At 38.0% G+C, this 72,089-nt stretch overlaps 2 protein-coding genes across 2 annotated transcripts; both read right to left on the bottom strand.

The window, feature by feature from the left end:
• Positions 1 to 5,395: 5,395 nt before the first annotated feature.
• Positions 5,396 to 24,673, bottom strand: LOC139733600 (uncharacterized). The gene is made up of 9 exons (XM_071644412.1): positions 24,572 to 24,673; positions 13,491 to 13,557; positions 12,783 to 12,822; positions 12,028 to 12,166; positions 10,186 to 10,359; positions 8,760 to 8,933; positions 7,007 to 7,599; positions 6,350 to 6,537; positions 5,396 to 5,550 (listed from the first exon to the last, which is right to left on the bottom strand). The coding sequence occupies exons 1-9, from the start codon at positions 24,671 to 24,673 to the stop codon at positions 5,396 to 5,398; spliced, it is 1,632 nt and encodes a 543-aa protein (XP_071500513.1).
• Positions 24,674 to 41,733: 17,060 nt separating this feature from the next.
• Positions 41,734 to 70,974, bottom strand: LOC139733599 (coiled-coil domain-containing protein 33-like). Its single transcript, XM_071644411.1, has 20 exons — positions 70,707 to 70,974; positions 69,949 to 70,181; positions 69,074 to 69,280; positions 68,384 to 68,529; positions 67,067 to 67,227; positions 66,540 to 66,649; positions 65,279 to 65,298; positions 64,542 to 64,662; positions 59,687 to 59,822; positions 58,836 to 58,969; positions 57,685 to 57,756; positions 56,799 to 57,008; positions 50,947 to 51,110; positions 49,722 to 49,969; positions 48,460 to 48,548; positions 46,999 to 47,188; positions 44,058 to 44,143; positions 43,202 to 43,288; positions 42,395 to 42,517; positions 41,734 to 41,826 (listed from the first exon to the last, which is right to left on the bottom strand). The coding sequence occupies exons 1-20, from the start codon at positions 70,972 to 70,974 to the stop codon at positions 41,734 to 41,736; spliced, it is 2,898 nt and encodes a 965-aa protein (XP_071500512.1).
• Positions 70,975 to 72,089: the final 1,115 nt, after the last annotated feature.

Here is a 72,089-nt window from a genome sequence, read left to right as displayed (position 1 = left end):
TAGGAAAACATGGTGATGGGTCATATACATTACCCATACATTTCTTGGTGCACATTCAACTAGCAACCCCAATTAATATTTCACCTCAACTACAATTAGCTGATAATGTAAGTCTAATACTTCTTTATCAATTCATTGCCAAAAGTTACAAACGAACATTCACTTTTTCGTAAATTCAATGTCTGCATCAGATTCCCCCTCCCCCTTTCACATATTTCATGACTATACCACACTTGACAGAATTCTTATTTGTTTGAATAGTTATAAAACTTTTTAAAAATGTCAAACTTTGTTAAACAATATCAAACTTGACTTCTACAATATCAACCTTGTTTTCTACCTGATGTACCCTTGTATTAAAGGAGTCATTTGCACTATCATGCCTTAACCTCATCGTGTGATTGAGAGCTGTCGGATACTTAACACATTGTAGAAATCTGTCCCGTAACCTGGAACCAATTACCTTAATCTATGGATCACAAGTCTACTAATTCTATCTTTGCATGATTGTAGATACATTAAAAACGTATTGTTGATTTATATGGCATATTGTTCTCCAACAAAAATGAAACTACAAAATAATCATGCAGGGATGGACAGATGACTATCTATCAGCTGGGATGACTCACCACTACATGGCAGATGGATTCATGTAACATAAACAGGGCAAAAAATACAGGCAAACTACTCAACATACATATCTTCATGAAGCAATATTCCCCTCCCCCCCCCCCCCAAAAAAAAAGAATTATACCTTTACACATTTCTCAAAGAAGTCCTTCAGATGTACAGATTCACAACAAATTCTATACAAATTACATGTGTCATATGATTGTCTCGCACTGTTCTGCTGATACCAAATCTAATCATGACAGAAACAAAGTATGACATAAGTTAAAAGATGCATACAACTTGCTACAATGTTCCTATCAAAGTTAGACATTATGACCTTCCTCATAAACATACCTTTTTGTAGAAGTGGTACGCTGATCTCTGCATTAAAACATCTTTCACAACTGCTGCTCAAAAAGGAGATAAAAGACTTAATATCACATACTTCACGCAAAAAAAATAAGTAAACGCTTTTTTAGATGTGTATTTCCTGAATGTTATTGGATGTCACATTTAAATTTGGACTATATGCAGCAGAAATGTACTTCCAAATTACTACAACAAATTACAGCAGAGGTTAACATCATCTAAAGTAGCAAGGTACATCAGCTACATAGGGCCTAAAATCAACTCATAATTACACTGTCAAACTTATATTCAAAGGTCAAATAGAGAGAGATTTCAAAACGTTTTTCTTCAACCCTGATCAACGTGATTTTCTCTAGGTGCATTATGAACAGAAAAATGAAAGTGATAAGTTCTTCACAAAAGACTTATTGAAATAGGAATGAGTAAAAATTTCAATCCACACAAAAGTACCCACTCTGATGTGTGCCCTACTTTGACTAGAAGCAAACAAAGTTGATCATTTTTACAAAGGGGAGAACTTTTTTATCAATCTTCAGAGATTAGAGTTTTTAACTTTTGGCTGACTTTCTTTTTCATTGTCTCAGGTTGTATGACAATGTTCTAGAGATGCACAATCGCTCACATACTGTACATTAATATATAACCTATCAATAGTTTGCATATCAAGAAGCCTTGATTTCCATTCACGCAGATATGATCTACACACATCATATCTGATCAACTCAATGACAAATGACATTACATAACTGCTGAGGTTGATAACTGGGACAAGCCATTATTCTTAGTTTCTGATATTCAAGTTTCTAACCTATGTGAGGCAACGATGCTCCAGAGTCCCACCAAGAAACTGACGCTGCCACTCCCTTCAGGGCTGCCAAACGGAAGCGTACAACATCATCTACAGCTGGAGAAATGAAAAAGAGACAGGCAATCATGGTAAAATAAAGTCAACTTGAGTATATAAAGAACAGTAATGTTCACATCAATATCCACTTTTAAACAATGGGCTTACTCTCTTAGAGTCAGTGCTTGATGGCTAGCTTTCCACTTGTAGTTCTTGATTATTTTTTTTAATTACTTTCTGCATGTTTTGAACAAAAATGAAATGTGATTTTATGCTTTTTTATTTCTCAGTTTCACTAAACATTTTTTTTTTCTTTTTGTGGATTTCAATTCGCAATAAGAACATAACAAACTTCCCACCTATTTGGAGATGTACATGTACAAGGAAATTAAAATCGACAAGCAGAATTATCTGTTCACTTCTGTTGAAGGCAAATCCTTATGATCCTTTGAGGAAAAGTCCATAAAATTGGCTATGGTCAAATTGAAGATTTGTTTAGCCGAGCTGTATAGAAGCAAACACAAAGGCCCGAATTCACGAAGGTGGTACAAATGAAACCATGGTTTAAACCATGGACAAAAACCATGGAGCGCCAAGTGTCGCATGGAATATTTCGTTACGAAATTGGTCATTTTGTCAAGAAAATGACCATTTCGTTAACGAAATTATCATTTCGTGGACGAAATGTTCATTTAGTTACAAAATGTTGTCATTTCGTTACAAAATAATCATTTCATCGACAAAAAGACTGATTTCGTGACGAAATATTCCGTGCGACACTTGGCGCTCCATGGTTTTTTTCCATGGTTTAAACCGTGGTTTCATTTGTACCACCTTCGTGAATTCGGGCCAAAGGGTCTATGAAATCATGCTGATAACACTAATCAAGTTTTGATCATGTACAGCTGTAACATTCACATGTTGGAAATTACTTTAAAAACAGGGAAAAAGGAAAGAGATTGATATGCAGAGATACATATTGTAAATACTTTCTAAAGTTTTCTGAAAACAAAAAACCCCAAAGAAATAAAAAGCATTCCAACAAACCCACCGATACATGAAGAATGAAAAAAGAAAAAGAACACCAACGAACATTTAGAGGGCATTACAGATTCAACAAACAATGTGTCAATCTAGACTGGCATAACATGTAGAGAGGTACCTGTGGAGGTATGTAAAAAGAACCATGTTCCATTGTCGGTAATCACTTCACGCAGGAAAAACCCAAGCCATGACACAGTGCGGCTTTGAGATGTCTCTGACTGTTTACTCTCCTTGGTAAATCCTTCGCCGCTACAGCCAGGCGCTTGGCTCGCATTAATAAGCGCTTACACAGTACTTGGGCATTACCGTTCGTGCCATACCTCAGCACTAGGGTAAGCAATGGAATATTTAACATCTTTTATCTACATACAAACAGTACTCCCTTGCAGTCTGTTTCAAAACATGAGGTTGGGGAACTTCATGGGCAGGAGTCACATTAGGCCTGATATTGTCAGGATAATTTGCATTTAAAACAACCAAGAATGAAAAAAGAGGAGTGTTTTTCTCATTTCTCTCTGAGGTCAAACTCTTATGAAGGGAGTACTGTGTATCCAGTTCTAGAAAATCACATGCATTACTACTAGACAAATGAAAAGGAATGGCAATGATGTGGGGATTTTCTTATTTTCCCCATTTGTTGTTGTTGTGTTGTTTTTTAAGAAGCATATGTTAGTTATTTAAGGATGGTGGAGCATATTTTGTTTTTTTTCTGTGACAAAACTGATTTTTATTTCATCTGAGCACGTTTTCCTCTTTAGAACTAAACAGAATAAGAACAATATGAGCTCTGGCAATTTAAAGAAGCTACTATTATGTCCTCGCATTCTTAAATGCTGAGAGTATCCCTGGCAAATTAGACAAATGCAGTGATCAAAACTGATGGGATTTAAAAAAAAAAATTAAATTCCCATCAAGGGGCAAAGAAGATTCAATAAGCTTTGATTTACAACCACCAAAATATGCTGCACCATCCCTCTGCACGTAAGATTAAACTGTCATCATGCACTATCCCTTCGATCTCCCTCTTATCGACAGCATTCTTGCAAATTGTATCAAGTCACAAAAATATGCAGTTTCATAAAATGTACAGTTCAATACAATACGGCAAATTCAGGTATTGCCAAATCACTTCAACAATCGATTCCACATGTTACTATCTGCACTTTGAAATACATGAATGTCTACATAACCCAGAGGATAAGTGCATCATTACAATATATGTGCAAAAAAATGGAAAATCCATACCAAAAATTGTATTTTGCTGGGGTAACAATATAACTCATTGAACCTTTTTTCTGCTCCATATCTAATTTTCCTTTATTTGTACTGAATTTCCACTAGCTGACTTCATGTCCTCTGAGACAACAATAACTACATGAATGCTAAGTGAAGACATGCTTTTCTACAACAGCAATACATCAGTACAATTGGATATCCTCTCACATGATTGAGTATCTTAATGGCTGTAATGAATTATTACTACAAGCACTACGAGGGTATAGGCATGTGATGGGAGCTTCAGTTGGATTAGAATACATTATCGTCTAAAAACGCTTATCACATGAGATCTTGCTTCCTGAAATGGCATGGGGTATGACTGGTGTGAAAATCTGTGTTTGAGATTGTGAATATTCACTTCATGACATTCAAGAGTCTTTAAGTTCTAAGCACAAAGATACTTCTTTACTTTTTTATGATAAATGAATTTGTATTTGACAGCCTGTCATTATGGGTTGTTGTCATTATTTTGTTATTGTTTTTGTTTTTGCTTTTGGTTGTAATGTCTATAACCTTACAGCTACTGTCAGCTTGTACCAAATCATAGATCAGAAAAAGGTCTTTTAGTCAGATTTCAGAATTTTCATAAATCCTGATCTCTCTCCCTGGTAGGACACACCAGAAGATGCTGTGTTGCTCAAACAAAACAAAGCATTGTCATCATACTAGTACCCAATGCGTCAAATCAGAAAGCAAGCTGGATGACAAGGCAGTTTCGTCAAATCTCGCATGAACGTGCCCATCCATTATGGGCACCGATCAACACGCTCCTCACTTCCACATACCTCTGATCTATGCTGGAGGGAAGTGTGTGAGGATCCAAGAACGATTGTTGTATTCTGAGCAAGTCAGAGGCGGCGCTACAGTAATGGGGCATACTGTACCTGGAGAAACATTACTCATATCAAGACACAACATTCTCATCAAACGACAAGTGTCAAGTTTGGGTTGATTAGTACATAACAGGACATGAGATAATGCACTGGTTGATAATATGCTACCCTTGTTTGTTTTTTCTTTATTTCCATGAGGGAGAGGGGGTATTTCTTCTTTTTTTATTCAGGCTTCTCTTTGACAAACTATAAATGATCAGGGGTAAGCTCTCAGACAAAAGTTGGATGTTTTGAATGACAGCAATGTATGGCTTTTTCATGGTCTGAAGAAATGTTGATGGAATGATGTTCTGGGACCACTGGAGAGGAGGAGGGGTCACTCACCTGTTGCGGTAACAAGAGTCACCTTGAGGGGTTAAAACGCCGGCACTTCTTCCTTGGCCTCTGCCTCCTCTTCCTCCTCCTTCATACCGTCGGCTGGATCTTCATTCTCTAGGCTATCTCGAGCATCATGATCCACATCTTTGTCTTCATTGGGCTGGCTTGGAACGTCAGTATCCATCTTGGTCTCTGCAAACATAAGTCAATGAATTAATGAATGAAGAAATGAATGTATACAACTAATTTTTCTTTTAATTGGAATACAAATCAGCACCTGGTACATTCAACACAGATGCCTTGGAGGATAACCTGTAATTCAAGGAACTCCCTTATTTCCACCAATAGCAAAGTCATGCAGTGGATGAGAGTAACTTCTCAATACACAAAGTAAACATTAAGACTGTCTTTTCAAAATTATCAGCATACACACCCAAGCAAAGGCCACCACACAAGGAAAGCCCTACTGGTATTTCCAAACGCTGTTACTCAAACTGAGTTGGAAATTTCCCTCATTCTCAATACCCCATTTCCAAGAAGCCAACTTAACTTTCCAGTCTGTCCAGAACGTTGAAATTACAGTCACGGGATGATATCAGAACAAGTCAAATATCTGCTGATTTAAGGAAATAAAGTAAAGACTTATTCATGACTGGTGTATTTCAACTCCTCGCCTTGCACAGCAAGGTCACATCATATATTTTTCCTGAAAATCTGAAAGGGCATTATGCAAATACTCTCATCTTCTGTTACACACACAACGGATCTTTCTCTAGCCAAACTTTCCTGTCACTGAAGTGTAAAGTTCTGTTTCCTTGCAAAATCTTTCTAGCAACAGCAAAAAAAGAAAGACAAAAAAAAAAATAGACTGCAATGATTCAATCAATCACACTTACAAAAGTGAAACTATGCATTCAACATATGAATCTCGAGCAATAATCACTCCATCAGTTCATGGTTCTACACAGAGGTTCCTACATTAAAATCTTACCCTCTTCATCCTGATGCACAGGCTTCTCATCGCCGGTGACTGCGTCATCATCTCTATGATTATGCTCTGACTTATCCCGGGACTGAGACTTTGACCTTGACCTCGATCTTGACCTTGATCTTGACCTGGCCTTCTCACTGGTACTCCTTTTCCCCCGATCAGACTTCTCCTTGCTATGACTGCGTCTTCTATTTGAAATGGGGGGGGGGGGGGATAATGTAAAAGGCATGAAACAAAGACATGCAGTGAGAGAATGAATAACTTGTTATTCTAACAAAGTGGCACACATTTCTTGTGATGTATAATAATACGCAGAGTTACATGCTCAAATTGATTAGATTCTTAATAGATTTGCTTCAGACAGCTTTTTAAATCTCGTGTTATCATTTTTAGAGATGCGAAAGGATGTAAAAGGGTAAATTTTCATGTGACTAAGTTTGTGCATTTAGTCAAGTCAGAGAAATTCTGCATGTTCTTCATTTTGCCTCTTGTCCACATATCAGTTACTTGTAACATGATATTGTGTGAACAGCATAAGATAATGAAAAAATTCTTTTGTCTGTTTTCATGTTTATATTTCCACACCACATTCTATTCCATGTCATGCTTCATTACTATCATACAGAATATATTTTTTAAAAAATTTGACTATCTTACCTGTCCCTCTCATCATCATGATTCTTGTCACGTGATCGTTCACGTGACCGGCCACGTGACCGCTCCCTTGACCTTCTCTCGCTCTTCTCCTTTGATTCACTGGATCTGTGCTTGTCGTGAGAGCTCTCCTTCTTGCGGTCATGCTTGCGATCTCTGGAGCGACTCCTGTCTCTTCGGCGGTCGTCGCGGTCGCGGCTGTGCCTCCTGTCGCGGGACCGGCTCCTCCTGCGGTCACGAGACCTGCTCCGCCTGCGATCCCGTGACCGGCTGCGCCTGCGATCCCGTGAGCGGCTGCGCTTGCGATCCCGAGACCTGCTACGACGGCGTTCCCGGGACCTGCTGCGACGACGATCACGAGAACGACTTCTTCTACGATCCCTAGATCTGGAACGAGACCTCCTTCGAGACCTCTCCTTTTCTCTCTGTCGGTCCCTTTCCTTTCGTCTCTCTTCCCTCTCTCTTTCCCTTTCTTTTTCTTTCTCTCTTTCCCGACGTCTTTTTTCTTCTCTTTCCTTTTCCCTTTCTTTCTCCCTGTCTTCCCTTTCTTTTCTGATTTTCTCTTCCCGGTCCAAGATTTCCTTGTTTTTCTTGTTCTGAGTTAAATGAAGACAAAATCAAAAGAATAGGAAATTCAGAAAAATGAAATATAGATATATAAAGGTGCTCTTAACTGCAACAAATGAGGTACACAAGAGTATAGGGTCTATCGTGCAACTCTTTGTTTTTCAAACTGCATGAATCACAAACCAGATTCTCACATATAAAATGCCATATGATGTTCAGGAAATACCCTTCTTGCACAACTTGTCTGGAGGATTCATGACTGCATGTATTTCTTGCATCAAATGTTCAGATAAAATCATGTTTCATTAGCATGAGAGTATCACTATTTATTATTGTGAAATTATTTGATCTAAAAACAACAGCATTAAAGGCATCATTTACCATTTGCAGATGATACAAAAACCTAGCTTTAGGGCTTAAAAATTGTCCTAAAATGTGAGTTAGGGGTAGAACCAACCAATGTAAAAATGTTTATCAGTATATTCAATGTTAAGTAGTGTTAAATATACAAAATATGAACAAACTGTTTCTAGAATATATCATCTACAGTAATGGTTTATTGAGAAATATAGTGATATTTCCTTATATTTAAAGGGACTGTACAGTACTGGTTCAGGTTGGGATTCATGTTTTGAACATTCCTAAGTGAGATAATGAGAAACCTCTTATGAAATATGAAAGAGCATGTAATTTTAAGAAAGATTCAACATTTATTTGATGAAAATTGGTTTTCAAATGGCTGAGATATCCCAAAAAGTGATAATAACAAAAGGCGACAGGCCACGCATTTTATTGGGATCTCTTTGTTTCACCTTGTTTTTGGATATCTCAGCCATTTCAAATCCGATTTGCATCAAATAAACTTTTGATACCCCTTAGAATTGCATGCTCTTTGACATCTCATAGAGTGGTTTCTGAATATCCCGCAAAAACTTTAAAAGCTAAATCCTCAACCAGAACTGTACACACCCTGTAAGGCTTTTTTTTTTTTGGAAATTTTTGTATGGTAGGATGTTTTGTGATACAACTGACTCACACATAAGCATCAAATGTGATAACTCAAACATTTTTTAAATCACTGCTCCCACTGCTATACAATCACTGCTATGGTAAGCAATACCTTTAACAGAAAACAGTGTACTGTAGCACAAACAAATATGACTTGAGTAAAGGTAAAACAAGGTCTTACCTTGATCTCCTCTATAGTTGACTTGATCTTGGCAAATCCCATGTGCTGTTTGCCCATCAGATGGTCGTCCACCCTGGTCTGGGAGTCACCAACGATGAGAAAGGCACCGCAGACTTCACAAACCTCCATCTGCTTTTCCTGAGACAGGATTGTATCTAACGCCTCCTCAGATGCCTGCAGATACAATGTCAACCACACAGTTAGTTCCTTCCTATTCTAAATCCTAATAGGACAACTGGCAGGCAAAACTTTTTCATGTTCTGGCTCAACCTGTGCAGATTTGGATAAACTGAGGATGTTTGTTACACCATCAATCGCTAACAATGAACTAATGTTGTGAAATGATACACAAAGCTGTCACTGCCTGCTCCCCATTCCACTATGGTGACAGGATATATCTGTTCACCTCTGGCCAGTCAATGACCCCTACCAATACTGTATACGCCATATATTTCGCGAGTGGTTAAATTCACAATTGTGGAGTCCTGTACTGAACGGAGAAATGTGTACGCGTCCGTCACATTCATATCAGGATCAGAGTCAATATTTTCGCGTGTTTTTAATTTCGCAAATAGCAGCTGACTCGCAAAATTCGCGAAAATAAAAACCTCGCGAAATATTCGGCGTATACAGTTCTCTCCACCTCATCCAGTAAGTCACCGACCTTCATCATCTCTCAAGTATTCTAACAGAACGGTGAATGTTGTTTAAGCTCCATCTAATTTACCACCAGGCTGAGTCCAGCCCAAATATCCTGCCCTTCCCCCATTGATTGATTGATGAGAATTGTTGTCAAGTCAAAATCCAAGAACACTACCTCCTTCCTAAAACTAGTCCTGCCTGGTTCCTATAACAACCAAAGTTTTGCCTAATTGAAAACCCTTCATTAACATGAAGACTTAACCCCCATTCACCCATTCACCCATTCATAGTATGTTGTAGCCAATGTGAATAATTCAATGTATGAAGAGAATTGTAACATGCAAGAAGACTCAGAATTTGACGCTCGAAGAGAGGGGTCATGCTGTAAGACACCTCTCAAATAAAGTGCTCACCAAAATATATTCAACTGTGTGCCACAATACTTCATTGAACGTACCTCTGTAAACTAAACAGATCCAAACACAACACTAACACCTCAACTTTGTATCAAAAACTTGCATTTGATCAAGAATGACAAGTTATTCGGATTGATAGTGAATACCATAAAACTGATTATTGCTTTGCAATCTGAATTACATATTATACAATCTTATCTCTCATATCACATTATTGTGATTATTGTGATTTAGTCCATAAATATATAACTTCCCTTTTTAAAATGTCCAGTGCAATGGAATATTCAATGTAAGACACATCTGATGCTATCTCATCCATTTGGGTCAAATCGTACATGGAATAGCATCCTCATCTAGTGTGCACTCACAGCCTGCAATTCAGCCCTCTCCTGGGTGAGTTTGTCGCACATCTTCATCATGTTCTCGGCCTCCTCCACCCGCCCCTCGCAGCCCAATTCTTCCACTTGTTCCAGCAGGCTCTTGATTCTCTCCGTCAGGATGCGGATCTGTTCCTCCTCTCCGCCTCGGCTCGGTGCAGTGAGCTGGGGGTTGGAAAGAGCAAAGAATCTTTAATAGCATGACCGTGATGATGATGGTAATAATGCTAAACTAGACTAAAAATGTCGCTATGGCGACTGGTATGCCTCCACCATAATGCATGGTTCTCCTAATGGGTCTATAGTACAATGTCTTGACAATGTGTGATGAGTTTCACATCATTGACAAAATACTAAAATGACATGTTTGTCACAAATGTGTTGAATGTTCACTTCCCTTGAACTATGTTTAATTGGATGAATGGCTATATTGTCTAAGAGTGTAGGTATTTGGGGATTTGGGGATTTTTACTTGACTTTTGACCCTTTTATAACTCTAAGGAAGAAGTGAAATTAAGCACTTTCACTTGACCTTTGACCTTTTGACCTTAGACCTTTCGGCAAAAAACTTCTAAGAGAATCTCTATTGGGTAATACATGCATATACTAAGTTTCCAGAAAAATCCTGAAGGCATTGCATAGATGAGAGGGAAATAGTGAAATTTTGAGTTGACCTTGAACTTTGAACCCTGACCTTTGACCCATGGCCCCTAAATTACCTAGATAATCACTGACAGTCAGTACATGCATATGTACTAAGTTCCATGAAGATACATTGAGCCATTTGTGAGATATGGAGAAAAATGTGAAATTTTAACATTTTCACTTGACCTTTGACCTTTGATCTCACAACCCGAAACTCTCTCTGGAGAATCTTTGGTTGGTAGTTCATGTATGCACTACATTTCAAGAAAATACCTTCAGGTTTTGCATAGATATGGGGGAAATTGTAAAATTTTGAGCATTTGACTTTGATCTTTTGACTTTTGACCTTGAGCATGTGCACCAAAAAGTTGATCTAATAGGCACAACTTCGCCCACTCATACATATACATGCCAAAGTTCATTAGGATACCTCAAACAGTTTTTTAGTTTAATACGCTGTCCACAAAATTGATTACAGACGGAAGGACGGACGGACGGACGGACAGACGGACAACCCAAAAACATAATGCCTCCGGCGACACTTCGTGGCGGAGGCATAAAAAGCACTCGGAGAGCCCAGACCTCTGCCTAGCAGCTCATTTTCACCCATATACAGCATGCTGAAAATTGCCCAATATTTCCAATGATAAAGAAGTCTTGTGTTTAACTCATCAGCTTCCCGCTGCGCAGTGCCTAGAGCAGGGCATGCGCTCTAGTGCACATAATACGCAAACCTCACATATACTGCGCAGCTTGAACTCCCAAGTTTATTGACCCTATATGCCAAAAGAAAAAAAAAATAGTCCTTCAAAAATTCATTAAACTTCAAAGATCACTACCAAAATTAAATCATCCATTTCTTGTGTCACTTTAATCATTACCTGTAAGTTTCATTCAAATCCATTCACAACTTTTGGAATTACTTTGTAAACTGACAGACAAACAAACAAGCAAACAAGCCAACCAACATGGGTAAAAAAATATAACCTCCTTGGCAGAGGTAATAACTTTCCGGAAATTGTCAAAGAGTGAATGGTGATATAAACAACTGTCCTGTCTCGGTAATGCTGTTCAGCAAACTGATGTGGCAAACATAACTTGGGAATACACTTCACTGACACACAAACTGACACACAGTCACATTCACACATATTATTATTATTATTATTATTTTAAAAACATGCATACGTTGGGTCTGTTGCTGTTGAGAGCCAGTCTGGAGTGACCTCTCTTGATACGTTTCTCGACATCATTCATGATCTGCTGCAAGTACTGCATGAAGCCCTCTTCATAGCCCATTCTCTGGAACCGACTGCTCTCTTTGTACCTAAATCAAGAAGAAAAGAAATATGACTGAGATTTAACAATGCTTTCCAAACAAAGAAGTAATTTCATTGGCACAATACAGTTAGCCTTTTCAAGTAACTATAATACAGGTTTGGTACTGAAACAATTGGTGACAAAACTGGTTTTTTAGACCATTCAGACTGGGAAAATTACAAAAAGGAGAGGTATAATGCACCACAATGGATATTAACCTTTGTATGAGCAATGAGAATGATTAATTTCAGTGCATTGTCATACAAGGTCGTTCAAATGCTTGCAAGTACTTTTGTGTTTATGTCAAAGAATGTTAAGCTGACCATGTTTTCTCTTCATGTACTCTTCAAATGAGCTTCAGTCTATACATAGAAAGTTTATCAGCTTTCTACAGATGTGGGTAGTAAGTTTTATTCAAATGCATTGCACCACATAAATTCAAAGCATAACTCAGAAGGGCATTTTCTCATAACTTTCATTTTTTTCTCGCACATAACATCAATGGCTTTAAAATCTAGTAGGTCTCGTAGATTCAGAATCCAAATAAAGACAAACTGGATTTCATTCATATCTTTCTTTCTATCTATTTTCTTTTATTTCTAAGGGTATTGTGTTTATCTTACTCTTTCTTGAGATGATCATCATGGATCTTTTCACATTGACCTGAAAATTAAGAAAAAGCATTGATATTGTTATTCTCATTCAATTGAGATAATTAAGGTTGTCAACTACAGTCTACAGATACAGCAAAGCACACACAAACTTATCATAATCATGATTGCTGTGTAGTATGCCTGGAGTCACAAACACATTTAAAGTAAGTACAAAATTGATTTATTCAGCATTGATAAATAATTATTCTTGACTTCCTGTTTAGTTTTTAATTTCAACAAAGCAGCATCTTGCAGTTTATTGAGTGGTACCATAGACAGTTCAAACTGTTGCAGCATGGTGTTTGTCACTTTCTGCATGTACATGTATCTGTCCCGAAAGCAAGAATTATATCAAACGCAATGAAGACCAAGTCACCAAGGAAAGAATGTTAGTAAACACAACTTCTGCACAGTTCAAAATCATTATAGCTCTTGTGAAGCTACAATAGGTTATTCTAGCTATTTACAATTACATATATATAATAGATGGTTGATGTCCTCACACAAAGCTAGTTTGAGGAGTGCTGTAGCAGGCATCATGTCACAATAATGATAGCTTCTAAAATATATTCTCATGATAAGGTTGACTCTGTTTTTACCATTGATTAAAAGTTTGTTTTAAATGTCACAGTATTTTAAGATGGTGATCATAGCAGGGTTAAAAGATGCCACACTTACCTAAATCTGACCGAGTATTTACAAATAATTCATTGGGACAGAAATCCACCAAGTAGTGCTTGCACACCTGAAAGAAAATAAACCATTGCTCAGAATCAATGTCTTTGAAAATGATGCCCAAATATGTATAACATGTACTTCCTTGGTTTCTTAGTTCATACTTCAAAAGCTGCACATATTCAAAAGCCTGAATGTACTAGAATGGAGATATACAGGTATGTACATAATTACAAGTACAGGGAACCTACGAATCTGTGTTCACGTCGGATGACCATCGATCATCATTTTAAGGGGGCACTACACCAAAAACTGAAAAATTTTCCAATTCTCTGTTTTTACTTTTAAGTGATATTTTAGGTTCTTACCTTCAATATTCAGTAGCTTCTACACTAAAAATATACAGTAAAAGTGGTTAAAATTCCTTTTTTCTGATATCCTATTGAAGGCACATCTTTGCAATGGAGGAACGCTTTTTCAAAACTCCATAGGTGGGACTACAGTGTGATAAACACTGAATATAATCATTATACTGTCTTTTTGTGGGTTCAAATCATATTAATTTCTTGACAAAATATGTTTGTAAAAGTACATTAAGTAAATTATACATTTTGAAGGGATATCTATGTCTATATACTGCTAGAAATGACATCTGCCTGTACTTTGAGGTCAAATGTGTGTTGAAGTATGGCGAATGCAACTTTTTCATGTATTTTACTGTTTGAAAATGACATCTTCATTTTCAATGGCCATTTTCTCAAAATGTGTTTTTATATACCTTTGTTCACAAATTTTGCTATAACTTGAGAGTGCTTTAATATTTTCTTCCCAAATTTGGTACACTTATGCAGAAGGACATGCTTAGACGGGGTGGCTAGTAACTGATCAGTGGGAATCAGTGGGAATGCTGGGGAGATGATTGTTCCAATCCTTGTGGGATTCATTTAAGAGTACACTATATATCTATTGTTGTGTGAAAATTATTTGCTTCAGAATGGTCTCATATTCAAGTAATGTGCAGTTCAGTTGTGATTCTGGGATTGATATGGAAATTGCCCCCCCCCCCCCATTTTTTTAAATTACTTACCTTAAAGGGTTACAACACATGCTTCCTTACACTTTGATAAGAGGCACCCCCTCCCAGATTACATAACCCCTCCCTATTAGAGAATGGAAGAGTCTAAGGAGTTTGGGTGAGGAGAGGCAGTGGCAGGAAGTGACAGCAGCCTTTGTGCCATTCCATGCATAGATGCTGCTACCACAACCAACGACTTGTTTCTCCTCATTCTTTCATCATTCTAGGTAAGTCTCTTCTCATTCTGATTTCATATATTTGTAATGTTATTGCAATAAGGAATGTTATTCATTTAACATTGAAATGTGTATTCTTGGGAATACACTGATATATGTTCATTTCAAGGATAAGATTTACTTTGAGAGAACACTTCAGTCAGAAAGCATTGTATGGCATAGTAACTGTGTGAGTATATATATTATTGAGTTTCAGTGTTGCTACTATGCTAATTCTGATTTACCAGTGATGAATGAATATGTATCTGGTGGTGGTTTGTTGCACATGATGAGATATACATTCTGAGTGTGTAATTTGTATATAATTTGTACATGGTTTTTGAGGATGTCTAGTTTGTAGCTAATGTATATAGAGACCTAGAAGCAAGTTTTGGTTGTGAATGTACATTGCACCCTGCAATACAGGTGTACACACATGGTTTATACCATGGGGCACTGGCTTGAGAACTGGTCCTTTGTTTCATGCCTAGATGCAGCATTTAGAGTACCAGTACATTTATCACTCTGCCCATGGATGGGGTCTAGGCTATTGTTCTGTGTGAGAGACTGAATAGATGCAGTCACTGACTAGGCAGAGATTACGAGTTTTATGGTCAGTAGATGGGACTGCCAACCTGTGTAGCTAGTCTGAATTATTCAGACCCGCTACAAGTGAGGGAATATTTAACTACTATGCATGTATATAGTTGTATGTCATTTGTGTCTTTATCTGCTAAGATCTTCAGGCACATTATATAGATATGTTATTGATGTTAAGTCACAGATAGGATTTAAGAGTAGGTTTTGTTAGTAGGGATACATTGATAGAAAGGAAGACTAAAGTGTATATATAGCTGTGGTCTGCATTATAGACTATCAAGGGGACAGGAAATGCTGTATGTTAGTACAGTCTCCAGCGAGATGTTGTCCCCCCAGCTCACAGAGATGAGCAAACTTACAGGTATAAGGGAAGTTTAATGTATACATGAAGGCAAGGGCCGTGGTGCTCTTTGTTAAGAAAAGAGTTTATAGACTTCCTCCCTCAGTTTATGCTTGCTGGCTCTGTACTAGTGAGTGAGTTGTTGTAGAAATTTATCTGAAGAAAGAGTATCAAGCAGAAAAGTTAGTTATTCCCAATGTTCCCTTTATGGGAAAAACGTTAGATGAAGTAGTTAGGAGAAATATTTGTTAATGGTTGTGGAATAAATATAATTGTTTGAGTCATAGTTTAGCTTTATACTTTAGTATGAAGACTCATACTAAATGGGTAATATTATTGGGAATTATTATATGAGAAGACTGTTTGATTAGGCAAACTCTACAATTAATATTTAGAATTATCTTACTCATGTAAAGAAAAGGTCAGATGTGTTCATACACTTCAAACTGATAAGAATTGATATTATTCGGAAGAAAGATTTGAACAGATGTGAGACTTGTATTGTAATGAGAATTCAGCACAGGCGGGAATCACTAGTTACTTGTATAAAGAAGATATTAGAATATATTATGAACATATCATTGATGAAAAGAGAAGGAGAATGAAATCAGACAATAGTTTGTTAGAATTACAGTCATTGACGTTCAGATATTCTACTGATTATTGGTTACGAGTGTCAGTATGCAGCTCATGTATTAAGTGGAAACACTGTTTATGACAGATTTGGCTACAGTTACATCGAGCTCGTGTGTATTTATGTGTTAAACTGAGAACAGATTATTATTGTTTTGTTACACATTGATTGCTCTGCAGTGTTTGTCAATACTTAATTGTCTGATTGTGACTTTTATGAGAGCAATAAATGTGCGATTCCATGCATAGATGCTGCTACCACAACCAACGACTTGTTTCTCCTCATTCTTTCATCATTCTAGCCCCTATACCCTTTTAGGGGTGTTACACAGTGTTTCCAGGTTAGCATGACTGTACAGTGTCGGGCCGTTAACGATCGCCCCGACACTGTAATATGTACAGTCATGCTAACCTGGAAACAGGTTAGCATGCAAACAATCGATGCAAAAGTCTACTGGTGGTTTTGCGTAAAACTACCAGTTTTCTGACACTTAAGCTTTTCTGCAATACTTGTTCCACTCAAATAATACATATAAAATTATATCTATAACAATGTATGTTAAATATATCAAACTACTTTTTCCCAATATTGATTTTGTTAAATACATCATAAAATTTCACAAAATCCCCAAATTTTATCACCTTGATAAAGTCCTCACAATTCGGACAGCAGCTCCAAAATTCGGACAACGCTGTGCACATTCAATGTCAATACGTATGCAAGGCCGCTGAAAATGAGCGCGCGCCATACCTTGTTGGCGGAAGATTGCATCCCAGATGTTGCGGCGCCCCTTTGTGTCCGAATTCTGGTGAGTCAGCACTTGCATTCAGCCCCTGTACATTTATTCTGCATCGGCACGTACAAAAATTTTGTTTTTCTTTTGTGTTTTTGAAGACACCATCACACTCTGAGCTTGAGATAAGTGAAAAATCTCGCAACAGAACAGCGTAATTTTTTAATTTTTAACACTTTTTGGCAACCCCGATTCTTGACATGGGACCTACAAATCCGCGCGCTCTTTGGAAAAGTTGCGCCGATTCTGCGTTTTTGATGGCGAAATATGGGATGTTAGATGGATTTTTGAAGGTGACACAGGCACTTTTCTGTGGTGAACGAGTGTGCCCATATGTGAAACTATGTGAAGTGCATGTGTTGTGACAGTAGAATTTGCTGGCTTGTGATAAGTGATAAGTCAAGTGTCCGAATTCTGATCTGGAGGCCGGCCAAAAACTGTGGTTTTTACTCAACTACTAGTCGTGGTTGTTGGATATTTAATGTTAGAGTGAGTTTGTGCACGTTTGGAGATCAATTAACGAGAAGGTGCGAAAGTACATGTCTATTTATTCCAAATAGAACTCTAAAATTAAATTCACAACTTTAATAGAATTCAAGTCAACACTCGTGAACAGACCTGCATCAACCTGTCAACTGCATGTCGCAGGCGTTTCACTTACGCCCCGTCACGCAATGGCACACTATCAGAGACTCCAACTCTCCTGTTTTCGATGGGAGATTTCCCGCCGAAAACCCATTTTTGCAAAATCTCCCGTTCTCCCGCTTGAAATGATTTCTTACTTAATATCATTGTATGTTGAAAAATAAGCCTTAGATAGCACGAGAGAGCATCTAGAACCCAAGAGCTTCCAGGGTCCTTGAGCGGGCCCTGGACCCCGGCCGCAAGGAACTTCGCGCACATGATCAAATTGGAGTCTCCCGTTTGCTAGGGCCCTGGGGTTTCAGGCGGGAGAATCTCCCGATCAGAAGGTGCTTGGGGTTGGAGTCTGCACTATTTAGTACTGATGACTACTTAAAGGGAAGGTAAACCCAAAGAACAATGTGGATTGAGTGAAAGCAGCAACATTAGTAGAACACATCAGTGAAAGTTTGAGGAAAATCGGACAATCGATGCCAAAGTTATGAATTTTTAAAGTTTTGGTGTTGGAGCCGCTGGATGAGGAGACTAATAGAGTGGACAACAATACTAAGAAAATATAAAGTAAATTCAACAAAAATGCACTTTTCTAGAATTATGTCTATGAAAGAGCAATGGACCAACTGCTTTCAGAAAGCAGAGGGAATAATTGCTACCCTTAATATATGCCAATATCAAGATGCTGTGCATTGGCACACAACGGAACGCAACGGTAAACTGTCAAGTGTCACGCGTAGCAGCAGCATCAAATTTTTGAGCTCCCGTCCTTTAGGATTTTTAGCTTATTTTTCTGTTTTTTGTGTTCACCTTTCTTGCGAGTTTTAAGCATTTTTTACTACCTTAAGACGTCAAGATCATTGTGAACTGGAATTTTGATGTTCTTCTCGCATCAGGAAGGAGGATTTTTGAGTTCAGTTTTTTGAGTTTCCCGCGTTCGGATCGGTACAGGCAGCCATATCACCTTTACGCTACACCATCCTGCTACCCGCCAATGCTTCCCCGCACCCGCTCGTGCAACGCATACATCGTGGTTACCACCTACCTACATACACACGGATACACACGTATTGATTATTGTGTGATGAGCCAGTTAGTTAGCTAACGCCAGTGCCCTTCCAGCGTGGACATTTTATCTACTTGTGGTTGTTCGTGGAATTTTTAGCTGTTATTCTTCGGCGAAATATAGCGCTATCTTTATTGTGTCTGAATAATAAAATTTAGATAGTTTGAAAGTGATTTGACTTGTGCGCATTTCAATGATTTTTTAAGAATTTCAAGGCCATGTTTTGATACCAGAATAGAACGAAGGATCATTTTTCAACTACGAAATCGCCATTTTGTACCGCCATTTTGAATCGCCATCTTGAATCGCCATTTTGTGCCGCCATCTTGCTTCAACTTTGATTTTAATTAGCTGGAATTTTGAATTAAATATGGGTCTGCTAAGAATATCATCATACTGCTCAACACTCCTCACTACCATTGTCCTGCTCTGGTGGATCTTCATCGCACCTAGACCTGGACCTAACCTTGCAAACATCGACAGCCCAAAATATTTTGGTCATCGTCAGCATCACTGGTCGTCAACCTTGACTGCATATACATCAACTGACCAAGGCTCCTTGGTGAGTCCGTTCCATGCTTCTTTATTTGTTAGTTCTACCTACAAATCAAACAGATTTATTACAAACTCGGTGACAATACAAAACTTCAGTCTCAAGACTCAATTGTGCCTTCTTGTTTTACTGTGTGGGGACATTGCAGTAAACCCCGGTCCATATGTGCCAAAATACCCATGTGGCATCTGCTCCAAAGCAGCTAAATGGGGCCAACAAGCCATTCAATGTGACAATTGTCAAATTTGGTATCATCGTGAATGCTTAGCCTTAAACGAAGATATTTATAATATTCTGGCCCAACATGACTCATATTCTTGGATCTGCTGTCAATGTGGCCTGCCTAGCTTTGATCAATATAGTTTTGGAAGTTCTAATGCTGCTCTGGAACTCTCAAATAGTTTTGAAATACTACATGATTTAAACTCAAGCACAGGAAGTATTTCATCATCAGATGTACCTAGTTCAGCAGAACCGGAAGACAATCTGAACACAAGTAGGCCTACAAACAGTGGATTTTCATCTCCCACTGGATCCAGACCCAGCTCTAGTGCTCTAAATGGCAGTGGAATTGGATCACCTAAGTTTAGCTCTAGCCCAAGGGCAAAGGAATCCTCCAGACTAAAGCATAAGTTATTGAAAATTATAAATGTCAACTGTCAAAGTATTTGTTCAAAAGCAGCCAGTTTCCTCCTGCTCCTTGAAACTGAAGATCCGGATATCGTTGTGGGAACTGAATCTTGGCTACACAGTGGTATAGCATCCGGGGAAATTTTTCCGTCTCAGTATCAAGTTTTTCGGCGAGATAGAATTACTGATGCTCACGGAGGAGTATTCCTAGCTATTAAAAATACTTTAATTGCCTCGGAGGAAAAGAATTTAGAAACTGGAACTGAATCAGTCTGGGCAAGCATACACGTTAAAGGTATTAGCCCCGTGTTTATTGGTGTATTTTACAGACCTCAGTCAACTAAGGAAGATTATATCAGGCAACTTGATATCGCATTAAACAAAATCCCAAGACAAGCATCCATCTGGCTACTAGGGGATTTTAATTTACCTCACGTTGACTGGGAAAACTCTGCATTTGTCAGTGGAGGATCTTATCCAGCTCCCAGTAAAGCCATGATTGAAATAACACAGGATCACAACCTACACCAGAAGGTTCTTACACCAACTAGAGAAAAGAACATATTAGACTTGTGCTTCACAAACAGTCCGTCTTTTGTGAAAAATGTCACAGTTACTGGAGGTATCAGTGATCATGATGTGGTAATCATCGAAGCAGATATCAAACCAAAATTTGTGAGACCACCCAGACGATAAATCTTCCTTTACAAAAAGGCAAAGTATGATGACATCTCCAAGGATATTACAGCTTTTGATGAGCTCCTCACTCCTGATTACATAGCAAGTCATGATGTCAATGAAATCTGGTTAGGTTTCAAGAACATCATTATTTCTTCAATGAATAAGTACATCCCTTCTAAGGAAAGTTCGTCGAGACGTAACCTCCCCTGGATAAATTACAGCATTAAGAAGGATATACGAAAGAAAAAGCGATTGTACAAAAGGGCTAAAAAACTGAAAACATCTGAAAGCTGGGAAAAATTCAAAACCCACCGACGTAAGACTGATAGATATATTCGTAAAGCCTACAGGAGTTATATTAGGGACATCATAGGAGGGAGTTTAAAGGAAAACAACACAAAACCATTCTGGAATTTCATCAAAACCACAAAACAAGAGGTTTTTGGTGTATCTACTCTAAAGAGAAGTGACGGGAGTCTTGCAACCCTACCAATGGACAAGGCCAACACCCTTAATGACCAGTTTTGTTCTGTATTCACTACAGAAGATCAATCTGAGATGCCAAGATGTAATTATGAGGACATACCTGATATTACTGAAATTAATGTCACAGTTTCCGGTGTATTAAAACTCCTTAACAATGTCAAGCCAAATAAAGCAACAGGACCTGATGAAATCCCAGGCAGAATTCTGCGGGAATGTTCAGAGAGCTTGGCTCCAGTCTTAACCAAGATTTTTAACAAATCCTTGTCTACTGGTTCACTTCCAGACGACTGGCTGAATGCAAATGTATCTCCCCTTTTCAAGAAAGGTGATAGATCGAATCCTGCAAATTATCGTCCGATCTCCCTCACTTCAATTACATGTAAATTATTAGAGCATATTATCTATCATCATATAATATGCCACCTTGAACAACATAATGTTTTATTCGACAAACAACACGGGTTTAGGAAAGGGCTTTCCTGTGAAACACAACTTACTGGTCTTATTAACGATCTTGCAACAACTCTGGACTCAAAGGGGCAAGTGGATATGATCATCATGGATTTCAGTAAAGCGTTCGACACTGTTCCACATGAACGCCTACTACTTAAACTTTCCAGTGTGGGCATTAGAAACAACATCTTAACCTGGATTAGAAATTTTTTAACACAACGGCATCAGAAAGTAGTGCTGGATGGCAAGTCATCCGCAGAGGCCAAAGTGTTATGCACTTGTCAATGTAATGACGCACCCCACTACCCCCGGACATGGGTGCGTCATGGTCATTTTTTGACTGACCACACGGGGTTTTTGACGCACCCCCACAGTCACTTTTTGACGGACCACACGGGGTTTTTGACGAACACCACAGTCACTTTTTTGACGGACAACACGGGGTTTTTGACGAACACCTAGGTCACTTTCTTGACGGACATCCTCGGTACATTTGACGCACCCCGTAAATACTGAAAGGATTTTTGCATACGCTTTATTCACGCAATTTGATTTTCTTTCGGTTCGTAAACACAATTTGTCAAAGTTTCGGCAAGTTTCCCTTACCCTGGCCCAGTAAGCACCGTACCGTCATTCACCGTACATCACTCTGCTGCTACGATATTCCGAATGTATGTGTGTATGCAATCCATAGCGTATAGTCACCTGGCTAAGACTTGTCTGCAGATGCGCTGTATGTGCGCGGCCATTTCTAGTCCGGTTGAATGCAACACATGGACGATGTACGTTCGATGAAGAATAACGAGCACGCTGCTCACTTGCGAATTGCACAGCGTTAGCGAGCGAGTCGCGCACCACTATTAAACACTCGACTTGCCTGCTACTGCAGGTACGCGCAGTACGCACCACGCAACGGTATACCAAAGATCGTATTATACGGAATTCCGTATACGATCTTTGATTTTACTATTTAGTACTGTGAGGTTGAAACCGTTATGTCGCTAAACAGTCCGTCTGGCTTGAGATTGAGTATGCGTGATTTCATGAGTTTGTTGGAAAGAAAATGTGAGGAGAAAGGGTGGCTTTCAAATCATTTTGCTTGCCAGATTCGGGCAAGCATTTTTTTAGGCCTACTCCAAAACGCTTCCCGACTTTGATTTTCACTTGCCGCCGCGGGAAAGCGCTCACTGTAAATTCACTCGCTGTACGTACGTGTATCCGGTACTGGTAGCGTGCAAAAATGCGTGCAGTTTTCCATAGCCAAGTGCATACCATGACGCACCCCTCGGTTCAGAATAATGCGTGTTATTTTCCATAGCCAAGTGACGTACCATGACGCACCCCTCGGTCAAAAATTTGACGACAATGATGGGATTTTGACGCACCTCTCGGTCAAAAATTTGACGGACATAGCTGGTAAAATGACGCACACCTGGGTCACAAATTTGACGGACCAAACGAGGAAATGACGCACCCATGTCCGGGGGTAGTGGGGTGAGTCATTACATTGACAAGTGCATTATCAGGAGTTCCTCAAGGCACAGTTTTAGGGCCACTCCTTTTCCTTGTTTATATTAACGATCTACCCAGAGGAATTAAGTCAGATATACGACTTTTTGCTGACGACTGTATTATCTATAAGGAGATCAAGTCACCTGAAGACCAATGTAGACTCCAACAGGATCTAAATGATGTCATGGCCTGGGAAAAGAAATGGGAAATGAATTTCAACAAATCCAAATGTTACTCTATGTGTATTACACACAAACGCAAACCTCCCAAGTTCACATACAAGATGAACGATATGCCCCTTGCTGAAGTGGAACACTACTCATATCTGGGAGTCGAGATATCTAAAGATCTTACCTGGTCGCGTCATATACACAAAATATGCAACAAGGCAAACAGCATGCTGGGGCTCTTGAGAAGAAACATTCACTGCTGTCCTCCTGAAGTTAAGTCAATTGCTTATAAATCACTGGTACGCCCAAGATTGGAATACTGCCATGCCATCTGGGATCCTTACCACAAGCACAAGGTACACATATCATCAATTGAAAAAATCCAAAATAGAGCTGCACGATTCGTAACCAGCAATTACAACAGAGAGACCAGCTCGTCTTCCCTGGTCCAAAGACTTGGATGGGAGACCCTTGAAGACCGTCGTATTAGAGCCAGACTTACAACCATCTACAAAGAAACCCATGGACTGATCCCAAACAATGTAGAGAAATTCACCCACAAAGGAAACTATCTATCATACTCGTCGACTTCATGGAGAATTTTCCTATGAGAGGCCTAAATTCAGCAAGGATTGTCTTAAGTATTCCCTCTACACTCGCACTATTCCAGAGTGGAATCTACTACCAGATAGTGTGAAAACGGCCCACAACCTTGACAAGTTTAAAGCAGATCTATATAAACATAGATGTGTTTAGTATAACCCAAAAAGCACACTTCAAGATTTAATTGTTGCTGCTGGAGTGCTGCAAATGACCTCGACCACTGTACCGTGATAGCCCACCAGGGCGTTGTGTGCAGTATACAACCAGAACCAGAACCAGAACCACAACTTCCGTGCTACAATCATGATTTTAAATGAATGAATTCTGCGTTATATCTTAAACGTCCCATTTAGTACGTAGTCGCGGTAGTCGTAGTGTAGCCGCGAGCGGCAGCGTAGTGTAGGTTGGAGCAACGAAATCTTTCCACGCCGCGCCATGCGGCAATCGTTGCTCCGTGCTCAGCAAGTCATGTTTATGACTGTGTGAGTAGGGCCTACACACGTTCCACGGGCCGGAGGCGGAGGGAGGGCAGCTCAAAGCCAAAGGCGAAAAGCAGAACAAGTTGGCGCACCTAGCTCCAACTCTGCAAAAATGGTCAGTAAGAAATATATCAATACGTGCTACAAAGATTGCTTACCTCAGCATCATTCCATTTTATTCCCGAAAACTTTTCATCTGGCAGGGCATTACGATTTTTGCCCATCAACTCGTCGAGTAGCGCTGCTGCCGCGGTCGCCATTTTCATCGATGGTCGAGATCGATCCAACAAAAACCGATCCGATCGAACAATCGGTACGTAAATGCGCTGGCAGATGATAGTTCTATAACTTATGACATCAAAGATCCTGTAGATTCTACAATTTCTAAAATATTATATTCAACGCTCTTATTTTCAGAATAATACTTCTTAATGTGAAGATTGAAAACAATTAGATCACAAAATCATTTTTTCATATCATATTGCACTGAAAATGCGAAGTATAAAATGGCAAGAAATTTCGGTCAACTTCACTTGTTTGCTAAAACTGTTTTTTTTTTTTTTTTTTTGTTCTGGTTTTGAGGATTTGAAGTGGACTGCAGGTAGATTATGTATATATACAGTACGTGTGTTCTTAAACATCATAAACCTCCAAAAATCAAATTTATGAAATGATCGGTCGTCCGACAATTACGAAGGAAATAAAAGAAACAAAAAGACTCTAAAGACTCTAGATACATTAACACTGAGGGAAAACAATCAATATAACGTAATTATGTATCTTCAATGCACTTTGAAAATAAAACATTCAAGTTTCAAGTTTCAAGTTTCAAGTTTATTCAAAGTTTCCACAATACAAAAATTACATAAGAACAATAATATGTAACAAGGAATACATTGTTGAATATATGCGATTAAAACAATTTGCAGAATTGAATATAAATTGACAATGCATGTAGATGCATATAGATGTAAAGTGGAGGGGTCTTAGAAAAGCAAGCTTGTATAATAAGAACCCCTGGAAAGGCAAGTTAAGACATGTAATATAACAGCTCACTACTATATACAAACATTAAAGCCATAGAATAATAGTGGAATTCCTCAATCCCTCACACACACACACACACACACTACCTATGGAATTTTAAAGCAAAACATAATTGGCATATGTTACTCAAATGGAAAGCGATGAGATGAAGTCATGTATGTAGAATTTAAAAGGAGCAGCATCAATGAGACTGAGAATATCGATGAAGCAAATACTTCCGAGCCAACACTTTAAATCTGGAAAAAGTGGTACTATCTTTAACATCTGAGGGTAACATGTTCCATTCTTTTATGCAAGACACATAAAAAGAATTTAGGGCAATACTGATAGCTACACGAGGTAGATGCAGAAGGTTTTTCTGACGTGTATTATGGGAATGAACAACTGAGTTTTTGACGAACAAATCCAGAAATAAGGAGGGAGAACTGGACATGTGAAGCTTGTACATGAATGCCAATGAGTTAAAAGACACTAACTCGTTTAGAGGTAAACAACACAGCTGTAAGAACTGGGGGGCACTTGGCCTAGTAAAGTGTGAGCTTGTTATTAGCCTGATAGCTCTTTTTTTGTACAATAAACAATTTATGAAGATGGCTGTTATAAGTATTACCCCAGGCAACATTACAATACATCAAGTGAGGCATTATGATGCTATTATACAGTGTAGTCAAGACACTTTTAGGAACAATAAATTTTAGCTTATGCATTACACCAACACCCCGAGAAGCTTTGGAACATACATTTAATTTTTTTTTTTAACTTACTAATGCCAAAAGTTGCAGAATTAATGGAAATAGAAATTGTGCACATTCTTAGTTGACAAAGAACATTTTCTCTGAAAAACACACTCAAGTGACTATAAAAACATGAAACTTTTGCGTGATAGTCAGTGGCGTATCTAGGGGGGGGGGGCAAGGGGGGCATGTGCCCCGGGCGCCACTCCTTGGGGGCGCAAAAAAAAGAAGAAGAAAGAAAAAAGAAAAAAGGAAGAAAAAAGGAAAAAAGAGAAAAGAAGAAGTAGTAGAAGAAGAAGAAACAACTCATCGGAAGGGGGAGGAAGAATGGTGTGTGTGGGGGGGGGGGGGGGGGCAGAAAACCAAATCAAAAAAAGATAGAAACAAAACATAATGATGACTCGGACAAAATGACAATGTTTATTGCGTTCACACAAGAATTCCATGTTATGTAAGCTGAAATACAACAATTTTCGGCTCGCTCGCTGCGCTCACTCTCTAAATTTTATATAGAAGAAGAAGGTGAGAACAAAATGGGATGATGGCGCGGACAAAATGACAATGTCTATTGTGTTCACACATGTCATTTTATGTTTCAGGCAAAATGTTTCACGGAGCAGCGGCTGCAATTTCTTTCGTTCTGAAGCGATCGCCAATTGGATCAAAAGAAGGCGCCAACGGTTTCGAAAATACGGGGGGGGGCGCCAAAAAAATCAAGAAAGATAAGAACAAAACGTAATGATGACGTGGAAATATACAAATTTCGTCTCAATCGCTCGTACTGATATAGAGTATTTCTTCAAGTCCTCAGTTTGTTGGTAAAAATCGTTATCTATAAGGCCGTTACTATATCTTGATTAGAATTGTAAGATTTGATAAGCAAAAAATAACAATGGTTCCATGTTTTGTAAGCTGAAATACAAAATTTTTCGGCTCGCTCGCTGCGCTCGCTCGCCAAAATTTATCAAAACAAAAAGGAGATAAGAACAAAACGTCATGATGACGCGGAAATATACAAATTTCGGCTCACTCACTCGTACTAATTTAGAGTATTTTTTCAAGTCTTCAGTTTGTTGGTAAAAATCGTTATATATAAGGCCGTCACTATATCTTGATTAATTTGTAAGATTTGATAAGCAAAAAATAACAATGGTTCCATGTTTTGTAAGCTGAAATACAAAAATTTTCGGCTCGCTCGCTGCGCTCGCTCGCCAAAATTTATCAAAACAAAAAGGAGATAAGAACAAAACGTCATGATGACGCGGAAATATACAAATTTAGGCTCACTTACTCGTACTAATTTAGAGTATTTTTTCAAGTCTTCAGTTTGTTGGTAAAAATCGTTATATATAAGGCCGTCACTATATCTTGATTAGAATTGTAAGATTTGATAAGCAAAAAATGACAAGAGTTCCATGTTTTGTAAGCTGAAATACAAAAATTTTCGGCTCGCTCGCTGCGCTCGCTCGCCAAAATTTATCGAAACAAAAAGGAGATAAGAACAAAACGTCATGATGACGCGGAAATATACAAATTTCGGCTCACTCGCGCGTACATAATGGGGGGCATTTCATGAAGCAATTTGTCAGATATCTCGTCTGACAAACTGTTAAAAGCAACTGAAATCCTTGCTTCTGATTGGCAGGGAGCAAAATTTGTCCGACAAGTTGTCGGACAAAATGCTTCATGAAATGCCCCCCCCCCCCCCCGATTTAGAATATTTTTTTAAAGTACTCAATTTCTTGGTATAGACAAATCGTTATCTATAAGGCCGTCACTATTATTGATTAGAATTGTAAGATTTGATAAGCAAAAAATGACAAGAATTCCATGTTTTGTCAGCTGAAATACAAAAATTTTCGGCTCGCTCGCTGCGCTCGCTCGCCAAAATTTATCAAAATTCATTGCATTTATAAATCACTTTCAAAAGAACCCTCTTAAGGGCTTGAAAAGCATATCATGTGGACTTTGCTTAAAGTCCCTACCGGGATCGGGTTGGGGTTGAACAATAGTCTTTTTCAGAAATTAGGGACGCAATTTTCGCGCTTGCCCCGGGCGCCGTTTTCCCTAGATACGCCGCTGGTGATAGTCTATATAGACAATGGAAGCAGTTATAACTAATAATTAAGTTATATATAGGTCTAGGTAAAACCTAACTAGTTTCGACTTATAGTCCTAGGCAAACCTCAGGTATGTCCTGCTTTTCCACATTTCTACCTACCCCTTGTTATACATTGTCTATTCCACACAACACTTTAAAAGTACTGTACAGTAGTACTGCATGGTTGAGGTGGGGATTCATGTTTTGAACATTCCTACGTGAGATAATGAGAAACCTCTTACGAAATATGAAAGAGCATATGAATTCAAGATGGATTCAACATTTATTTGATGAAAATTGTTTTTCAAATTGCTGAGATATCAACAAAAAGTGATAATGATAAAGGCGACAGACCACGCCTTTTATTAGGATCTCTTTGTTTCACCTTGTTTTTGGATATCTCAGCCATTTCAAAACCGATTTTCATCAAATAAACTTTTGATACCCCTTAGAATTGCATGCTCTTTGACACCTCATAGAGTGATTTCTGAATATCTCGCAAAACGTTAAAAGCTAAATCCTCACCTCAACCAGAACTGTACACACCCTTTTAAAAAAAAAGGTGATTTAGATGAATATCAGATGGGCAAACAGCAAAATCATGTACGGCTATTGCTGTCTGAGAATCCAACTTGTTACAATCATAGTCGAGATATAAGAACAAATTCACAACATGCCAGGTCCAACGTTAGATCATAACCAAGATGTTGAAATTCCGAACGGGTCCTAATTCTGTCTGCAACAATCTTCAGCTTATTGAAGGAGGCAGACTTAACAATTTAGAAGAAGGAGAAAAAGAAGAAGAAGGAGAAGAAGAAAAAGAAGAAAAGAAGAATTCAGAATGCGCAACTTTGTAACTAAAATTCACGATTTACATTAACATTTTCACACTCTCTTTTCACACAATTAAGTCTTAAAATGTATGAAAGACAAACTTTGATGATTTTAGTGGAATTCGATGCATATAGGTCCATGAAGTTGAGTATAGAATCAGACGGCAAACACGTTAAAGTCTAGAATATTACAGTGATCGAAATACAACCCCCTCTCTAGTTGACACATTATTGCCCAGCTGTTGGGTGTCCGGACAGGTTAAACATAAGAAATTAGACAATGTTAAGCCACCATTTGACGCCAAAAAAAAAAACACACATCACGTTTTTAACATGTAAAATCTCTTCATTTTTGGCACAGTTAATGTTAGACAATAGCATAGAAAATAATACATATTGATGACGGTTAGCACAATGCATGCATATTTTTTGTTAAATCTAAAGACAAGAAAAAAAGGGCGGATTCATTTTTGTTACGTGTCCGTGCACCCTAACGTCATATCCTTACGTTTGATCTAAAATCTCATACATCTAACGTAAATGATGAAACACATTTCTTACTTTCCTGGTCTTTGGAAATCCAAATAATGATAAACCTGTTGATGGTTTGGTGTAGCTATTGGTGCAGTTTAATGCACTGCACCAATTCTTAGATTTACTCATGATTCTTTACAGGAAATTCCTTCTTTCTTGTGTAATCCCTGAGGTACCGGGTCTTAACCTGTCTTGGTCTCACACAAATTGTATATCGGGAAAGTATACAGCTCACCAGGAAACAGTACCCGCTCAGCGTTATAGTTGGCGCACACTTTCAAAAATCAAGCGGCAGCGTTTCACTTTTCGACCAAGAGTTGGCCAGCAAGACTGGTGAGGTACACCGCTTGTGAAGGATCAAAGCCCAGCCACACCAAACGTGGGACTAAGAAGAGATACCAGGAGTACAATATTAAGTATATCAGAGTTATTCCTGGGATGGCACTGGTGAAAAATGATTCGGTGAAGAAAATGCTAGCCTTTAATTTCTTTATATACTCTGAGATACGTAAGACCAATAAGTTTGGTCATATGACCTAAAATTTTCTTGTTTAATGACCTGTACTCTGCTTCCTGCGATACTGGTTCAATGCGTTGGTATTATGAAAGAGTATAAAGTGCCAATTACCGTTTTCTTCTACTCATATCGGCAGGACACATCGTCGACGTCACACACTCCTTTGCAGTCGTCTTCGAAATGCTCGGCGTCGGTTTCATCATTGTTCTTGTCACTACTATTGATCGTAATGGTGTTCAAACACTATACAGGTCAAGGCGAGTTGACGTAGAGAATGGATGACCAGGAACCTTAAGCATGATGCTCAAAAGTTCAGGAGGATGGCGGTAAACGCGCGTGGCTGATGGTGGCAAATTTCAACCACCCAGCTCCCATTTCTTATAGGATGTCGTCAACCGTCATTTCCCTTATGTCATTTACATGGAACACTCTTTTCCGTGTGACAATGTTATGTGCATTTTATACGTACCATCGATGACTGAGACCTGAACAGGTTACTGTTTTGCATATAAATTAATAGGTATGTGTAAGGAGACACTTATAAATAAGTTTTTGTAAGAAAAGTAGCTCCGGATCCGGGAGTGCCCTTTAGATGTTGTTTCACGTCTTTTTCTCTTTAACAAAATGCCTGGGATGCTTCGGGAAAGGAGCGTCTTAAAGTGTGTATAGTTTGATGTAGACTTTTGGATTTCTCGTGGCAGATATCATTTAGATTTCGTCAAGAGCACACCATGTGCTAACTCGACTGAACGAAAGAAACCCGCCACTCCCATCAGATTCAGAGCACCATTTGGGATGGTGTTTTAATAGACAGGGGCACATACATTGTTCGTGATGCATGGCCAGGAGCCGCACTCCTTCAGCAGTGTTCAGCATTTGTGTAGTCTGCGCAGTAGGCAGGGCACCAGTGACATAGTGACAGAGTGTCATTCTGGCATCACACTGGAGCTACAAAAATTGAATAGATACAATGTACTAAAGAGTAAGGAGAGTGAGGCGAGTGCTGGTGCATGTGAGTGTGTCCAGCAGGCGCGCGGTACGAGATGCCCTTTAGGATAATAAAACTTAAATATATTTGTTAAATATCTTGATGTAAAAAGACGGGGGGGGGGGGGGTATCAAAACATTGAAGTAAAAAAAATATAGTTAGAATAATCAGATATTGGCTAATCTCCATAATTAACATGATATGGTTTTTCATGTTTGCATGATTTAATTCGTTCGGGCAGATCAGAGAATTATTCTTTCTATCCTGTCCGTGGTGTCGGATTATAAGATGGGCGACAACAAGTAACTTCGGGTTATTTAGATGAATGTCATTGCAATGACGAGTGGGATAAGAGTGTATTTTACTATTTGAGATGAAAGTATCATGGAAAGAACGGTAATAAATTGTTTATGTACTTGAACATAAAAATGGCGGATTGATAAGTATGAGAATCAGTTAATTTTGATATTTTCAGTTATTTAAATAGAGGATCGGTATATGGGCTAAATAAGCTCAATATGTGTACAAATACGGATGGCTTTTTTTCTGCGAATGAAATAACATGTCAATTTTGGATTTGTTACAGTTGCCCCATACAACATTACAGTAATTGATATGTGGTACAACATAGGAATTGTACAAAATGAAAAGAACGTTCTTTGTCAAAATTGGTTTCAACCTATATCAAGTATACCAATCGCTTTCGAAATCGAAGTACATATTTTTGAACGTGTTCATTCCAAGTCAAAGTTGAATCCAGAATGACACCTAAAAACTTGGTAGATTTCTTTTCACTAATATGTACACTATCAATAACAATATCTATTTTATGATTGTTACGGGATTGAGGGCTCTTAAAGTGCATAAGACAGGTCCTATCAACGTTCAAAGAAAACTTTATTGCACTTGAACCACAAGGATACCTTTGACAATGCAGTATTCAGACTGTTAATAAAAGTATTTAAACATTTTACTTGAATAAACTATGTCTGTGTTGTCTGCAGAAGATGTGAAGAATTAATGATATGATAAATAAATATGTATATATATATATATATAATGTAAAGAATAGGTCCAAGGATTGAACCCGGGGTACACCGCAGTTAACATCGAAATAAGAAGAGGTTATTCACTGAAACGAAACAAACTGTTCGCGATTATAAAGATAACTTTAAAACCAGGAAGGAATTACACCTCTTATACCTAATTTAGATAACTTGTAAATCAAAATTTAATGATCAATAATTGTACCAAAAGCTTTACTTAAATCCCCCCAAAACTCCGATTATGTGTTCTTTGGTAGACGAAGTGTTAATAATATTTCCATCACATGATTGTATTTAAAGGGGATGGCTAGTAACCGATCAGTGGGAATCAGTGGGAATGCTGAGGGATGATTGTTCCAATCCTTGTGGGATTAATTTAAGAGTACATTATATATCTACTGTTGTGTGAAGATTATTTGCTTCAGAACGGTCTCATATTCAAGTAATGTGCAGATTAATGCCCCGTCACTGACCAGGGACGCTTACCTGGAAGCATTAAACTGCACATTACTTGAATATGAGACCATTCTGAAGCAAATAATTTTCACACAAGAATAGAAATATAATGTACTCTTAAATGAATCCCACAAGGATTGGAACAACCATCCCTCAGCATTCCCACTGATTCCCACTGATCAGTTACTAGCCATCCCCTTTAAACTATATTTCCTAAAACCAAATTGATTTGGATTAAGAAGATTGTTATCAGTAACGAATTTATACAAACGATCATAAACAAATTCTTCAAGAATTTTAGCTAATACGGGAAGCAACAAAATAGGGCGATACTTTTTTTTTACTTCAGCAGCGTCATCCTTTTTGAATATAGAAATTACTGGAAGAGTTCTCGAAATAATAGAAAGATGAAAGATATGTTTCAATGGAGAAACAATGTAAAAATATTTTAAGAAAGCAGATTAACACTTAACAACAAGATTTACTGGGTTTAAAAGATTGCACAATTTTCAGAATTTCAACTTCATTGGTTGGAGTACAAAACAAACATGATTCAAACTGTTCAAAAATATAATCAGTGAAACAGCCAACGTTAGACTCAGTTGATGCATCTAATTCGGGACCGACGTTGGTGAAATAATTGTTGGAAATACAGGCAATTTCAGTTGGGTCCTTTACTTCAATTCCATCTTTATTGATAAAATCACGGAAATTTTCTTTTTTTGTTTTCACAAGTTCATTAACAAAAGGATCCTAATGAAAGGTGGGTCCCACCTTTTATTAGGATCGCTTTGTTTTGGATATCTCAGCCATTTCACAACCAGTTTTCATCAAATTAACTTTGAATTCCTCTTAGAATTATATGCTCTTTTGCATTTCATTAGAGGTTTCTCATTATCTAAAAAAAGTTGAAAACCTCATCTCAACCAAAACTATACCACCCCTTTCAGTATTTGTTGCATTAATTCTAACACTGTTTAAATTTGAACTATTTTGTATACTGGTAGTCAGTATACAGTAGGGCCCATTCGGAAGGCACGTTGCAGTATGTTTTGTTTGGAACAATTTACGTTATAGAGTGTCAACAGAGTATAGTATTGTAACAGGTTGAATTTTCTTTTTCCTTTTCATATGAAAACCAACAGAATTTCAATGACGCACTAAGGATGCGATTTTTTTTTTTTTTTTGTTCACTCGCTACACAGGGAGACATTATATTTTGACGTCGACAACGCCATATTTCAAATCTGTCTGTATGACTATTGCGCTTTTTAAAGGGATAGTATAGTTTTAGTTGAGACCTAACTTCATGTATCTAATATTTTTGGTAATATATAAGCAACCTGTTGTGAAATATGAAAGAGCATGTATTTCCATGAGGAATCCAACATTTATTTGATGAAAATTTGTTTTAAATGACTGAGATATCCAAAAACAGCTAGATTCTAATAAAAGGTGATATACCCACCTTTTTATTACTATCCCTTTGTTTTACTGTGTTTTTTTTTTGGATGTCTCAGCCAATCCAAAACCGATTTTCATCAAATAAACTTTGAATAATTAATTCCTCTTAGAATGGTGTAGACCTACTCTGTACTATTTCATGAGAGGATACTGTCATGGTATATGTATCTTGCAAAAAGTTAAAAGCCCAATCCTCATCTCCACCAAAACTATACCATCCCATTAACGCAGGAGGGATTTGCATTATACCGAAGTAACCGAGTTATCCAAAGCAATATCTTCACAGCTAGTCAAACAAAGTGGAATAAGAAACAAATGATTTAAAGAGAAAATCGCGCGATAGGGAATCACGCGTTTTTCATAGTCAATTACATGAAGTATACCAGGTGTGTCATTTTGATCAATGTATAATATCGTGTCATAGGTTAGTGGTAATACACTGTGATAGTTGTTTGACTTTCTGATGCATGTTTTTATTAAGTCTTCTCTAATTCATCTTCCGTTTTCCTCACATTTTTACAGTATTCCCATGAGAGGAGAAGCATGATAGTTTTTTTTACACTTTTTTCTTGACAAGCACAAAAATCACCGATTTCAACAAATAATCAACATCTTAAATTTAAACAGCTGACTCAATATAGCCTCTGTTCAATTGGCCGATGAAATATGAACGTTCTGAATTTATGAAAAAGTTTGGCCGTTATCAGAAAAATTTAATAAATCTTAATCTACTTTGTTTCACTTTGACGGGTTGCCGCACACACACATATCAATATATATCAATATATATATATATATATATATATATATATATATATATATATATATATCAATATATATATATATATATATATATATATATATATATATCAATATATATATATATATATATATATATATATATATATATGCAGGGCTCGACACTAACGGTGGCCCGGTGGCCCGGGGCCACCAAAAATGAAAGTCGGGCCACCAAATTTCAAAAAAGGGCAAATTTGGTGGCCCGCCTCGGGCCACCACAATTTTTTGAAAAGTATGTCAATAAATTCGTAACTTTTTGCGCCGGAAATTAGCAGTTAGATTTGTTTAAAGGATGGATGAAAAGGACTGAATGAGTGCCTGAGAGTGAGTGTTGCAAGTTTGTTGAAGTTTAATTTATGAGTAGATATGTCCAACTTCTAATTCTTACTATCATAAAACTTAAATATTTGACTCATTAAAAAAAACCAGGACTTTTAATGTTTTTTTTTTTTTTTTTCGGGACACCAAATCTTTCTCTCGGGCCACCAAAAATTTGAAATTTAGGATTTTGGTGGCCCCATCGGGCCACCAAACAAAAAAGTTAGTGTCGAGCCATGATATATGTATATATCAGTATATATATATATATACATGCACACACACACACACACACACACAGCGCTCTCGTTAAAACTAAGTCCTTGGGACTGGAGGTTTTCTTTCGTTACAATATCGTTATACTACCGTGATGTATCGAAATTTCGTTACATCTGAACTGCATGTATAAAGTACATAAAGATAATGTAGATGATGTTTTTTGGGGCCTTCATTTTTACTGCATTGTGACGAGAATTTCAATGTAACCGTGTTCGTTACAACGGGAGTGCATGGTACACATCAGGCAATCCTCCCTATGTCTATCCCCCTCTCTTTCTCTCCCTACACCTTATCACTTCCCTTTCTTTCCACCTCTCCCCTTCCAATATCTCTCCCTTCCTTTTGTTTGGTAATTTTAAACACCCCTGATAAAAGACACAAACAGCATGCACACTGATATTCAAATACTAGTAAGCGATAAAGGACTAGCTTAAACACTGCAATGTATATACATTGAACTATGACAAATTATATTTCACTCGTGGGATCTCCTGGAATAAAAAAGAAATAATAATATGGAAAATGTACACAGTGCTTAAGACAAACATACTTCAAAGCACTTTACAATTATCAAAGAAGAAAAATAATTAGTGGAAGGTTTATCTTCACATCTTGACTAGTCATATGACATCTCATCAATGACAGGTATTATAGAATGACACTTTATAAAGAGGAACATGTGATGCTCTGTGTTCAAAGCTGCCTATTGATTGATAGAGTAATTTAAGTAGACAAACAGACCAATGGGAACATCATTAAAATCAGAAGAAAAAAAAACAAGAAAGAAAGTAATGTAATGTTGATGTTTTACACTTTTTCAACAATCACAACAACAAAGCAAGATTACTTAATTTTCAAATGTAATTGCATCATTGCGCCAAATGTCTCCAACGGATTAGCACAAAAAATGTTTGAAATATTCTCAAAAGAACATACTACATATAAAATTACTGGTACTTATGAGTTGAAATCAAACAGCTGTGATAACTTTTCTGATGCATGGAAATCACAGTGTTTGTGGAATTATTGCCAAAATATTTTATGAAATTCTATCATAAACCAAAATCTGAAGTGGCATCAGGATGAAGCCAAGATTAGTCATATTTATACTGTGAATAGTGAAGATATCAAAAAGTTGGTAGATGAGATATGATGGTAATGGTAAATAAAAGGCTTTCATGAGTGGATAGGTACATTGGAAACATGTGCAAATGACATACGGAGATGATACAATGTTGTGGTTGTGGATGAGCAATGTATGCTGTAACACCAACTTCTTAAATGCAGTCTTTTGAAAATGTATTCCACCAGGATTTGCTTTATGAAACCATCACATGACACATTGATACAGTACCTCTTTATATCCTAGTGTCATAGGAAAGTACAAGTATTCTAAACAAGAACAACCAGCATGTCTTCATGAATTTCATAATTGTGCTATAATTTCTGCTCATATATTAAATACCTTTACATTTCTGTACAATTGATACAAATTTAAATCAAACTGCTACAACAATAACATAAATTGGCAAGATCAGAAGTTTTACATGATCACGGTCACGAAGGACTGAAAAAGAAGGTACCACAACAACATCTTAGTGACTACAGTGTATTAAAGAAGTTACAGATGTTCATTGCATTTTGCCATTCTGATAATTGACTCTAATCCCCCTGCATGCTATGTTTTCATTTTGGTGTATCTCGAAATATGTACTTTACATAGTAAATTAGAGCATTGCTGATGTAGAAAAAAAAAAAAGCACCTGGTTAATGCAACAAAATCTCAGGAATCAACAAGTCTCAGGAATCAACAATGAACACTCTACACTGTACCTCAATATTCACAGTTTTCTATTAAACACTTGTTGCATTGAAATCCTGAGTTTATTGCCTGCAGTGCCTGCAAGAAAACTTCCCTTAAAATGCGGAAGCAAATCCATCCTAGATGAATAGACTGCTCCTAATCTTTTCTTCCAAAACAAAACATGTATATATATTTTTCTTTCATCAGTCATCAGTTTCATTGAAATGTAAAAAGTGGAAGAAACAGGTAAGGACGGATATTGACACACTATTTGACAAACTTCTGCACACATATTATCGGATGAGCACAAGTCCAAATGCTGACTGAATATTAATAGAGTCTTGGAAATATCACCTGGTGTCAAGTACTGATGCATATCGACAGAGAAATACAATAGCACTAAAGTCTCTTGCTTCAGTTCTATAGATTTGCATACAAAAATTCTACCTGCACAACAGCAATGGCTGACTGTAATCAGTATAAGATGCATCAATATCATCACTATCATCACAAACATTGCAGTCATTTACATTGTTTGTGGAAAACATTAACCATAAAAATGTTAAATGATTTATGAGTAATAAAGTGCATCTCATTATAAATTCTTTCTCATTAAAGGGATGGTATAGTGCTGGTGGAGATGAAAATTGAGCCTTTAACTTTTTGCGAGATACTGTAAAGAAACCATTTATGACGTGCTACAGAGCATACCCTTCTGAGAGGAATTCAAAGTTTATCAGATGAAAAAAGGTTTTGAAACTGGTGAGATATCCAAAAACAAATGAAAACAAAACAAAGCGATCCTAATAACAGGTGGGTCCCATCTTTTATTAGAATCGCTTTGTTTTGGATAGGTCAGACATTTCAAAACCAATATTCATTGAAAAAATGTTGGATTCCCCTTGGAATTACATGCTCTTTCATATTGCAGAATAGGTTTGTCATTGTCTAACCTAAAAAGTTGGGAACCTGAAGTCAGGTCTCAACCAGAACTATACCATCCCTTTAAAGACAAAAACATTGCTATGTGAGATAACTCCATGTATGAAGACATTGAGAATATCCCAGCTCTAAACAAGTGGTCTTCCAGCCATGAAAACAAATAAACCTTCTATTTCTTTAACATAACCAAATGCTTTCAAAAATAGTACACCATGGAATGGATCTAAATTCTGCCTCGGAGAACTGCTAAAACATAATCCTTACTAATTGCCTCCTGCAGTGTCTTGGAAAGTAGCATCATTCATCAAACAAGACTTTTTAATAAAACCAGGTGTGAGCTCATGTGAATGACTAGTCAAGTAGTGTCATAAACAAAATGAATTACACTGTACATAAAATAGAACATTCACTCTTTTTATTCTATTCTTTTTTCTTTCTTTTTTTGCATGAGCACACAATGAAAGTGGTAAAAGCACACCATCTTTTGTGTATTTTGCTACTGATGAATTAAAACAAGCAGAGTGATCATTAATTGAACATTGTTTGGTCTACAGCTTGAGGTAATGAACAACAGCTATCAGATTCGTTTTGAGAAACGTCTCTTCCATTTAAAGCAGTCTCTTTTTGACTACAAGCAATATACAACTGTATTATCACTCAAACTCTGCGTATAAGCCTAATAGAACACCAATTTCTATTTTCCCCTTTTTATGGGGGGGGGGGGAGGGGGTGATGGCTTATTTTGCTTGAATATTTATATGTACAATGTCCATGGAAAACAGTATGTATAATTATGATGGTTGAAACTGTGCATCAACAGTAATGTTTGAAGGCTTATATATTTGTGATCAAAATGCAGGACTTATTTAAGGATGTACAACTAGACATTGTTCAAAATGGTTGATCACACATATTCATCTTTTGTTTTCTTGATCGTATAAACTGGAAAAAATTTCACACAACCATTAACAAAGATTTGCTCAAAGACGTGTTGGCTGGAAAATTAACACAAGTATGGATTTGTGGCAGAAAAGCCTTTGCTCATACACTTTCAGCAAAGAATGCCATCACTGATAAAATTGTCACAGTTCGTTTGCATGAAAAATATTCCTTGTCCAGTGCCTCACACCAAAATGCATTCTCTTTGTATTCACATGAATGTGAAAGAAGGAAAGATAAAGTTTTGGAATTTTGTACATTTCTGACAACCTCCCTAACTCTCCACCAAATGCACACTTAGTCACAATATACAATACAGGCATTGTTTCTTTCGTTTACACAGGGCAACGATTCTGTGAGGTGTATAGAACTATCTCAGTCAATGTTAAACACTCAATGTCATGGAGGATTTTTAGGTTGCAGTCTCCAAATAACCACTTACACCATCCACTTAAAATTAACAGCCAAGTTGTTCTGAATACAAAAATAAGTTTGGAAATTGAGTTTAAAATAATATCAAAAGCTTTCGAGCACAGAACGACATGACAGGATCCATTCATACTGCCACATTTGTAAATAAAATAAAAAATGAGTATGGTGGCAGCTAAACAGGAAGATAAAGTGAGGAAGTGGCTAAAATAATTGAGAAGCACTGCTGTTGTAGTTACGCCACATCACCAAACCATATTTGTGGAAGAGTTGTTGCTGCAACACATGAACACCTTGAGTGGATTGTTTGAGATGTATATCTACTGAGGTTGCTGTCAGACATGCAACATATTGTGGCGAGTTTTCAAAAATCAGAATTACTTGCTTAAAAAGTGACAGAGATATTTCAAAGGAAAAGCTGATCTGTCAACAGATGTTGTCAAGATAATGCCACCTCTGCGTTGTGTGGTTCATCAGGGTCCTGCCAAATCACAATGGACCGCAGCTCCATGACATTCACGACACAAGTCAGCCATCAAGACTTGCTTCAGAGGTGTGCTTGTGCATATATATATTCATTGTCACAAATGTTAATGTAACTAAAGCACAAACTTGGAGTAGAAGTCCTCAATACTGGGACATTTTGTTCATTCAGTCAGGTATTTTATAGAATTAGCAGCCAAATAACTAGAAAACATGAAAGGGCTTTGTTCCATTGCAACTGATGAAAAAAGATTGTTTTATCAGGTATTCCCTTATATCTTGTCACTTTATATAATGTACAATGTATTTGTATCACACTTTGTATCATGTACTCACTGACAATGTCAGAAGAATTGGCAACAGCAATGCCTGAACACTTTGAAGCAGATGCCACTTCAAAAGATATTCTGGTACACTTCAATGTTGCATTAGTAGTTTTCATTTAAAATCATGGACTTTACCCGCTGCCTGCCACATTTATCACATTCATGTCAAGCAAGGAACTATATTTGATATGTATCAATCAATTCATACCCGCATATCCTACAAAAAAGGAGTCGTAGTTACTGAAGTTAAAGAGTTGGCGATAGCAGTTGTGTCTGTTATGAATTGAACGCACCTTTCATTAATTATTGTATGCACTTTGGACTATTAAGATGTTGAGTCTAGTTTATAAAACTAGAAATGGTCACTCATCCAGGCAGAGTCCATCTCTGCTCTGGTCAGTGCAAATCTTCCATCTCCTGACCGCCGAGTACATGTGGAACTTCATTCTGTTGCATGCTACCAGAGTGACAACACACACATGGACATCGGGACAGCTGGAGGTCGCAAATCATAATCTGGGTGCTCTCAAAGAGCTATCAAAAAGACATTTGTGTGTTATACGCATCACATCATGTCGAAAAGCAGAAATTCTCACATCTAAAGGCCCAGTCAGACTGGCAAAATATCAAACAGTTTAAGACCGTGATCTTTAAGATCTCGAAGTTTTGCCAGTGTGACTGCATACTTCCAGCGAAATTTCCAACTCCAACTAGGGATTTTTCCCTCATCCCCACCAAACTTCTTGATCTTTTGCCAGTATGACCGCGAGAAACTGAAACGTTTTGATCTTTGTCTTGTGACCAGTCCACCATCTGCTTTCGGACCGTGCCTCAGAAGCGCATGGCTTTTGTGTGGTACAGGTGCTCATTGTTACCTAACAATCACTAGCCTTCAGACGGCGCACTCTTTCTTCTTCCTTATGCATGCACGTGCACTAATGACCCAAATTTCTCGGATCCAAAGATCGAGAAGTTTGGCTGACAGTATGACCGGACTACAAAAGATCGCGAAGACCTTGCGATCTTAAACTTCTCGATCTTTTGCCACTTTGACCGCACCTATATCCCTTATTGGGAAACGAATATTTATTACGTGCTTTTAGGGAGCCCCCTGCAGCATAAGGGAGACTCAAAAAAGTTTTGACACACACAGGTTCTGTCAGCCTCATTCAAATCAGTGTGAGACTTCACAGCTAGTGAATAATGACCACTCCCCCAAAAGTCTATAATTTCTAGAGGAAAGACTGGAGCTTTAGGAATTTGGTGCTGTTAACTGCCATCAGTAGAGCGGACTCAGCCTGGTGGGTGTGCTGTACCCAAGTCTGGGTCTTCTGCTTCCATAGGACCTGTTGCCATAGCGATCATCAAAATCCTGGGAGGTGAAAAGGGTCAAAGCGGAGGTCAACCACTATGATACATCATATTCAAATTTTGTTATAGGAATTTATTTACAGTATAGCATGTGTGGCCTCATGACATTGCACTTTGCTGGTCTGAAGTCAACATCTTGGCAAAGATGACTACTGGTAACCTTGCATTAATCGTGAGGATTTCAAATTTACTTACATTCAGTAAATACACTTCAACTATATCCAATCAATAGTCTGAGGGCTTACTCTAACTCCCATTCATAATAACTGTATTCTACTGCATTCATATTGATGAAAACTGACATCACCTCATTCCACTAGGACTGACTTGAGCTTTGATTCAGCATCAAAGCAACTGACTCTTTTAGGGTTTATATCATTACAGAAAATGAGTTCTCTGTCAGATTTTTACTCTACTCCTATTTAAACATCACAGATTTTGATTTTACACACTGGTAGCCATATCTATATGCTTCTCTTTTAACAGATGCAACTGCTTCTTAATCTTAAGTTACAGAGCTCACTTGATGTGGAAAAAAATGAAAAGGCATTCATGAAAAATGAACCTACCTGTATCGGTTTTCCCCTGTCGTAGTAAGGCAGTGGCGGTAATGAATGTTGCTTCTGGTGATCGTTTGTCCGTAGTGAGATGTTTGCCTTCTCTTTCCCCCATTCCTTGGCTTTCTCAAGTAACTACATAAAACAAAACAAGGGGAAGGGGATGGATAAAAAGCAACCCTCTTTCTGTCTCACAAAATATAATCCCATGGAAAATGTGGTTTACGGTTATGGCGATACTGATGGTTTAAAGGTGAGTATCTCGGGGATTTACAATTCATTATGTGATACGCCATGTGTTTCGCAATTGGAGATTTGTAACACGATCCACAAGCAGTTGAGTTTCTGATCGGGATCCACAGCTGTGGAAGAAATACAATCTTTTGTCAAGAGGCAAGTTAGCAATTTCCCACCTTGAAAATGATGCACAGTGCCCCGATGTTAAGGGTAGGCAATACTTTGGTGTGCTGATAATTTTGATATTTGTTGACTCACAAAATTTGTGAAATATAACCCAACACAAAATTTACAAGTACTTCAGGCATTATTCCAATGGGACGTCTAGTTTATCGTGTATCTGATTGTTAGAGGTACAGTAGGTATGGATATACAGTGTATGTGCAAACTGTATCTATTCAAATTTCAGAATATTTTTTTGATTAGGAGAGTCAATTCTGAAAACATATTCTTTTTTGGATAAAAGAAAAAAATGTGTTATTATCAACTGACGAATAGAACAAGTGTCAAAGTTGATGGTGTCAAAGGCACCAATGAATAGATTTGGGAAATTTAGTTTAGCCATATACTTTCATATTTTACCTCTTGTTCCAAGGACGACACTCTCCCCTCTGCTTTCTCCAACATGAACTGCATCCGGATCTTTTCAGCTTCATTAGCTGAATCACTCTGAACACGAGATATAAAAAAACCCAAAACGAATACCACATATTTCTGTCTTTTTCATATACACACATATAGTGGCTCCTAAGCTGACCCACAAAAGTTTTACACTAATAAATGTCTTTGCTTGACTGGTAAATATTATTTGAAATTGAATAAATTTGGCAAAAATTAAAATTGCTATGTGACTTCTTCACTCATACAAAGGGAGAACAGGACAACATTTGGCATAAGATGAATTCTATTCAGCAAGGGCAGATAGAAAATCACATGAAAATGGAGATTAAAGGGATGGTATAATTTCAATTAAGATGGGGTTGTAAGTTTCCAATGTCTTTCAATGATGATTTTTTTTTTTTTTTTTTTTTTTTTAGATAATTAGAAAATGCCTATAAAATGTGACAGAGCATATAATTCTAAGAGGAATTCACAGTTTATTTGATGAAACTTGGATTTGAAATGGCTGAGATATCCAAAACAAAGTGATCTTAATAAGAAGGTGGGATCCACCTTTTATGAGGATTGCTTTCTTTTACTTTGTTTTTGGATATCTCAGCCATTTCAAAACCGATTCTCGTCAAATAAACTTTGAATTCCTCTTGGAATGTATGCTTTTTAAAACTTCATGAAGTGGGTTGCAAAAAGTTCAAAGCTGAATCCCCACCTCAAAGAGTCAACTCATACTATGCTATCTCTTTAAAGAAAGTATGGACAGACATGTTTAGAAAAGACAATGAAGTGGAAAAGGACAACAAATTCACAAATTTTGACCCACCTTCTGGGCTGAGGTTGCCCTGAGATGTTCAATCTCTGCTTTCAATTTGGCATTTTCAACACCCAGCAACTCAGCATCCCTGGAATCTGGGATAATGAAAATAAAGACAACCGCTCAAAAGCTGGTGGTGATGCAACACACACTGGATCAATGAAGGTGGATTTTAGATATATAAAGTTGACTGAAAGATACTTGAGCCATCAAAGAAAATGAACATAAAACAACTTCAAAGAACACTTCCACAGACACAGGTCACTACCAAAGACATTCCATTTTGAACTGATGCTGTAATTGATGCATGCTCTTCTGATGCCAAAACATAATCTTGATATGAAATTGGTATGATATGATGCAATCTTGAAAAGTGCACAGCAGGGTCAAATTTGTGATCCTCTCTACACCTATATCTCTTCCTCATGTATTGAACCATTCTGAAAGAATGAACATTTCCATTTGTGAAATTTAATATAAAATGTCAATGAACAAAATCAGATTGTATTACATGTTTCTTTTTTTCTGAACATGGGTGCAAGTATATCAATATGCATTATTCAACTTATTTTATGCTTTTGCCACCCAGCGGGATTGTGATGATTTCATGAATTATTTCGACTGTAAACTCTCATATTTGCACCAGGAGAGGCAAGTATATCAACATGCATTATTCAACTTATTTTATGCTTTTGGCACTCAGCGGGATCGTGATGATTTCATGAATTATGTCAGCTGTAATCTTTTACTATTTTACGGGTATTTTACGCTGTTGGTACCCAGCGGGATTGCGATGATTTCATGAATTATTTTGGCCGTAAACTCTCATCATGTTTGCACTGAGAGGTTGAAAATACGTTCTTTATCTTCTCCAGAAAATCTCTTTGCATTTTGTACATGCATTCTTGAAAGGTACATGACAGGGTTGAATTCCTGATCCTTTTTTGCACCTACATGTATCTCTTCCTCATAGTATTGGACCATTCTGAAGAAATTAAAATATTAATTTGTAAACTACAGTGTAAAATGATAATGAACAAAATAAGATTGTATCAAACTCTTGTGTTCATTACTTTTTCTGAACATCGGCACAAGTAGAGTACCATGCATTATTCAACTCATTTTATGCTGTTGGCGCCTAGTGGGATTGCGATGATTTCATGAATTATTTCTGCTGTAATCTTTTAAGCAGTGCATGTAGGTCTACACGCCAATGTTTTCTAACCAGCAAAACAACTGGAAGCCGGAATTAAAATGGAAAGGATATGATGAGCCACACATGCACACTAAAAAAATATTCTTCCAACTTCTGTCACTAATATGATTTATTGGATGAAAATTTTTTTGAATGAGTATTTTTTTTCCATGTTACGATTGGTTTAAGCTAATATCAAGTATGTGTATCTCGCAAAAAAAAATCAAAACAAATCAAATGATTACTTATGTTTAAAGACTGAAGAACATTGGACGATTTTTGCGTGTCTTATCGTATGGTGTATAAGAAAACATGGAAAGAACGATACTCCGTTATATGTCACTGATGATGGAGGATAAAGATGGATAACGGCGGGACGACTAAGCCTAGCATGTTTGCTTCCTCTTCCCGCTTCAGATATACAGTAGTTCATGTACAGAGACAGTATGGGGAACGCTACAATGCACATATTATGTGTTTATGTACATACAGTAACGCGCACCTGTAAAACGAGGAATGTTCGCGTACACTTTAATTTCGCGAATTTCGCGAGCGCCAAGATTCGCGAAATTCAAATGCACGCGGAAGTTCTTGTCTACACTATATGCACTGAATGCCAGTGGCAATTCGCGAAAATTTTATGCCTCGAAAAAGGCTGTAAGCTCCAATTCGCGAAAATGTCATGCCACGAATATATCATGTTTTACAGTATGCGTTGAACACAGACTCTGCAGAGCAGGAAAGATGTACACACACAAGGATAGCGTGAATTCGGTTTTCAATGTTTCATTTGCCGCCTGTTTGAAAATGAGCAAGCGGCAGTAAAAGAAATGGAACCTTGTTGTATCCGGTCAAATTGCTTGATTATGTTTTCCTTTATCGTGATGAAGTCTTCTTGTCCTGCAGTGATAGCGCATGGACTTTACTAAAAATTTGTACATAAATACAACTTTTGAACAGATGGTCTAATTCCCTCAAACTTCATTGATGTGTTCTACTAATATTTCTGCATTCACTGAATCTACAAATAAATTTGAGGTAATTTTCCCCTTTAAAGATCCACTAGAGTGGGGATACAAAGAAGTGCAAAGGCTGGCTTGGCAAAGATATATTCGAGAATCCCAGTAACGAATCATGTACAGTTTTATATCTGATCTCTGCGTACCTACACACATAAGCAAAGAATCTTGACTGGAATTGACCATTACAATATGACTGCACACTTCAACGCACATGGGCGGTGAGTTGGCTCAGTCGGTAGCGCATCTGCCTCCAACCCAAGCAACCCGGGGTCTATACCCGAGTCTGGACTGAGCAATGCTGTGTGTAATCATACCATCCCCTTTAGCAAGAGGCAAAACACTCTGTCCCTCAGATAGGACATAAAATGGAGGTCCCGTGAGTGAGAGAGTCACAACTCATGCACGTAAAAGATCCCGCTTCATTCATTGATCGCAAAGAGCAGGGCGTTCAACCCAGTGAAGTGGTCCCACCTCACATCCAACTGGACCCCATGGAAGACCAGCGTAGTGTAGCTGAATATGGGCTATTCAGCTATTTTTTCAGATGGAAAACAAACAAACAATATTCACGGACTGGTGGTATTCATGATTTTCGAACATAACTAACCCGGTTGTCAGCAAATGAATTGGGCCACCCATGAAACCTTACGTTACTTGGGCTTTAATGCCAGCCTCACTCTACAAAAAGAGAATAATATTAGATCTCCTGCATCTCCCTGTGTTAGATTCTGACCTTCTTTGAAGGAGACAGATTGTTTGGTCTGCCTGCTCTTGAGGGCTCTCTCCATCTTCTCCAGCGCCTTCTCCTGCTCCCGACACGTCCTCTCCAGTTTCTTCACCTTGTCCTGCCGCTCCTGCAGAAGCCGAGACTGCGAGGCGGCCGCCTCCTGCTGCTCCAGGTACTGCTTCTCCCGATCGTTATGCTACCATGGCAACAGACATGAATTCATCACGTACTTACCCTTTACACAACCAAGGTAACAGTTTTGATCTGCTTTGCTAGGTTTAGCTCTATTGTTCTTTGTCTGTCAACATGCATTTTTCTATTTGAATACTTGTCACAATAAACAAAAAGATACTCATTAATTTCCCTTGTTTTATCACAGACATGGATCTTATATACAGTTGAACCTCTCGTATCCGGACAAGTCGGGACCGGGGCTCATCCGGATAAGGGATTTGGCCGGATACGGGAGACTTAATGCTTTATACATGTACATGTACATACACATGTACTGATGTAGCCCATTGTAGTACCACATGTAGTAATGTGTATACTGCAACCTTTTCATTCTTACACTCGGTAACAGACCCCAAAATAGAGGTTCATGTTTGCAAGAATGAAATCATTTTCTTTTATAAATTCTTGGGATGATTTACCTAAATAATTATTAAGAAATGTATCAAGTAGATCTTGAAAATAAACAGTACGAGTCGACGAAACTACGCTTCAAAATTTGATCATCACGACTCGGCAAAGTCGACTGTAGGTCGCCATTGTTAGATGGTCTCCCTCTCTCTCTTTGTGTGTGTACTGTGTGTGAACAATTTTTGAGTGTTCAATATCATCCGTTGCTCAGCCAATGACTCGAAACAATGCATGTCTATCTAGTCATATCGACGGCTGTGTATGGACCTATATGTGGCAATGCGATATGAGAGGACTCGAGCGCATAATCTGTCCATGTTCTTGCGATGATTTGGGGATGTTTTGGGATGTTAAAATGTCTGAAGGTAAGCAATTTGGAAGGATATTTGATGTAATGTATGTTAATCATGTTGGAAGTAATATGTAATTCATGTGTGTTTGTGTAGGAGTTCTCAAGGAGTTGGGAATCCCCCTTCCCTCCCGTAATTATTTTTACAAAAAATCACGGCGAGATTGTGTCCGTATAACAGAGAGATCCGGATAAAGGGAGACCGGATAAGAGAGGTTCAACTGTATTCACAATTGAAATGTGAACATTCCTTCTCTAACACAAAACACAATATCTATATAAAAAACATGTACAAAAGTATCTGCTACATACAAAATAAATATCAACAATATTCAATGGTGTCCTCTCATCAAGTGCATACAACATATCAAGAAAATACAACCAGAAAACTCTTCTTAACACTAATATGCACCATCATTTGGAACATGAACTCCAATAGAATCTACATCAAGGCATAATGGTAAAATTCAAGTTACCTTTATGAGTTCATTCTGTGCATGGAGAAGTTTTTCCCGGTAGTTTGCAGATTCTGACACCTGCTTTGACAAAGCTCTTTTCAAGGTCACTGCAAAGCAAGAAACAGAAAAGAATAAACACCAAAAAACATACACAGTTGTATAATGACAGACATCGGTGAAGTCAAGCAATTGATAGCTGTCCACACATCTTCCTTACAGTGTGTCCAGTCATAGTGTACATCAAATATTTAAGTACAGTTAATTTCCAGCTTTCCAGAGCTGGGTGCAGAAGAAGATGTACATTCCTAAAATCATTGATAACTTGAGGTTTAGATTCTTATGTCTGTGACCAAAGTTGCTGCTCTTGCGTTATCCCACATACAAGGTGTTGAAAGATGATTGACAGAGAGAGTAAAAGAAAATGTGCTTGCAGCAAAATAGATAATTTATGTCAAATATCACCATTCTATTAGGCACCTAATAAGTTTTTGTTTTTGTTTTTGTTTTTTGCAACATGATATGTCACTTTAACTCATTCGCACTACGAAAACTGCTTTGACAATGTCTAAAGGACAAGTTCTACCAAATGTATCGTCGCTCGGGCGACAAGACCTCGTATCTGAAATTTTGGTGAAAATGACTTTTTTGGATTAATGGTTGGATAATCAGTTAAGTGATGTCGTGTCCAAATCCTAGCTGTCTTACTCCAAAAAATGCAGCCACCATGGCATGTCAAAGGAAAGGCTCTCCCATTTGATAAAGTGCTTTGGCTGCCATGTATTTTGTTTCTTTGCTCTCCTGAACATTTGACATTTTGTAGATACGAGGTCTTTGTGTTTTACAACGGACGATATAAAGAAAATTCAACATATTTTAACTTTTCTAGCATAATAAAAGAACACTTGACTTGCTCTTTCAGAAGGCAGGGAAAATAATGTTACCTTGTACATATGTCAATAACAAGTCAAGGGAATGTGTACTTTTCATAAGAAATGAAATCTTGTGGGAATTCTCTTTATATTTTCTTTATATTGTTCTACATATGTGACAACAAAAACTGTCGCAGTCTTCTCATCCTGTGCTGGCAGCAGTGAAGCTTTAAAACTTCACAACTTTTGAACAGACTCTCTGATTTTCTTCAAACTTTCACTGATGTGTTCTACTTATATTGCCGCATTCACTAAATCCACACATATATTTGGGTGAGCATGTCCTTTAATTCAGTATGTTTGTGCATGTGAATATGTCAATGGAGGACCCCAAGGCCCCCACCCCCATACCATATTTCTCCAGCATCTCCGCCTTGCTCATGCCTTCCAGCTTGGCATCCGTCACCATGGCACGCGTCGTGTCCTCGTACATGTTGGCCTGCTGGCGCAGCAGAGAGTTGTCCGCCTCGAGCCTAGCGAGGGCATCCTGCAGCTGCACCACCTCCTCCCCCATGCGCTTCATGGCCTGGCGGTAGCTGTCGATCTCCCGCTGCTGCGAGTCTATGAGGTTCATCAGTGTCTGGTCGTTGTGGGGGGCACTGCTCGACGGCGGCTTGGCTCTGGATTGGGTCAAGGGATTCAGAGCTGGTAAGATTTTTACTTGTGATATTAAAGCGAATCACCTCCTAAGAGTTGTTCCAGAAGGAAAATGCACAGATAAGCATAAGAACTGTGAGGTAAATATGAAGAGTTTGTTCGCAAAAACCAATAAGTCCATTTTTGAAGATTTTGAAGTACGGTCTCTGTCATATAGTACAAAATAATACCTTTAAAATGATATATTGGTCACTACGTATAAAGGTACAATTTTGAAGTTATGGTCAAAAGAAGCAAAAATTTTCTTATTATTCTCTTTATTCTTCTTGACCTTTAATCGCAAATATCTCCATTTGGCCATTTTGGCAAAAATGGACTTATCGGTTTTTGCGAACAAACTCTTCATATACTAACTATTTGAAGGAAAAATGGGGAAAAATGACAATTAACTGTAAGACCAAAGGGCTGGGGTTAGTTTGGGTTAGATAACTTGGACTTAAGTTCAAATTATGTGATTTACATCAATTTACATTTCACTGACAACTTATTCAAACTTGGTCTTGTATGGAACAAATCCAGTATTCGGTGGCCATCCCTGAAAACTAAAAGAAAACTATGATGAAAGTTCAGGCACTTATTCAAGTTACATACACAGTGTACATGTCATTTTGCTACGGCTAGCTTTTGACACACTAAAAAAAAATATCATCATCTACTTTAATTTCATTCATGAAGGTACTCAAGATGAGTCATAGAGCACCAGTCAATGAAACATTAGGAGAGATGATGAGATGAGAACTCCATCAACTATGCTGCATTATTCATGAACACAAAGCTATGCATTGTTTTGTTTGTTCATCTTTCATGGTTGTTTGATTTTTGGGTAATTATTATTATTGTCTGTTGTTTGCTTATCTGTTTGTTTGTTTGTTTGTTTATTTGTTTGTCTGTTTTGTGGGTGGTTCAATTTGCAACTTACGGGGGCGTAGCTGCAGCAGGCGGTGGAGGTGGCATCCGGGTCGGTATCAGTCCCTTGGTGGAGGGGGCGCTCCTGTCCGACGGCTGCACCAGCCTGTCCCGTGGGTCAGACTCCAGTAAGTTCTGGATGGCATCCCTGGGAGGCAGGCCGCCATCATCTAGAGGCTGGGTGGAAACCATGCACAACAAACAGACAAATAAAGAAAATCATTCAAAAAACAACAACAGATACATACGTACATTTGTACATACATACACAAAATCCTAATACATATTTACTATTCATTTGTATGTCCATACATGAAGTTGCCGTAAGTGGTGACAACGTCCAGATTCTATTAATTGGCATCAAGTTTGGTTGTCGTTGACTTGGGCAGGAATGCTCGGCTCTTTTTTTTTTTTCCTAGCGGCTGTTTGTAAGGCGTGGTCTATTTCTAAAAAGTTTGCAGCAAAGCAGCATGCATTTGATGGATAAGAAGACTGCATCAGGGGCTCTTTTGCAAAGAGGTTTGCAATCATTGAAAGTTTAAGTTACATTGACTGCCCTTGCCCATGTAATAACTCAACTCTCAGGTACTGCAAAAGCAAAATACTCATGTGAGTAATTTTTGTGCTCCATTAGGTAAGAGGAACTTTATAAATATGAATTACACAGAATAAAAACATAAAACAGATTTTTTGCATGGGTGACTTGTCAAATACAGCACTTAAGACAACGTGTGAAATATGAGGAATCTACACAAAGGCATTGCTTGTAGGGTGCATATAGATTCCCAGAGGTTATATTACAAGCAAAAAAAAAAAAGAAGAAAGGGGGGTAGCATGCTTTTACTTTAGTGCTAGTTTCTTGTGTGAAATACACTTAAGAATTTCCAATTTTACAATACAGTAATTGGTTGCTAACAAACTTTTAGCTGCAATTTGTATTTTACAATTGTTGCAAAGCACTTTATGAAATGGGCCCAAACTTTTACAATCCTCTGAATGAAGCAGAACTTTGCAACATGTGAGCACTTCTACTACATTACTGTCAAACCATAAAATGCTCATACACTGCAGGTACAAAAAAGCTAGATACCATCTTACTTTTCATAATGTCTTAAAATTCAGAGAAACTTTCACATGATTACTGCTCAGCAGTTATCAACATACTGCCAGAAAATGTTACTTTATAGCATATATTTAAAAAATTTCAAAAAAAAAATGCTTCATTTTTTAAATGTTATCATTATCTCATTTATCTGCTACCCTATAGCTTAAATATGGGTGTACTGTCAATCACAGTTGCACCACCAGTAATGCTACTCTCTCTATAGTCTTTACAATATATTGCATTATATAGAATATACATGAAACAAGAGCAATAATGGTGAGACCACATCACAGTTATATTTGAGCTTGTCTGCTTCATAACCCATTTAAAAATATATTTTTGCATGTGCCAAATCCATAGTAAATTGTATTGTCAAAAAGAAAATGTCTTTCTAAATGTCAAAATCCATAAATCAAGCCATTGCTACGTACAGTGTACATGTATATGCAGCATTGCTTGTACAATGTGCATTTCAGGATACTATGTACTATGATTTATGGTCTGGACGAGTTTCCAAATGAATCCTCAAACAATTTCAACCATATGATACCAATTAGGAATCAGTTACTCAGTATCTTCCAGAGATGCAACACATCTTGTGCAATATATCCATCACTGTAAATTACACATTTGGCTTGGATCAACAATACAAAAAGCTTGAACAGAAGTTTTTGTTTCTATTACATGAAAATATAAGAAACAGCTTGAAGACATCTGTCAGAAATACAATGTATTAGAAGGGATACATATTGATATAGATTATTGATAACATAACCCTAGCCATACAATTAAGTTTTAGTTTGATAAAATGATAACAATGTATTAATTGGCTCTTCAAAGACATGACAAAGACTGTTATGACTAAAGGAAAATAATAAACACAGAAAATGTAGTTTATGACATGTGATATACTACATGTTCTATACATGTGTACCATTACCATTAGACACACAATCAATTGGCAGAGTCCATCTTCAGAATAAAAATTAACAACTCCCATTAAACTACTCACAGAAAACACCAAAACATGCATGGACTAAATAATGCTCAGACACTAGCTCGCCTGCATGAGATAAGCGTGGCATCTACACAGTATACGTTCCCATTACTACTATATTAAATTGCACATAGTACTCACTTCCAAATCTGCTGTAAATGGTCTGTAATATGCCCCTCCGCTCATACTCTCAAAACAAATGCAGAGCCAGTTTAAAACATGCTATCTAAAGCTTGTCAATAGCAGCATAGCAGCTTCCGACAAATTCTCAGCTTAAAGCTTGACAGTGAGTATTAAGTTGAGTACAAGAGTATGGTTTTCCATAGTCCCATGCTACAACATCATGAACAAATCTAGCGCAGCTTCAGTACACACTCGACAAACACCCTTGGCCCATATACAGTGTTTTCAGCGTGGTGATAATCTTTGGTTCAAAGAAAGAGTAGGGAAGAAAGAGAGGGACAGGGAGGGAGAGAGAGAAAGAAAGAGCAAGGATCAGTGCCCCTTTTGCCCTCTCAGTGGATACACCACAGAAGCAATAAACTCCCTGCTGTTTACACACTACCCAGGCAACCAAGCAAGCAGGACTACTCCATTATTCTTACAGGGGTGTGGTCTCACATTGTACCAAGGAACAAATCTACCATGAGTGCCATGTATAGTGAATAAGTTACCACCTATCTTGTAAATCAGTAAAATAGTATTCCAATTTTTTTTTTTTTAATTACAAAAAGCTGCTTGTTACAGTAAAAGAATGATGAGCTAGAAGCCAAGCTTTTTGATTGATTGCTAAGGCTGGAGAAAAGTTATCAACGGATGAACATAGCCACCCCTACTAGTAAATGAAAGCTCCCGATCTTCGTCAATCTGGGAGCAGGTGCTTTCTGTGAATAGGCAAAGACCGTTGTATTGATTTCCATACCCTCACATCCTGGCCTTTGCACTGATTTACAAATCACAGTTACAATCTTTTCATGAGTGTGCTTATACGTCATCATCAGTGGCTGACATTTCATCAATTATTGATTTCTTCTTTTCTCTATTTCTTTCCTGCAATCAGTGCCTATGTTAATTGCTGGCAGATGCGTAATTATGTGCTCTGTTCATTTGATTAACCCTTTCTGAGCCAATGAGGATAAATGTACACAAATTCCACACATGTACGAATGGGCAGGAAATAAAAGCGATACACAAAGGGTTAAACATACTCTACATTTCTATGGCAGTGATTATACACTACTCTACTGAAAAATAAAGATTGAGATGGAAGTCATGACAGTGCAATAAAGAATACTTTCCAATCATATACGTAGAGAAAGTTTCAGTGTAGCTGGTAGATAAAGTCAGTTTTGAGTCCATTCTTTATCTTTCAAATGATTTAAGAAAGATACCATCCTGTGCTTTCAGGTTTCTGATCATATCACCATGAAAAAAATCAAAACAATGTGTACAACTGTCAATGTATGCTCAATTTGTAACGGTATCAAATAATTACATGTGTGGTACATTACATTTTCCTTGTTTTCAATTCAGTGAAAGAGACAAAAACATAAAAGAAGCCTTTTTCAAAGAGGTATCTACTTTGAGGTATGAGCTTTCTTCATTTTTTTTTTAATAAACATTCTGTACAGTTTTACTATTCATTATGTCATAAACACTTATTTGAATTACCACCAAAAAAAAAAATACAATACAAATATTAAGGTTATCAAAAAATATTAAAAAATAAGATAACAGCAAAGACACCATGCTCAACAGCAGAAAACAAACATTCTAAAAACAGGTCTGGAAAAAAAGCAAAGCTTTTTAACATCCCATTCTGGATACTCCTCTTTGAAGTTACTTATTTAAAAGGGGATGTATTACTTTTAAAGCAGAATTTTTCCTCATGTGTCAATTTTTGCACATTTCACACAACACAGAAAAGCAGGAAAATAAAGGCATGGAAATTTCTTGCTTGTTACATGTTATGTTATTTCATATTTTGATTCTGCCAGTAAATTGAAAACACACAAAATTCATCTTACACTGCGGAGTGAAAAAAAAAATAACTTGTGCTAAATTTTCCACTGATCAAAATTAGGTAGTGACCAGAGCTAGCTAACAAGTATTGCTTGTTACATCTCCCTTAATGCTGCTGTATTCAGCACTGCATTTGACTCTTTGTCTGGCTACTGTTCTGGCTACTGGCTACTCTTATAAAAGCAGAGCTCAGTACATTTGAGCACTTGAACATTTGGGCATTTGAGAACTTGAGCTCGAGGAAAACGATAATTTCAAATTGATGTAATGATATATCTGAAGAAAAATTACAATTTAATGCTTTTCACATCATTCCACAAAACAAAACACCCCAAAACCAACAAACAGAATGCAAAATACATTACCACTTCATTCATTCATTTTTTTTTTTTTTTTCAGGGTGATATTTTAATAAGTGGTGCTTATGCAATCACTAGATACAACCATTTGAAAAAAAAACACCCAACCTTCACAAAAGACTTGTGGATTTATTATGTCATAGACCTGTCAATCAGATGGTGTGAATAGTAACAAAAAACAAACAAACAAACAAACAAATGATGACAAATAGTCCTTCCTTCTCCAATGGTACAATGTACTAGGTTGATACTGTTTACCGACAATCACTTTTTATGTGGGGCAAACCAAAAGGGTGCACATTATACCCTCATTTTCTGGTGTGGGTCATGTGAGGGGTGGGCTACTTCCCTGGGTTTTCATCTTTTTCTTTGTAAAGCGGGAGCTTTTACAAACATGAGTTCGAAATCCTCACAAATATAGGACCTCTGATTCATGTCCTACACGAGGGGCAGAGCGTTTTGCTTTTTAGTAGTGATCAGGACGGTATAATTACATACATATAGTAGCATTGCTCAGATAGAGTCATTGAGACTCAAACATACAAACAACCTGATTGCAAGGCAGACACTCCACCAAGTGAGCTACATCGCAATCGATAGCACCGCAATGTCTCAATTCAATACTCAAACAGGTAAATGGGATTTACATTGTGGAAAAGCTAGATTCTAAAACATCAACAAACTGTAGGAGACACACTTTCATACACCAAATTCTGGAATACAAATCTCTACACACACAAGTGATAACATCACCATGATTCTACAGGCACCCTTGTAGATATATGCACATAGTGGACACTAACAGAGTGAGAGCAATTCCATGAGAGCTTTCATATTTAAAAAAAAATTCATTGAACGATTAATACTTGATTGCAAGGTAGTAAAGGTTAGTAAGGGAAAACACATTTTCAAGTATTCTTTGTGTTAAAAAGCCAATTTTCGGGTCTAAAATAAACTTCCAATGTGTGTTTGGATTTATCTTACATGGTTGGTAAGGAAGCATTTAAATTCTTATAACTACCATACGACCAACAGCTTTAAGTCCCCTCTAAAGGAATACAGAACAAGGATAAAGTGCCCTGCCGAGAGGAACACACACTGCTCCCTGTGGACTTGATCCTGGAACCTCTCAACTGAGATCTCAAGGTCTTATCCAGCCAGGGTGACTCCTTTAAAACATGCAGATTATCAATATGTGATCATAGAGAGAGAGAAACAAAATTTCCCTTTGACACCGTATTAGGTTTAGGGTTAGAGTTTGAGTTAGGGTTAGGATTAGGTTCAGAATTAGGATTAGGGTCAGGGGAAGGGTCCAGGGTAATTGCCCAGGGGGTAATTGCCCAACCCCTCTGACACATCAATAAAAGAATCACATCACTTACCTGTATTCTCCTTGCAGTAGGAATGACTGGAGCATAGAGAGGTATAGGTGGTGGAGTGGTTGGTGGTGTTGTAGGGGAAGGTCCTCGCTTCAAACCCTCCTCAGTGGGCACCACTGGGGGTAGGGCCGGAAACTCTGGTTCCGGTGACACAAACCCATCCAGAGTAGGCAGGTTCTCCAGGTGGGACACTGTCGCCTGAGAGTCGGGAACCTGACAGTTTGGAGACCAAGAAAATGTTTGACAGCATTTTATATTGTAACATAGTCACAAGGCTGATGATATGTACACGTAAAACTTATTGATATCTTAAAAACTATCAAAAACATGAAGAGGACCTCATGTGCAATAGAGAGGATTACACTATACTGTAATAATTTAACGTAGCAAAGCACATGCTAATTTAATCACGCGCAACTTTTCAGCTTTTCATTTTCACATTTCCCTACCTCTGAATATTTCTTCATTCATTCAAATGTTTCATCATTATTCAATCCCCTACTGCATATAAAACTGCATATAGAGAATTTTTTTCTAGATACCATATATCATGTACTGTATACGCTGTTATTTTCGCGAGGGTTTAATTTTTGTGAATTTTATGAATTGATATTGGACTGCAAATTTAACAACCCGCAAAAATTTCCCCATGCACTAGAGTAATAGAGCATTTACTATATCCTTGATGTCAATTTGCAAAAACAATATCTCACAAAAATGTCCATGACATCCTCATTCGCAAAAATATCTGTTCGTGAAAAAAAAAACAGCTTATACAGTAAGTATGCTATGTGTGTATTTGTTGTCTGTGTCTAGGTGGCTGTGTGTATTAAGTGAGTGTGAGTGTGTGTGCTATTTGCTCTCATATACTTGTTGCTTCATGGCTTACCTTAGCTGTCAGGAGCCTGAGCACCAGCGAGAGAGTTGGAGTCTGTTTGGAATGACACGGGAGCCTAGAGGCCTGTGAAAGGGGGGCAGTAGAGAACATAGCAATACTTCATATTCAAGAAAATCAGTTCAGCATTATGAAACATTGCAAAATCCAATAGACAATAGAACTCATCTGTCAAGAATTCCATTGCCACTATTCTGCAACTAAACATGACTTGAGGACTGTCTTGCATATTACATTGTATGTGCATGTCAGCATTTATGTCATATAATTGTCCAGTATGATATGTTAATGTTGCCAAAGGTATTGTCATCACATTTTCTTTTCGTACAATACTGAACTGCAATCTTCTGTACAGCCACAATGTAGATTTGCTCCACTAATAGTATTTTACACAATAGTATTAAATGCTCATTTTGAATTGTTGATTGCACAAACTACATCATACATTAAGGTTAATTCTCAGTCCATTAAGAGAAACCAATTTTCATTATCAGTCAAGGAAAATATCAATGAATGAGACTGCAAAGAAAAATCTTGTTAAATCTTGCTTGTACTTATTTCATCCAATGTCTTATCATTTCTCCCCCTCCCCCCCCCCCCCCCCCCAAAAAAAAAAAAAAAAAAAAAAAAAATCAATATTCTTTACCAGAGCAAATCTTTGCAAAAATACTTTCTGGTATGTATTACCTCCACTCTATCTTAAAGGCATAATTTACCATTTGCAGATGAAAACCCCCCCCCCCCCAAACATTAGTGCTTTAGAATAGTTCTGAAATTAAGTTAGGATAGAAACAACCACTGTAAAAATTTAAATCCATATAATCGATATTAAGTATTGTTAAATACACAAAATGTGAACAATAGCTATAATTAAAATGTTTCCAGACTAAACCGTCTACAGTTATGGTGATTGAGAAAAATACTGATATCTCCTTATATTTTGGGCTGTACTGCAAAAATTTTTTATGGTAGGATGTTTTGTGATACAACAGACCTACACATGTGCATTAAATGTGATATCTTGAACATTTTTTAAATCACTGCTCCCAAAGGTAAATAGGACCTTTAAGATCACAAGATGACCTAAATGAACCAAAAATGTTTACAAGTCCTGACCCACACACAAATGGTCTTCATTCTCTCACCTGTATGGGTAAGTGGATGACCCTCACACCATTTCTGCCCCTCTCATCCGTCAGGGCGTTGTACACTCTGTTGTCCAGCAACACCACAGCGAAGCCGAGTGGGTGGTGTGGGGACCAGGCTTTACCATCAAAGGCTACATGGTAGAGATAGAGAGATAAGAATAAACCTCAATTATGAAATACACATATGATGGACATGAAAACTGGCTTTATTGGCATAGGTAGAGTGTACTGTAGTAGAATGTGAAAAAAAAAAAAATTGTTTCAGAACAATTTGCCTATGAATGAATACAAGTTTGGTGACAAAGCAATAATTTAGGTCTACAATGAAAAAAGAAATATATGGTAACATATCAAAAGAAACAAAATTTGCACTGGTTATGCCATCATATTTCATTTCTATAAAAGAAGATATATATCATTTAATGCACATTTTTAAAGAATAATTAAAAGAGAATGATATTGGTCATTTTTCAAATTCAAATTTTTAATACAATCTTTACATTTCTTTGCCAGTTATTCCTCTCCTTTAAACTGCACCATGGACAAAAGTGGACACTTGTTTATACTGAATAATAATTATCCAGCCGTCTCTGCACAAGTTTGCAATCTACTTCCACATATTTTCACCGCACATGATTTAAATATCATCAATTCCCATACATCCCTATCCATTATCTACATCTTTTATGTTCCATTACCAAATATTATTCATTCCAATAATACTCTAAACATCTTCTGTCCTATCTTTTCCCCAAATCAACATCATTCACTCTATATCCTTCCACCCTTCACCCCCTCCCCCACACACACATCTCTCTGTCTGTCTGTCTGTCTGTCTGTCCACTCACCAGAATTTGTGTCATAGAGTTCAATGACAACTGCAGCGGTGCTGACAAACATGGACGCCACCTCCCTCGTGTCGCTGAAGACAAATGAATGATTCCACAACGGATGGATGCTGTTTGAAGCATCTGACAGCCAGAGCTGTGGAAGGTGTTTAGTGGAAGATGGTCACATGATGCAAATCTCTGGTTCTCAAAGATTTGACAAATCTCATCAAAACATCAGGGTGCCTAAATCCTTTCTGATCATTATTTCCTAAGAGGGAAGTTGTATCTACCCATGAATCTAGTTGCTCATTCTAATATTCATATCTTCCTTTTACTTGAGATCAATTATGAGAGAATTTCTGCATGCTCGCCAAGGATGATGTTTCATAATCTCATAAAACTAGAAATATCACTGAAGGTGATTAATACCCCCGCCCCGTGACGACAGTCTTACCCAAGGAATGATCTTTCCTTGATCTTCTGCCATTTAAATGCCGTTACCATGGCAACGCAGCTTCCGACACGTCCGAAAAATATGTCTTGCACATCTTCCCACCAAGACTATTGTGTGTGCCACATTTCATAAGCTTTTGTCAAAAACTGAGGAAGTAGTTCAATCCACAAGATCTTTCCTTGATCTTCCGCCATTAATATGCCGTTACCATGGCAACGCAGCTTCCGACACGTCCAAAAAATATGTCTTGCACATCTTCCCACCAAGACCAATGTGTGTGCCACATTTCATGAGCTTCAGTCGAATACAGAGGAAGTAGTTCAATCCGCAAGATCTTTCCTTGATCTTCTGCCATTTATATGCCGTTACCATGGCAACGCAGCTTCCGACACGTCCGAAAAATATGTCTTCAACATCTTCCCACCAAGATCAAGGTGTGTGCCACATTTCATAAGCTTTGGTCAAAAAACTGAGGAAGTAGTTAAATCCGCAAGATCTTTCCTTGATCTTCTGCCATTAATATGCCGTTACCATGGCAACGTACTTTCAGGTACTGTCAAAAAATGCGTCTTGCACATCTACAACCAAAGGCACACATCTGTACCAAGTTTCATGGAAATTGGGCAAAAACTGAGGAAGTAGTTTGCAACACAAAATTTTCCAGCATTTTGGCTCATAATATGTGAGCTGTTACCATGGCAACATACTTTTTGTCACTGTCAAGAAATGTGTCATGCTGACCTATATCCTAGGACAAACATTCAATATGAATTCCATGAGAATTGGAAGAACACTGATGAAGCAGTTTTGCCATGAAGCATTTTGCCCTATATTTTACCAATAACATGCCGTTACCATGGCAACGCACTTTTTGCCACTGCGGAAATATGTGTCTTGCACATTAACATATTCAGATGAACATCTGTACCTAATTTCATAAAAATTGATCAAAAACTGTGGGAGGAGTGCGCGACGCAAGATTTGTACCCATTTTTGCCCATAATATGCGGTTACCATGGCAACGTACTTTTGGGTACTGTCAAAAAATACATCTTGCACATCTACAACCCAAGGCACACATCTGTGCCAAGTTTTATGGGAATCGGTTGAAAACTGAGGAAGTAGTTCGCGACGCAAGATTTGCAACGGACCGACCGCCCGACCGCCCGACCGCCCGACCGACCGCCCGACCGACCGCCCGACCGTCCGCTGATTCCTATATACCCCCTTCAAACTTCGTTTGGCGGGGGTATAAAAAAAAAATCACACCTAAGCATGTTCCCTCTCCCTCTAATGACATCATGTTGGACTGTTTGATACTATCTGCTTACATCCATCGGGTTTTAAAGGTGAACCACAAGGGGGTCAAAATTTGTTGTCCATTTCAGGTTTGTACTTAGCTGCCTATTTCATTGAGTTTTCTCCCAGGTCCTTGTGTAAAGTGAAGCAGAGACCCTCAATGACTTGGGTCCTGACTCTACCAATGCATCAAATCTACGTAACCCAAGAGACAGTGTGCTTGCCTCTTGGTAGAGGAAATTGTATGCTCATGCAAAACACTGTAGGCTCAACGGATCCTCTGGGAAATACTCCAGATGCCTTGCATGTCAGTATCTATTGCACGATCAACTACATGTAAAACTTGGTCCATCTGTATCGACTTATGATGTTCAAACAAGATCTTGCCTAGAGTCATCAAAGATATGACTATTAAACTACACACACACACACAAAAAAAATACTATATGTCATAGACAAAATGCATTTCATGTTTAAAGTAGGCCCGCACAGAAATCTAAATTATGCATAAACCAGGGTCATATATACCTCATTATAACGAGGAAGTACCATAGATTCCACCTAACCATGTTTCGAATTCACCTAGAAACGCTTACCAATGATAGGCCCTTCTTAATTAAACGAATAACTAGTTTTAATAAAGCCAGAGAACAGCTCGTTTGTACTCTCAGCGGGGAGATGACGTCACCGTGATGAGGCCTCGATCTTATGCGAGAGAGCGAGAGCGAGCTAGCGCTAGCTAGCGTATAGCTAGCTGTATACAAAGCCAAGCTAATACGTGTAGGATGCGAAGCCGACTAGACTTTCTTGTTGAAAATGGCAGAAGGTACCTCTGACTTGGATATCGAGGACCTCATTTTGGAATGTGATCCAGATTCGGAGGATTCGTTTGATGATTCGGACTCTTAAGATAACGACCATGGGGAGAAAAGGCGAGTACGACGAAGATGAAAGTGACGTCGAAGGATCATCAGGCAGTGCAGGTGCAGTTGAACGCCAGCCTGTACCGTATCAAAATGAGCCTCTTCCTCGCAATCCCGCCGTGGCTGGCCGGGTAGTGGAGCGTGAGAGAGATGGCGACGAAGGCGCGGGTGAAATCGATCTCCGCAGTAGACTTGACCCAGCTAATGTTCAAAATTGGTAAGTTTTAGCACCATTTGTGGCAGATTTCATATCAAATTGAATAATGTGAAATGTGAGTATGTATTAGCCCAGCCACAGGCCATCAACATGAATTTGGGAAAGTATCAGAGTATAGAGACCTTTCAGTTTCAGTTCAATAGAACTAGAACAAGATTCAAGAAGTTCGATTGTGAGATTTTGAGTTTGGAATGAGAGCAAGGGCCTAACTGTTAGCAATTAAATTAGCATGACTTTGTCTGAGCTAGGGCCTAACTTTTTAGACTATGCCAAAATGGGGAAATTAGCAAAGGTAGTTTTGTTGTTGAATCAAGATATCTGGCCTCAAAATGCATTTTTGATTTGGATTTACCAATTAATACCCCTTGATTTTTTAACGTACGCATACAGGCCTTAATTGCATAGCCAAAAGAAATAGTACAGTATTGTAAGAAATTTAAACCAATAATACCCCACCCCCCCAAAAAAAAAAATATAGTAAACAAAAGGTCAAAACGTACAAGGAAATATGTAAGAAATTCACGACAAAAATGCATGAGACATATTAATGATACTGATTTTTTCCCTGTAACTATTTGTTTGAATGTTAAAACGACCTTGGTGTTAATACGACCACCATGAGATTTATCTCGACCACAAAAACATTGAAAATCCATAAAGCAGATACCTTACCTGCAAAATTCAGCACAGAAACAACAGGGCCTGCAGCACAAGGGCCTCTAGCGGCAACGCTAGACCTTGGAGTCTGGACTTTCGTCTGGACTTTCTTCAAGTTCTGGCAGCAGGGCTAGGGCCATTCGGGGTATGTATTGCATACGAAACGTTTACGCTGTGCCTATTATTAGCGCTGTGCACGTACAGCTGTCGACGGAGCGGCGAGTAGAATCTTCTCGGTCCTTGACTGCTCACTAGTCCTAGTCCTAGTTCTAGTCTAGAGTCTATATGTACTGAGTGCCGTTTTCTTCTAACTAGGCGTAAACCGTGATTGCCGTTGACTATTTTTTGGATTTATATTTTAAGAATCACTCAGTCCTCATCTTCGTTAGATAGTTTGAACTGTGATGTCGAACCATTAACTATCGCTCATCATCAATGCATAGTTAGTGCAACGTTACTTTTTTTACACACAGTTTTCTATGGGCAGCATGTTCGGACAATGATGCCAATTTCATTTTGCATATCTGGAATATTCCCCACAAATTTGATCTAAATAAAAAGCTTTTGAAGAGATTCCTTTTAAAAATTAATAAATATTGTTTAACATGTTTATTTCAGCTCCATATTGCAATCTTACTAAATAACAGTTTTTGCAGTACTTCGTGTGAGATTTCATCAGTAAATTGACATGTGTAGAACCTTTCTAGTTCGTTTTGCTAAAGTTAGCACATATTTTCTGTTGGTGCAAAAGGGCCGATAACAATATTTGAATAGCGGAATAGAGATGGCCGTGTGTAAGCAAAGGCTTACACAGAAATGAAATAAAATCACACAAAAGAAATATCAAAGATTCATTTTCTTGTGATCTTTATTGATTGCATTTCATATAAACAGAAAACATCATCCAGGTGAATAGGTATAATGTTCCCACAAACGAAATATCGCTGACGATTGTACACCGGTAAAATAATGACTTACTGATATCAAAAAGCTTGAATTTCCACGGAAATGTTATATTACTTTGAAAATCCCGTAGTTTTAAATCAGAACTTTACAGTGACAGATTTGATTTTACTAAACTTCCGAGTTTCCTGACGATGAGGCGATCGCGAGCAGAAAAACATAGATCTACAGTCTAGCAATGCATATCACATGCATGCAGCTAGCTAGCTGCAGCGTGCGCGTGCAGGCTCGATACGGTGACGTCACATTCATAGCCTTTTCCAGATCGACTCGCTCCGTGTCTGGTGCCTGCCCTGAGTTGTCCGAGAGAGGGCGATTCTTTATGCGGGCCTACTTTAAAGATATATCTTGTTCTCTCACCTGTGCATAGCCCTGATGTTTTCCCCTTCTGGACGTCAGGAAGGAAGAGATATGGGGAACGGGGCACTCCACGGCTAAGGGCTGGAGACTGAGCATCTCAGTGTGGTCTCTGAACGCATCCCTAAGAAAAAAGAGGGCCACGCCCAGATGGAAAGGTCAAAGGTCAATTTTTTTTCAAGGGTCTATGGAAACCACGGACAATTCTGTCCATGGTTGATATCATACAGCACCTACTTTTGAAATGTGGCGAATGACGAATGCACATTTCTAAATCATCATTGATACTTTGTAATAGACTTGAAGTCATATGATATGATTATATTCCAACTATGTATCTTTACAGGTTCAGTGTTTGTAGCAAATGTATGCAAATTCAATATCACAGAAAAAAAGAAAGAAAAAGGTTTCTGGTTGTTGTTTTTCATTTCCATGATATTGACTTTGTCTCCAGTAAAATAATCTGTCTTCTTTGGAGATATTGTGAAATCAAATTTAGAGTGCTATGAATTCAGCAAATATCCTTGTTTGTACAGCATATTGCAGCATACACATGAAAATAACAAATACCTAGTAGTCCAGGTGTAGAAATGACTGCACTCATATTTAATCAGCCTTGTAGTGATTACCCTTTGAGGACGAGTCCCGAGTATACTTGGGCAAGTGTCTATGGGAAATGCATGTTGTAGCAAAATCAGTCCATCCTCACCAGGTTAAAGAGCTCTCTAAAATTCATTTACCAAAGAACTTTACGAAGTGACTGGAAGAGTTTGAAGTCAAGGCTCATGCCGCATGAAATGTGATATATCTTTAAACCTATTCCAACTGGGGGGGTCAAATTGACCCCCCTCCTCGACATTTCGCGCCACGATTCCGCAATGCGCAAAGATTTTGCCGCGTCGTTTCAAGACTTTTTTCATTGAAGTCTCTCGCATATTTTGAGACCAAATTTGCGACGTCCAGGTACACTGTTCTGAAATTACGGAATGTTTTGCATATGCATGTCAACCCGAAAACAGCTCAAATTCATGATATCGTGTGCAAATCCAATGCAAATTGTGTTTTTTTGTTAAATTGATATAAATTAGATTATTTCAACTTTTAACCATTGAAATTGATCAATTCTAATGTAGTTAAGCTTGAAAAAGTGCCTGCAACAAATTTTGGCAAAAAACAATAAAAAACAAAAGGCCGAAAAAACAGTAAAATACATAAGAAATTAACAAAACAGTAAAAAACAAAAGAAACTGATTTTGATTTTGCTATTTTTTTACAAGAAAATTGTTTGATGTGTCTTGAGGAACTCTGACACAAAAATTTAGCGATCCTTCAGTCACTTTAATGGAGTTATAGGTGAAAATATGATTTCATGCGTAAATTTGCATAATTAATTTACTAAAAATAGAAAGCCAATATTTTTCTATTGTATCACCATGTAATCTTGTAGTTGACATCCGGCTCTATCTTCAGGCAAAATTTTGCGGCGATCACGCCATCGGCGGCCGAGATCTGAAGTTGACCCCCCCCAGTAAAAACTTGGTCTCAAATAGCCCAGTTAAAATAGGGTAAATGTCCTTATTATTTCCTTCTCGCAGCAAGTTTGCTTGCACATAGGTGCCTACTTCTTGAATCATTGCCAAAAAGCGAACTTCTGGCCTTTAACCTTGGCTTAGTGACCTTAACTTTTGGCCTTTTGACCTAAAACCAAATCAATTACCAGTAATCTTTGTTCAAGTACACATACATGGAATACAATTAACATCCCCTCATGACAAACAAAAAGTTACATGATGTGATTATGCCAGCAGGATAAACCAGGAGGAGCAAACAAAACAATGCGTGGATCATCATTTTATGGCAAATGGCATACAACAATGGGGCATATGACAAAGGAAGGGATGAAAGCTTAGAAGAATGGTTACAGATGCTCTATGGAAAAAAAAAATCACAACCATTTACTGCATTGTGTAACACTCTCATTTTGTTGTTGTTGTTGCCTACCTGCACCAGGTCAAGATGGTACTGGTGGAAAGGCTGCAGGATGGAGACTGGAAGGTCAAAGTTACACATTTCAAACTTTGATGGCTTGTCAACAATCTTCAGTTGAAGCACTGGGTGGGAGGAAAAAAAAAGGCCATACATTGGTGCTAGTGACAGCATACTTGTGTGTGTTTACAATGTAAGTATGTGTATTACTAAGTTGTGTGTACGTTCACATATGCACCCTCACATACATACATGCACACAAACATACAAACATACATACATGCACACAAACATACAAACATACACACAAATATCTATTTTTTTCCCCTATACGAATACACAAATGGATTCATATTTATCTCTACCCTACCTCAGTTTCATTACTTCTTTTTTTTTTACCTCAACAAAGAAAAATTAAGAAAAAACAAACAAACATAATGCGTCTGGGAATACTTCGATCATGGCGGAGGCATAAACAGTATACATGAAATGACCCAATCCAGAATGAGCTAAGAAAGACCAGAGTTCTCTGGAGAACCTACCAGCATCCTTCTCCGGCTTGTCACCGGTCACTGGTCCCATTCTAGGGTAGATGACATCCTCCCACAGAGGACTTGTGGTGAAGTTCAATGTGGAATGAGTGCTCTGCCATGCTTCCTTGTTGGATGGGGTCGCCTTCTGCTTCCCTGGCACGTGTATCTTTCTGTCAGGTCAAAGGTCAGGAACAATGAAAGGATGACATACAATTCCCATTTATAAGTTAGGCACAGAACAAAAGAAAGCTCTTATTCCATTCGAAGGAAAGTCATCACAAAGCGCATTACCATATTCCAGCTAGTATTATGTTGTACTAAGAACAAACATTTGACAAAATAATACAAACAAAACAGAAGGAGTTGAAACTGAAACTCAATTCACCTACAGTTATCATTCAAAAATTACAAATCGGTAAATGTTGTGTGAATTGATGCATCACATGGATCAAATACAAGCACAAAAACTACCAACAAGACCATGAGTAGTGTAAACATGGAATATGGGTGCTGAACAATTGTAATAATTTTGCCGTAGACTGAGCTATCACAGAAGCAACAAACATGCAAAACTTTTGTAGGAATATCATTAAATGTTCAGAAATACTTTCAAATTATCGTAAACAAATCAATTTTACTGACATTGGCCAAGCACTAACTAAATCATTCACATGAAAGTGTCCACTGCTCAAGCATATTATCATAATAAATTGTAAACATAATGATGGTCACAGCATATGCATGTGATTAATTTGTGCAAGTGGGAGCAAGTAAAGGTGTTCACTGACCCTGCATTGACATGATGATTTGAAGGTCTTTAGTCAAGTTTCTATGGGTCCAGGGCAATTACCCATTAGGCAATTACCCCAGACCCTTCCCCTGACCCTAACCCTAAATCATGAACCTAAACCTAACCCTAACCCAAACTCTAACCCTAAACCTAATCTTTATTCTAACCTTATCACTAACCAGTATTTAGCCAGAGAGTAATTGCCTTCAGGGGGTAATTGCCCTGATACGGTTTCTATCTTTACTGGATGGGGACAAGTTGTGATTTAGGCTCTGAGGTGAAAGGATGCAAGGCTGGAAGTGCTTTTGTTTATGCAGATAGCATTTGCAGCAACTCTTATAAGATGAACCTTTCAGTCTTAAATCACCTCAGGTGGAATCCTATTTTCTTCCTTTCCGTACAACATGTGACATAGAACTTGGCGAACTGTTGCAAGGTGCCTTCTTACAACAATGCACTCACGATCAGAAATGCCTCTGAACAGCTGTGCAGGGTATACATTTCTTCTCATCCTCCGAGTGCCTCATACTACTTACCCTAGAACGTAAGGCCTTGGTGCTGAGTGGTTGGGGAGAGGGGCGAGTCCACTGGCAGCATGGACAATGACTTCTATCTCTTCTTGCTTGGGACGGGCTACCAGTCCAGAGGGACCACTCCGTTCTCTCTTCTTGGGCACCTCCACCTGCAACCACAGCATTGTGATGATGTAATGTGAGAGGGTTCAGGGTAATTGAGTAAGTGACATTAAAAATGTTTTATTAATGGGGAAATTGGAAAACCAATTGAAGTACAGAGAAAATGAAAATATGGAAAGGGAAATGTATACTCGAAACTTAAATTGTCAAACCAGAAGGTAGAAATAAGATGATAGAAAATGAACACTTATTGGCTTAGATATTTCCAGTATTCCTCCACTTTTTTCTTTGACTGAGTTAAGAGAAACGAATAAATATTTTAAAGTTGAGTTTCTTATTTCACCAAAGCCTACAAAATTACTTAAGAATGTATGATGAAACTCATCATTGTAGAGTATGAAATTTGGATGGTGTCTGCAGAAAATTTTGACACTAGTTACTGTGACAGAAGCATGCATTCAAAGTTACATCAGTCCAGATAATCACCCTTCATAATCCAAAGTCATGGTTCAGCAGCCTGTTAGTTGGAGAGACAAGAACTACACTTGAATCTGGGCAAATGAAATCATGATATGAATGAACAATACTTACCACCGGTGGAGGTGGTGGAGGGGGTGGGGTGGGTTCTTTGGGCTTTGGCTCTGGCTCTGGCTCCGGTTCCGGCTCCAGGTCAGGTTGAGGCTCCACCTCGGGCTCTGGTTGTGGCTCGGGAGAGGGTGTGGGAACAATGTTTGGTGAGGGTACTGGAGTAGGGGTGGATGGATCTGGAGAAGGGACATTCTGCTGCCGAAGACTTGCCTGAAATAGCAGAAGAGGTAAATCACTGACATGCTTTGAAAACATCAACTTTGGATCAGATTGATAGCAAGAAATCTGCGGTCGTACACATTCACTACAACTTCCTCCAAAGAAGCTGTACAGGAAAACAGTGAAAGTGAAAGAATGAATGTCAAACCTCTGAGCACTCTGACAAGCCTTTAGTCAGCAAATGGTGTTAAATGCTTTGGACAAGTATATTATAAAAATATGAAAAACATTCTAATTTGTAATTCCATTTCAATCATGAGACAGAAGTATGGTTTCCATTTGACTGTTAATCATTGTTTAAGCTTATTAGAAGCTCTTGATGTGTAGACGAATACTGTATTGCGAATGTTTCGCAAGGTTTTTATTTTCACGAATTTTAAGACACACAAAAATATAGACTCTTATCTCGACATGAATGTGACGTGCATGCATACATATCTCTATCCAGTACTGTACTCCATGATTGCAGATTTAACCCCTCGCGAAATCGTTGGGAAGTCCAGATTTGCGAAAAATTAGACTTGCTAAATATATGCCGTATACAGTATTACGTCTGCAGTTTATAAAAGGATATATTATCATCATCATCACTGTTATGCAGTGAGAGGGTAGCTCCATCAATGGCCAAAATGAGAAGATATGTTTTCCCTCAAGCTTACCTCATACTTGACCTTCCCAACAAGCAGTGCTATGGATTCTTCCGTCAGCTGCTTCACAAGAAGAAGTTCACCCAACTGTGAATACACTTCATCGCTGGGAGCAGGAAGGCTGGAGTCCCCCGATGTTCTGGGATACACCAGGAAGGTGGACTCTCCTATCACAGCACTCTTTGACTTGTCATGGGCCTTCACATTGAGAGTAACTTCCTTTCCCTTTTCCTCCTGGCATAAACCTGCAACAAATTATTGCAATGACGATGATGTAAAGACAGTGATGATGACAAAAATGATAATGATAATAGTAGTTGAAGTAAAAGCAATAGTAGTACTACTGATAATAATGATGATCATTACATGCATCTCATACAAAGAAACTAAATTTTGTGTGTGTCATCAAATGATAGAAGAAATACAAAGAAAGGAGAATATGACAAGTTAGTAGCAATGTTATAACAACATACACCATAACTTTAAAGTCATCTGGAACATAAAGCTAACATAATGATGAATGCACTAAATATATACTGTATATGTATTTTTTTTGTGCATTACCAGAGGCATCTATTTACATATCATATGCAGATAGGAAGGTATTGTTCATAATCATTGATTTTTATGCAATACCCTCTGTGCACACAAACCAGAATTTTTTTTTTTTTTTTTTTTTTTTTTTTTTTTACATCAAATGCAGTTGTACTCGTTAGCTTTTTTTAAATTGCAGCATACAGATTCTATTAATTACAATGCTTCACACATACCTTTAGGAAGATAAAATGTAATTACGGCATCTCTGAAATGGTAGACTTCTTCCACTCTTGAGGGAGATACACTGACAGTTTCTGTGGTGAATGTGTGGTTCTTCACTTCTTCCTCTGAGTCTCCTGACTGGACGATGACTTCATTCAACAAACTCCTATTCGACAAACTTGAGATGCTCAGTGTGAGGTATATTTCCCCAGGGACACTGAAAGAAGCACGACCCAGCTTTACTGAGAAGACACACGGGCTGTCTGCTACTGGCTTCATTTTAAATGGTGAGGTGTCTTCAAAGATTCATGAGGACAGCTGACATGCATTGAACAATTCTTCATAGGCATCTGGATCTGGAGAAGAAGAGTAGAACAAGTACTAGAGCTTTTTTTGTATTAGAAAAATTCACAAAGCATGACTTGCACTATAACCCATAAAATTTGCTGCATCGTCGGCAGGAGATGAGCCAAAGTATCATGCTGGCTGCAATGACACACAGCTCGAGTTCATCCCAGTATAGCTTCATGTACAAGCTGCTTCAAGGGCCCGCATCAAGGTAATAGGGCTGACCTATTTCAACTACAAAGAAAGCTGTCCAAATATACGCATGCCCTGATCGAGTGATTGATTCTACAGTACCAGTACAGATCCAAACGCAATACATCCTCAACCTTTAGGCCTTTGACCTTTCCACCACATTCATCACATTACATAACTTTAGAGGCCACTGCATGTGAATATCTTTTCCCAGCTTGGGGGACAAGTGATGAGAGGGAGGCAAATTCTTTGATTTCCCCGAGCCTGCACACTTCAGCAATGCAATCTGAACCCATGTAGTTTTCTGTAGAACATTCTTTGATGCAGAACTTACAAATATCTGTTACCGGTACTACTGATACTAGTATTAGTACTAGTAATCAATGTAGTGTTAGTACTAGATAGTAGTGTTATGTCAATTTATTAATTTTGTGGTATTAATTGGTGTAATCCCCTTTGATTAAGCGCTTGGCGCCACCGCCCTATTGATGATGTGATCATTGTGTGAAGTTGATGATGTTGTGTTATATGAGCGCACTACATTTATCACAAGTGTACGCATATTCTATGTATTCTATATTTGAGTGATACGGTCAGAGTAGCAGTCATTACATGACGCTAGTTTGTGATAGTGGATTAAAGTTGTTCATTTTATCGTTAAACAACTATGTCCTCTGTTCATCATTGAATCTGGTCCACTATTACAACATGGTGGCAGCGGTGCCGACATGGATTTATGCCAAATCAGCACGGAACTAAAGTTTTCTTAGGGAAATTCATCATGAGTGACTTGTGCTGAAACCGCCCGAGAGGACACTGCGCACAACACGTCTACGTCTACTGCAGATACGTGC

The sequence above is a fragment of the Diadema antillarum genome, unplaced genomic scaffold, assembly GCF_040938485.1.
Source record: "Diadema antillarum isolate AM-2024a unplaced genomic scaffold, OU_Dant_1.0 seq00000484_RagTag, whole genome shotgun sequence".
In the NCBI taxonomy this organism is placed as follows: domain Eukaryota; kingdom Metazoa; phylum Echinodermata; class Echinoidea; order Diadematoida; family Diadematidae; genus Diadema; species Diadema antillarum.
The sequence above is the reverse complement of the archived record's forward strand: the minus strand, read 5'-3'. Positions and strand labels throughout refer to the sequence as shown.

Coding starts and splice junctions, on each gene's coding strand:
- LOC139733600 (XM_071644412.1), bottom strand. CDS start 24,673: ATGGCGACCGCGGCAGCAGCGCTACTCGACGAGTTGATGGGCAAAAAT. Junction 12,167..12,782: donor GATGATCATCTCAAGAAAGA/GTAAGATAAACA, acceptor TTCTTGATTTAG/GTACAAAGAGAGCAGTCGGT. Junction 7,600..8,759: donor CAACTATAGAGGAGATCAAG/GTAAGACCTTGT, acceptor CATTTAACTCAG/AACAAGAAAAACAAGGAAAT.
- LOC139733599 (XM_071644411.1), bottom strand. CDS start 70,974: ATGAAGCCAGTAGCAGACAGCCCGTGTGTCTTCTCAGTAAAGCTGGGT. Junction 59,823..64,541: donor AACATCAGGGCTATGCACAG/GTGAGAGAACAA, acceptor CACCTTCCACAG/CTCTGGCTGTCAGATGCTTC. Junction 48,549..49,721: donor GGAGATGCTGGAGAAATATG/GTATGGGGGTGG, acceptor CTTGCTTTGCAG/TGACCTTGAAAAGAGCTTTG.